The 72,089-nt window shown below is 33.9% G+C and overlaps 2 protein-coding genes across 2 annotated transcripts; both read left to right on the top strand.

The window, feature by feature from the left end:
• Positions 1–39,872: 39,872 nt before the first annotated feature.
• Positions 39,873–51,628, top strand: LOC124538936 (Bardet-Biedl syndrome 5 protein homolog). Its single transcript, XM_047116209.1, has 7 exons — positions 39,873–39,972; positions 41,766–41,914; positions 45,891–46,068; positions 47,057–47,147; positions 47,664–47,810; positions 48,239–48,430; positions 51,404–51,628. Exons 1-7 carry the CDS (start codon positions 39,899–39,901, stop codon positions 51,620–51,622), a joined length of 1,050 nt encoding a protein of 349 aa, XP_046972165.1. The 5' UTR covers positions 39,873–39,898; the 3' UTR covers positions 51,623–51,628.
• A 1,482-nt stretch (positions 51,629–53,110) lies between these two features.
• Positions 53,111–65,140, top strand: LOC124539001. The gene is made up of 10 exons (XM_047116301.1): positions 53,111–53,212; positions 54,051–54,245; positions 55,407–55,560; positions 56,546–56,715; positions 57,616–57,682; positions 58,375–58,454; positions 60,766–60,910; positions 62,630–62,808; positions 63,635–64,222; positions 64,783–65,140. Exons 1-10 carry the CDS (start codon positions 53,177–53,179, stop codon positions 65,119–65,121), a joined length of 1,953 nt encoding a protein of 650 aa, XP_046972257.1. The 5' UTR covers positions 53,111–53,176; the 3' UTR covers positions 65,122–65,140.
• Positions 65,141–72,089: the final 6,949 nt, after the last annotated feature.

The raw sequence follows: 72,089 nt of genomic DNA, 5'->3' as shown, positions 1-72,089 counted from the left end.
CACCGCTCTCATTGTGAGCGCATAACGTGAGCGGAGCGTAACGCAATTTCTTGAAGTGTCTGGCAAACCAATTTATAAGACGTTGTCACGTCAATAATCAGTGTTTCTTTAGTAAATTGTCCATGTATTATATACAAAAACCTTCCTCTTGAATCACTCTATCTATTTAAAAAAACCGCCTTATAATCCGTTGCGTAATTTTAAAGATCTAAGCGTATATAGAAACAGACAGCGATAAGCGGTTTTATTCATACTATGTAATGAAGTAGGATCAGTATTAATACTATTACTGTCTGATATGGGCTAGGTAAGCCTGGGTAAGCCTAGGTAGCCTAGTAAGTATGGGCTTATCTGTCTATAATAAGTAATTTAAAATGTTTCTTTTAGACCAACTTTTTCAATTTCTGAATTACCTACAACAACAACAACAGCCTGTAAATTTCCACTGCTGGGCTAAAGGCCTCCTCTCCCTTTGAGGAGAAGGTTCAGAACATATTCCACGCTGTTCCAATGCGGGTTGGTGGAATACACATGTGGCAGAATTTCTATGAAATTTGTCACATGCAGGTTTCCTCACGATGTTTTCCTTCACCGCTGAGCACGAGATGAATTATAAAGACAAATTAAGCACATGAATCAGCGGTGCTTGCCTGGGTTTGACCCCGCAATTATCGGTTAAGATGCACGCGTTCTAACCACTGGGCCATCTCGACTCTGAATTACCAATTACGAGTTAATAGTTATACGTCATAATATATATAAATAGTCTACAGGAAGCATTATGTTTATTGATGAAGACCACATTAAAATCAGTTGCGTAGTTTAAAATAAAATATGATAAAGTATTAATAATAATAATAAATCAATAAAATACACTACAATATCTATCGAGATTACCTAGTCCATGTAATATTACCAAATTATATAAATATTAAAAAGTGATTACTTCGCAATCCACGACCGCGGAATATCAGCGAGAATGCAACATTTCCCCGTTGAATCGCAATTTATATGACCTGATTGAAAAATACCAATAAAATGTATTTTATTTATATATATAATAATATCGAGTTGATGCTACAATAATGAAATCTGCTACCGCGAATATTTCACCACGCTGCCCCAATACGGGTAGGATACCCAGGTAGATTTTCGTTGATATTAGAAACAGGTTTCCTCATGATGTTCTTCACCGAACATGACATAAATTATTATATTTTTAGCAATCAGAAGGAAAAATAATTAAAAAATAACAATTGAAACAACCTATAGCTAATTTATTTAAAAATAATATTAATTTTTAACAATAATTCAAATTCTAATGAAATTTTGAGCAATCACAAACATCAGATACCACGAACAAATTACGTCGTTCGCAGCCGAAGGACTTAAAAAAAAAACCGAATGTACTTAAAAGTGAATTTATTTTAAATCACAACTTATTTATTAATACTAACTTAATTTAATAAGACTACTTCATATGTTGAGGTTGTAACACAGAATGCTCTGAGAACTAATTATTATATTATTTATATTATAATATTATTTGTGTTAATACTTTTCTTAATTCTAAGAGACACAGAAATTATAAGAAAGATCGGTGTGGTCCGTTGTTGGGCGGCGTGATGTTAGGTTGCTGGTACCGGGCCATCATCGGTGGTCTCGGCGAACGCGATGTCCTAATGTACCTCCATAGGATGGTCGCATACATAACAAACACATAAATAAACACAAAACCACAATTATAAATAAACGATCTTACTGCTAAGTAGTGAAAGTACCGACACTCTTACCGACCGACGACTGATGAGAAAGTGATGATCGAATTGTTTTTTATACCGGTCTTTCGGGCGAGAACTAATGTCCCCTGTCCTGAGGTTGAGCGCGGGGCTCGAATTTAATTTCGACGTCCTGAGGGTGTCTCCTATGAGATCGCACCTCGGCTCAGAACGAAGTCGGTGGGGTCGAATCGAAATGATCGAGCGGTCGTTTTTATACGAGTCGGAAGGTATACCAACTGCCCGCAATAAGTTCTGCTTATAATATGTATTCAATTGAATCGTGAAAATTCATTGGTACCCACAATCATCGGTTAAGACGCTAGCTTTTTAACTACTAAGCCATCTCGACTCTTCGGTCTGCTCTGTAGATAGATATATTCCCTCAATTCAATGATATTCTAAAATTGATAAAGTAAAAATATTAACAAAAAGAAAAAACTTCAATTAAAACACTATTTCAAAACAAATAAATATGCATTAAAAATTAAGTAGTTACTAATAGATAAGACGTAATGTAATGATATCCTAGGAATGGGAAAAGACAAAAGGGGCGTCAAACCAAAAGATGGGAGGATGACCTACCAAAAGGTTGGAGAAGACTTGCTCGTAACAGACACGAGTGGAAAAACTGGTTGCTGTAGAATTTAACGTATCACTTAAATCAATTATATTTATTGTAACCATGTTATTAGTTATCATAGTGTTATAAGTTATTTATAAGTATTTTGGTCAGACAATAAAGGCTTTTATTATTATTATTTATATTTCTCTGTTTTTTTATGGTATAGGTTGGTGGACGAGCAGATGGGCCACCTGATGGTAAGTGGTCACCTTCACCCATAGACAATGACGCTGTAAGAAATATTAACTATTTCTTACATCGTCAATGTGCCATCAACCTTGGGAACTAAGTTGTTATGTCCCTTGTGCCTGCAGTTACACTGGCTCACTCACCCTTCTAACCGGAACGCAACAATACTGAGTACTGTTATTTGGCGGTAGAATAACTGATGAGTGGGTGGTACCTACCCAGACGGGCTTGCACAAAGCCCTACCACCAAGATAGATAGACCTCTTCTGATTTTTCTCCCTTTTAGAGGGGAAGTGAAACTGATACATGAGCCTAAGCTAAGTGTATCGGCTTTTGAATTAAGGATTTGATAATGCTAAGAACTTACGAGTGAGACGGCAAGTGTTGATAATAACTGCCTTCTGAATGAGTCTGATGGTGGATGAGGGCATTTGCAGGGCATTTAGGTTATTCGAGAGATTTTTCGGGACAACGCCCGTTGTAGATATTACAATGGGCAAGATTTTTATGTTATCTATTTGCCATTGGCTTTTGATCTCAGTAGCCAGTTCTAAGTATTTTGTAATCTTATTTTTTTTTATTTATTATTTTTACTCATATAATATTACATTTTTAAAATTTAAAATATAAACATATGTATAAAATATATTTAAAAATATAAAATACAGAGGCTAACCAGTGGCGTGAACAGGGTCTAAGTCACCGGTGGTTAGGGCTCCAAAGAGAGGAACTTCCTCACAATACGCGCCGTGCCGAGGAGTACTGCCTTCTGCATCAGGCCCTTGACCCAGCTGCCTAACGAGAGCCTCTTAAGATGTTTGTCGAGGCTCTTGGCCAATAGGCCATTCGCTGAAACAACTATCTGCACAATAACTGCTGTATCCACATCCCACATGTCGACAACCTCGTGAGCTAAGTCAAGATATTTTATTTGTTTATCCTTCTCAGCTTTCACGATATTCTCGTCATGAGGGACGGTGATGTCAACAATTATCGTGCGGCGCTCTGACCGATCTATCACCACTATATCAGGCTTGTTGGCGACAACAGTCCTGTCATTGATTATAGATCGGTCCCAGTACAGTGTGATATGACCATTCTCGAGAACTGGGTCGGGCACATACTTGTAATATGGTACCTCTGACACCACAAGACCGTATCGAAGTGCAAGTTGTTGATGGATAATCTTGGCCACTTGATTATGTCTGTGCAAATACTCTCCGTTAGCAAGACGAGAACAACCGGAAATAATATGTCTAAGGGATTCGCCCGGAGTGTGTCACGCCCGACATATGTCCACCGTGCTATCCCTCACAATATACTTCCGGTAATTGTTCGTCATGATAACTTCGTCCATAATCGCACAGACAAAACCTTCGGTTTCACCAAATGGGTTACCGAACCGTAGCCAAGATACTTATTATTATTATTAGTTGATAACATCCTCCTTTTTGAATTCGGTTAAAAGTATATATTATACATATTATATAATAAAATAAATCTCTTCTAAGTAACAAAAAAGTTAAGCGATATTTCCGTAAGCTAAGCGTGCTTTCAATGGGAATCGAATAATCAATAGTATTAACTTTCGTAACTCACTAGCAACTGTTCCGTCCCGTTAATTTATAGCGTACTCGCAGCTTAAACATACATTGGTTTTTAGAATTGTAAAAATAAATACTGATCTCCAATTATTAGTTTTTATATTATGTAAATATATACTTTCGTTATTTGACTTTGTTCTATCAATAACTATAAAAAATAAAATGTCGCTATGTACCATATAGGCTTTTGTTACTTGAAATTGTAACAAGTTATATATAAAGGATGCTAGTTAGCTATTTAATGAGTAAAATGGGAAATTAATTGCTCAAAATCATCAAAATCAAAATCATCTTTATTCAAGTGGGCTTTTACAAGCACTTTTGAATCATCAATTAACAATTAAGTGAAGCTACCACCGGTTCGCAAAGTAAATTCTACCGAGAAGAACCGGCAAGAAACTCAGTAGTTACTCGCATATGAATTAATCGTATTTAATTTTATTTAAATATTTATTTGAATTGCTTAACTTTATAATTTAGATTTTGTTGTCCCAAGTTTCAAATAATTGCATTTTTGCACGAAACTCAACTTTCTTATATTATATTTTAATAACGTTTTTCATTTTGAATGGTAAATAGAACTCATGTTATAATATGTAAAGAAAACAAAAATAAGGGATCAGACTTCTGGAGATTTACTTTAGGTATTTCTTTGATAATCGTAAGCTTGTAGAGAAGAATTAAACCAATTAAGCGTTTCAAACAAGACAATTAGCGTTAACTATTTTGTATGAAAACAATTTTATTAAAATACCATAATAATCGTCTGCGGATTTGCCTTAAACTTACCTTTTTCCTTTAAATTTTAACCGCTGAACCGATTTTGATTAAATTTAGTTTGTAGATAGTTTGAATTCTTAGGAAAAACACTTCTTTTAACTCCTCAAGAAGGTAAAACGTGGGTTGTCGGTTTTTGTACTATGGCTATTGTGTTATATATTTCGCACGGGTAAATCCAGCTAGTCGATACTAATATCATAAATTTAAAAGTAAATCTGTCAGTCTGTTTGTATGTCACTCTTTCACTACCAAATCAACGAACGGAATTTGATGAAATTTGGTATGATAACAACAACAACAGCCCGTAAATTCTCACTGCTGGGCTAAAAGCCTCCTCTCCCTTCGAGGAGAAGGCTTGGAACATGTTCCACCACGCTGTTCCAATGCGGTTTGGTGGAATACACATGTGGCAGAATTTCTACGAAATTTGTTACATGAAGGTTTCCTCACGATGTTTTCCTTTACCGTTGAGCACGAGATGAATTATAAAGACAAATTAAGCACATGAATCAGCGGTGCTTGCCTGGTTTTGAACCCGCGATCATCGGTTAAGATGCTCGCATTCTAACCACTGGGCCATCTCGACTCGACTACTAATATTATAGTATGTGTATGTGTGTACAATACAAGTATGCTTTGTGTTAACTCTTAGAATCCGATGGATCAGCAAACCAATACGAACACTGGATAAATTCTTGATAAAAAATCCAAAAATCTTATCATTAACTGAATTGGCTTTGAACCCTGGACTCCAAAACCCAACTTATAACTAGACATAAGTTAATAAATTATCATGATGCATTTAAACACGCAGTTATAATCGTATATCAAGCTACGCAACAGATTTACGACACTGAATGAAAGTGATTGATTATCTTATTTGCGAATCATTCGTTCAATCAATCAATGCAATCTCGCTGACGTTATTCCTCGGATCTTGTACTTTCAAGTAACGGGTTGTAATTATAACTAGTTACCTGTACTGGTTTCGCTAGGTAGAATAAGTATCTACGAAAACTATTAATAAAACTTTAAATGTAAATTAATATAAAAATCTTAATTGATACCGCAATAATATTGTTTAAATGCCTATTAGTAGTCTTTGACTTTAAAATTCATCTCGTGTTCGCGGTGAAGGAAAACATCGTAAGGAAACCTGCATATGTCCAATTTCATAGAAATTCTGTCACATGTGTATTCCACCAACCTTGGAATATGTTCCAAACTTTCTCCTCAGAGGGGAAAGGAGGCCTTAGCCCAGTAGTGCGAAATTGACTGTTATTGTTGTTGCTAATTAGTTACACGAGTATTTTTTTATGATACAAGTAGGCTGATGTGTATATGGGCCGTCTAATGGTATATATACATAAAGGTAATATATAATTTTCTACCGATCAACTTACGCACGTAAGTACAGCAGCAGCATAATACAGGCTGATCATGATGACGATAACAAATTCCATAAAAATATATAAATCATTACGACTTGACTTTTTTATGGAATTCGTGGAAAGCGATCAGAATCTCACTTGACGGAAAGTGACTATCACCACTCATGGACATCTACAACACCGGAGCCTTGTATATTGCCGACCTTTAAAAAATGTGTAAGCTCTTTTCTCTTTTCTTTTTCTTCTTAAGTGCTACGGTGTTTATTTATAATGAAGCATTATTACTAGGTACTTATATCTTACTTATATCTTATTTGACGACCTCCGTGGTCGAGTGGCGTGTACACCGGTTTTCATGGGTACCCCACTCCGAAGTCCCGGGTTCGATTCCCGGCCGAGTCGATGTAGATTATAATTAATTTTCTATGTTGTCTTGGGTCGGAGTGTTTGTGATGCCGTCGTTACTTCTGATTTCCCATAACGCAAGTGCTTTGGCTACTTACATTGGGATCAGAGTAATGTATGAGATGTTGTCTCATATTTATTTATTTATTTATATCTACTTTAATTTTACTTACAAAGTTCTGATAATAACGTCATCGAACGTAATAAATTATTCAGGTAATAACAATCTGTATATTTTGTCTTGGAGGTTACGAAGTCGTATTGAATTGGAAAAAACCGACAGTGAAGACTGTTTTAATGGAAGCCAGAAAATGGCTTAAAGATCACTCTGTTGTATAATTTAATGTTAGTCTAGATGGCGCGAGTGAATTGTAATGAATATTGTATAGCGTAATGAACTGATTATTTTTTACGTTTACGTCAAATCAAATCAAATCAAAATGAACTTTATTCAAGTAGGCTTTTACGAGCACTTTTGAATAGTCTTTTTACAATTAAGTGAAGCTACCACCGGTTCGGAAAGTAGATTCTACTGAGAAGAACCGGCAAGAAACTCAGTAGATACTCTTTTTTAACATTTAAAAAATACAATTATGTTAGTTTAATACAATTATTTAAATTAATACCGTCTCCTCAACCATCATAAAGTTGCATGACACGTAGACAGTAGCACTGAAAACTCAAATTCCTTGATTTTTTAGTAATTCTCTCCTATATTATTTCTTGATGGTAGGGCTTTGTGCCTACCCAGACGGGCTTGTCTGGGTAGGTACCACCCGCTCATCAATTATTCTACCGCCAAATAACAGTACTCAGTATTGTTGTTTTCCGGTTTGAAGAATGAGTGAGCCAGTGTAACTACAGGCACAAGGGACGTAACATCTTAGTTCCCAAGGTTGGTGGCACATTGACGATGTAAGTAATAGTTAATATTTCTTACAGCGTCATTGTCTATGGGTAGTGGTGACCACTTACCATCGGGTGGCCCATATGCTCGTCCGCTAACCTATACCATAAAAAAAATATTATGCATACTGTATAATTAGATTAAAAAAAAACGCTTCAAAATCCATTGTATAATTTTAAAGATCTAAGCATACATAGGGACAGACAAGTCAGTGACAAGTAAGTGAGTTTGTTTATAATATATAACGATGGTGGTGCAATACACTTACCTTTTGATAGTCAAATTAAACCCTACCAACGCATCGGTTCGGAAAAAAAACCTTGAAAAAATCAGCGGACCTTTTCTGACAATGTTTTTATTGGCATGTATGGAATGTGAATTGAAGCACTGTACAGAATAGGAGTTGAAGATTGACATAACCTTCCCAGTCCTTCCGCCTCAAAGGCAGACGAAGCCACGGATATAAACTAATCTCACAACAAATACAAACGTGTTCGTGTCACGCAAATTGGAAAAGAAAATCTTCGATAATTCCAATATGTCAAAATGAATTTTTCACGTCGATGCGCCGTTAATAATAAAAACGTAGCAGGTGGTAGCGAGTCGATTTCTAATTACGAATGCTTTCAGACTCTTCCCTCGATGTCTTGTGGAATATTTAATATTCAATATATAATCGTAAGGTTCCACGGTTTACAATAAATTCTAGAAAAAAGTAATTCATTTATTCGAGTAGGCTTTTACAACCATTTCCTCGTGCGAGTAAATACGTTCCTTTTTCGATTCCACGCTCAAAAACGAACTTAGGACAGAATTCTATCATGAGTAGGCTACCTAGACAGTATAACCTACTCATAAAAAATCAAGAAATTGATATTGACGTTTTTTCAGACAGTCTGCCAAAATTTAAAAGCAAAGTTATAGCTAGTTTTAAATCGCCCAGTATAAATTAATAATTGCAAGTTGAAAATAATAAAATAAAGATCACATTCCAGTTCTTCAACATCGATCACGTTTATATTGTGCCGTTTATATTCTGTATTACAGTTGTTTGTTTGTTATGTTTGCTAGAAAATTTTTGTTGTCTAAAAAAAAAAAAAGTTTCGTTTCATTTATTTTTAATTTTTTTAATTGTTTAGTAATAAGTTGGTAATTTGTTATTGTCTTTTGTAATTTACATTTTATATTGTATCATTATTGGTAGTATTTTGTTTGTATAATAGAAGTAGAAAAAAAAAAAAAAGTTGTATTAGGTTAATAGAAAATATTGTCCTTTTCCATGCCGTGATAACTTTTAATTGAAACAACACTTAGCTAAAAATGTAATTACCTTTATTTTAAAACTTATAAATGGTGTATGTTTTGTAAGTTGTCCTTATAAATAAATAAATAAATAAATAAATAAATTTGAATCATCACTATATATAATAAAACAAAGTCCAACGATCGCTTCTGTTTGTTTGTATGTTTGGGATAAACTCCACAACTACTGAACGGAATTTCATGCGGTTTTCACAAATAGATAAAGAGATTCATAAGGAAGGTTATAGTACATAATTTATTAAGATTATTGTGCGAATAAATTGAAATAGAACGACAATTGTTAAACATGTCGGAAAAATCAAGCTGCAAGTTTACATCCGAAACGCTGCCTAATCCCTTTGATACATAATATAAATAAAAGGTAAATGTAAAAAAAAACAGTTACGTCCATACGTGCGAAACCGGGATGGGTCGATAGTCACTTAATAAATAAAATCATTAATTAAATTTAAAGCTACCGTTCGGAATTTTATTTCAACCAGGAAATCAGAAACCCAGTGATTACTTTTTATCAATATTATTATTTCATGCTAATTTAAATCTATATTTCCTCAATCGACGCAAAATAACTTTTTTATTTGCTTAAAATTTGATTACGAAATGGTCCTCACCAACCATAAATTGATTTTAAGACATATATAGTCACCAGTCTTGAAAACAATGAACCAAATTCAAATTCAAATTCAAATAACTTTATTCAATATGGAAGCATTACACTTTCTTATTGATGGTCAATTGAAACACTACCACCGGTTCGGAAAAGAAAATACCCTGACCTGAGAAGAACCGGCGAAAGAAACTCAGCGGGTTTTTTTTTTTATATTTGTCTCATATATTATTTAAACAATTTAATATGAGATGAAATAGCCAGGAGGCGGTCGTTTCATTCCCAAGGTGTGCTATCGATCATAAACTCATTAATTGTATAGTAACCTTTTGCACACAAGCGTTCCTTAATAATTTTCTTAAATTTGGCAACAGAGGCATTTTGAACGCTTTCTGGGATCCTGTTGTAAAACCGTATACATTGCCCCACAAAGGAGTTACTGACTCTATGTAGTCGAGTAACAGGAGTAACAAGTTTGTGTTTGTTCCTTGTACCAATGCTATGAGTATCACATTTTCTCATGAAATCATTAATATTTTTTCGTACATACATAACATTGCAGAATATATATTGAGAAGCAACAGTCAATATCTTGATTTCTCTAAATTTATTCCTTAACGATTCTTTAGCTCCTAAGTTATAGATTGCGCGAATAGCCCTCTTCTGTAGCACAAATATAGTATGGATAGCTGCTGCGTTGCCCCACAGCATAATACCGTATGACATTATACTGTGAAAGTAACTGAAATATACTAAGCGAGCCGTATCAACATCGGTACATAATCTAATCTTTTTGACCGCGAATGCCGCAGAACTCAGTCTACTCGCCAATCCGCTAATATGGGGGCCCCATTGCAACTTGGCATCAACAGTAAGGCCAAGAAACTCAGCAGAATCAATTGGATCCATAGATTCCCCGTTAATGAGTACATCGGCTTTTACATTATGTACATTTGGTGTACTAAATTTCACAATTTTTGTTTTATTATTATTAAGCCTAAGATTGTTTACGCTAAACCAATGTACTATATCAGCTATAGCATTGTTTACGTCGTCGTACTGTACCTGTTTTCTATTAATTTTAAAAACTAAGGAGGTATCATCAGCAAACAATACTATATCATGTTTGTTCCCAACAAGAGAGGGCAAGTCATTTATATATGTGAGAAACAGAAAAGGTCCAAGAATTGATCCCTGAGGAACCCCCATACCAACTGAGACCCCAGGAGACCTATTTCCTTTAACGTCAACCCTTTGAATTCTATTGTTAAGATAAGAAGTCAGAAGGTCAAGCGCACATTCTCTAATTCCATAGTGATAAAGTTTCCTGACCGGAGTCTCATGTTGAACACAATCAAAGGCTTTGGATAAGTCACAGAAAACCCCTAAGGCATCCCGTGACTCCTCCCAGGCTTCATAGATATTCTTAATAAGCTCGATACCAGCGTCTGTTGTCGAGCGACCCCTCGTGAATCCAAATTGTTTACTATGAAGCAGATTATGTTTGTTAAAATGTTCTAATAATTGATTCAGAATTATTTTCTCAAATATTTTGCTCAGGGTAGGTAGAATCGAAATTGGCCTATAATTATTGGGGTCTGAAGAACTACCAGATTTAAATATTGGAATAACTTTACTATGTTTCATCAGGTCAGGAAATATACCACGTTGGACACAACTATTAAATATTAAAGCAAGAAAAGGTGCAATTACATCAATAATCGAATTTATCACCTTTAGAAACTAGTGACTTAAAGGCGCGTATTATGTCGTTGGGGTTTACAAGGGTAAAATTAAAGTTAGATTTACAAGCTCTTACATTTTCTTTCATCAATGACTCGGTGACATCTGGAGAAGATATAAGTGACTTAGTTGTCAAAACTGGTATGTCAGCAAAAAATTTTTCAAAAACTGTAGCAACTTCCTTTTGACTATTTACTACTTTATTATTATAATTCAGGCTCAATTCGGAGTTGCAACTGCCAACTCTACCAGTTTCACAATTAATAATTTTCCAAGTCATTTTTATCTTGTTATGTGCATTCTTAATTTTATTTTTTATAGTTAAAGATTTTGCCAAAAAGCACACTTTTTTAAATAATTTAGAATAGTTACTTACATAATTGGCAAAAGTGGCACTATGATTGTACGTTCTTTCATTGTAAAGCTCATACATTCGTTGCCTACTTTTTTTTTAATTCCAATAGTCGCCCAATCACTGAATTTTAAAAAGTTTTTTGTATTAACTGTTTTAGAAGTGAATATAGATTTAAAACTGTTTTTAATTAATTTAAATAGATTGTTATATAATACATTGGGATTATCACTAAAATGTATGTGAGGGAGATTAGCCATAATATTACTTCTAAACTTCTCAATACGACTTGCGGTCAAAGGAACAAACATTATCTTTTCAGAAGTACTTATTTTTTTAACATGAAAATTAAATAAGGCTTGTTGTCCACAATGATCTGAACTTAGGTTATTAATAATAATTTTGTTTTGTGGAATATAGGTAGCAAATATGTTATCAATGCAAGTTGCTGTGGAATCTGTTCTATTCTAGTTGGTTCTAAGAACAGATTTACCAGATTATATGAACTTAACAAAGATCTGAGTCTAATACTTGTGGTTGAATTATGCAATAAATTTATATTAAAATCTCCACAAACAATAATTTCTTTATTAGATCCAGATAATTTAGATAGAACATTGTCCAATATATTTTCAAACAATTCATATAATCCACTAGGGGGCCTGTATACGCATACAACAATGACACGCTCAAGCTCTGCACAGGCTATTTCTATAGTTTGGTCAATAGAAAGGCTCACAATATCTTTACGTTCTTTAAATTTTATATTTTTACACAGGAGTATTAAAGAGCCACCACGTATAGCTTTATTTCTACTGAACAGACTAGCAATCTGGTGCCCACTAAAGTAGAAACCTTGTCTATGTCAATTGGGGATGTGTTCATATTGGCTTACGAGCCCTTTGCAGCTGAACACGTGATGACTCTTTCTATCGCGACAATCTATATTAATATTATAAATGTGCAAGTAACTCTGTCTGTATATTTGTCACTTTTTCACGACCAAACCGTTGTTCCGAATTTGAGGAAATTTCGTATGAAGCAAACTTGAACTCCAAGACAGGACATAGGCTACCTTTTTGCCTAACACGTGACAACCATCACTCTAAAACGCAAGCAAAGTCTCGGACGACTACTAGTATGTAATATAAGAGATGGCTGAATGATTCTTGCCCAGGCGAGAAACCTGACCCAGGTGGTATGGTGATAACCTAAATGAGCCTAATGAGACACCAAAGTTGACGTCATTTTAATTTGTGGCGAGTTTTTTAAAATAGATTTGAGGATTTTCGTCCAGATAATAGACCATATCGATAATTTGAATATATTTTTCATCTAAACATCTTGGCTAAATTGAAACAAATGCCAAAATTCCATAAATATTGTACTAATAGGACACGCAATGTATAAAAGCGGGCATGTACTATAATAAAAATCTTTCTATCTCTTTGACAGACCATATATAACTCAACAACTAACTCACAAAACATATAATATAAACATAGCTCTCCCACTTACCTTAGGAAATACGAAAATATTTAGTCCTTCAGCTAACACACCAATCACAACAATAATTTATCCTTATTAAGAATCGAATCCACCAATCACGAATTAGTATTTTTCGGTTATTCAAAAACAGATTTAATAATAGGCTATTTGACTGGTTTTTAAAATCCATTTTATATTATTTAGTAGAAGTTAAGGAACCCATTAAAAGTTGATTTTTTTATTTCTAGTACATATTTGCCGAAAATTATCATATTAAAAATTCCATATTTAAATAACACGCGAAAACGCTACTTGGACAATATGGCGCTGCAATGGGGTCGGTGACGTCACTTTCCCGTATTTTAATCTGTGGTGCATATAGTAGAAAAGCAAGGTTTACAAGAAAGTGACTTCATCATAAGCCCGGCCAATCAGGAGCGTTTTGTGTCACGTGACAAACGTTTGAAAAAATGCATTTTTATTTATGAATTTTTGAATAAATTAAGTAATATTTACAACTTTCGTTAGTAAATAACCATGTTTAAAGTCATAATACACACTGATTACAATAATTCACAATTTATTTTTCGCATTGTCAAATAGCCAATTCGAAGTAACAACACACGATGACACAAAAGCAACGCCGTTACCCATACTTTTTGAATTTATTATTCCTAGACGGGTACAGACAAAGATCAGGTGCTCGAGCGACGCCTTTATATCATTACCGACCTGTCACTTCACAGGAGCAAAAAGTCCAAACTACCGACAGAAGAAAATTCAAAAAAAAAAAAATATACTTAGATGAAAAAATATTCACACCTAGAATACTATTTTTTTATATACTGCCACGGTTTCACACGGCTGCAATACTGATACTAAATATTTAAAGATTTTGTTTCTTTACATCACATTAGAAACACCTAAAATTATCAGTACTTTTGTACTATATTGGCCATGTATTATAAACTAAAAAAAAAATCTCTCGAATCTATCTATTAAAAAAAACCGCATCAAAATCCGTTGCGTAATTTTAAAGATCTAAGCATACCTAGGGACAGACAGCGATAAACGACTTTGTTTTATACTATGTAATCATCACTAGGTAAGCAGGAGAAGGGCTTTATAGACTTTAGGGCTGTCAAATATGGTGGAGCTGAGATGTTATTCTGGCTCTCTTCCCATTACCTTAGGCTTGCATCAAATCCCTACCACCAAGTAAGCATCGTCTATCTATGAGACAGTATGTGACATTATTTTGAGTCATATCTACGTACAAGTACTTAAGCACTTTGTGCGCGCTTTGTGTTCACGAAACTTAATAGCTCAATACAATGTAGTCAGCAACACAGTTACATCGTATAGAACCAGTTCAAGCAATTACGTGTGTGTGACAGGCATTATGTCACAGGTGTGGCCGCCGCCTAATACTTCGAGTTATTGAAATGTATAGAATTGGAAAATATGCGAACGTACAAAAGACGCTACACGCTCTTTTTAATCCCGAGAGGAAATTTATTTTATTTTATAACGCTGTTCTCGACTGCGTCTAACGTCAAAGAAATGAATTTTGTATCTTTTATCTGTTGCTAATATTATAGAAGCATTCCTTTTTTAAATCCCAAGGTCATGAAATTATGGAAAACAAAAAAAAGAGTAGATACTGGTATTGGGTAGTTTTGACCTAATTTAAAATAACGTTTTTTTTTAACGCTGGGAAAATCTTCATAGATACCCGACTCCTGGGGGGGATGTCGGGTTATGTGAGATTGTACTCACTAAAAACCCTGCGATGGCCGCCATCAGCACGTAAACGGAGAGGCTCCGGGAATCCCTTTCGCAGCACGTCCGCTGCCCTGGCTGGCGGAGCACAACTCAGGAGGGCGAAGAATGGTCTCGCCCTCTCCAATTCAAAATACCATAGATTCCTTCTTTTTGACACTTAGAAATCCCTCGCCCATTCTATGATAAAAAAGTGTTAAGTGACTCCTAGACTAGCGTCAGACATTTTACTAAAAAATGTCCTATCTATTGTATTTCAGGGATCCGAATCACCTTCAGCTTTGTTTGCGCTAGACAAGAAAAGTTAAACCTTACATAAGATTCGCCTCTGTGTACCGGTCACGGGAATCTAGTTAAGTAGCTTATTTTTTACTCTATGACTTTAATAACATATATTCTGACAATAGGTTATGATCTTCATACATATTTTACATACATAATATTATATGTTACATTAATACTTAATGTTGCATATATTATTATGGCCCAGTGGTTAGAACGCGTGCATCTTAACCGATGTTTTCGGGTTCAAACCCGTGTTAATAATTTATCTTGTGCTCGGCGGTGAAAGAAAACATCATGAGGAAACCTGTATGTGTCTAATTTCATAGAAATTCTGCCACATGTGCATTCCACCAACCCGCATTGGAACAGCGTGGTGGAATATGTTCCAAACACTGTTCTCAATAGGAGAGGAGGCCTTAGCCCAGCAGTGGGAAAATTTACGGGCTGTTACTTTACTACTACTTTTTAATACTTAATGTTTTTATAAATACATAATATACATAAAATCTTACAAAACTTATATATAAACATTATAGTATATATGACTTTATAAATGAGCTTTGCAAGACTGTAATTCTAATTCTGATAACATAAATAACATCACATAACATAAAAACAGTTGTATCCCAATTCTAGGCGATGTTAAATTACTACAACTTTATAATGGTTCTGTATAATATTCTTTTAAACTTACAAAGACGAGATGGCCGGGTGGTAAGAACGCGTGCTTAACTGATGATTGCGGGTTCAAACCCAAACAAGCACTACTGAAATTTTACGTACTTAATTTGTGTTTATGATTCTGTGCTCGGTGGCGAAGAAGAACATCGTGAGGAAACCTACATGTGACCATTTTTAACAAAATTCTGCCACATGTGTGTCGATCAAACCGCATTGGAGCAGCGTTGTGGAATGTACTCCAAAGCTTCCACCCAAAGGAAGAAGAGGCCTTTGCCCAGCGGTGAAAAGCTGAAGCTTTAGTCTCGTGAAGACATTCGTAGATAATGTCGAAATATCGAGCAACACCGAACAAAAATAAAAAACATGATAAATATCCCGAAATCAATAACTTTAATAATCCTTTACATAATCGCAAAACCTAAAAGGGCTCATTCACCATTCAAACCGGAACACAATAATCCTCTTTCTCCCTCTCAATAAAATCCAAGGTCTTATCATCAATTAATAGCAATTTTATCCAGACATATCTGAAAGGTTTTTCCAAATGTACCGTGGATCCCTATAAGCATCGGGAATAAACATAAAAACCCCGTAAGGCTAACAGGAGCAATAACAGTTACCAGTGGAACTCCAATTAGCAGTTAACACTTAACGCCTTCCTGTGCTACTTGAGAACAACAAACACTGTTAATGCAACCCGACTTTCGTTTACAACTATTCAAATATTCAGTATGTAGATTGATATGTCTGTTTGTGTGTTACGATTAATATCAATAACGTAAGTCTTCATTGATTTATGAATTGGTGTAACGTTATCAATTTAACTGTATTTTTATTATTGTTATGTCATAACTTTTGACTGGCTTAAACGATTTTGATAAAAAATATATATTTGTAACTAAGACAATATATTAATGAGTAGAAAAAGAAAGTTGATTGTTTATTTGTAGAAGAATACACAATTAGTTATAGTAATTTTATATTTTAGTGCATATTAATTGGTTTTGAAATAGTGTATTGTTTGATGTCGTTTTTTTTTGTTAAAATTTTAGTCTGTCATGTTTTTTTGCAAATGTTATATATTATGTAATTACTTTATCATTATGGCCAATAAAAAACATTATTAAATTTATGTCATTGGTTTCCGCAAAAAAATACACAAACAGACTGACAAAAACAATCGCTTTTGGAATCCATATTGACTATAATATAACATAGGATTATAATCTGTTTGAATAGGGCGTTATTAAACGGGTGTATGACGTCATTACATATCTAAGATGGCGGACAGGACACATATTGCAAAAACTATTGTCTGCTGTTCTGTATGAATTCTTATAATATTTTAACACTTTTAACGAGTAATAAATGTAAAATTTTTAAGTCAATTTTGTCAGTCTCGTGAGACTGACAAAATTTAAAAAAATTACAAGGTATTCTTAGATAATGTCAAAATATCGAGCAAAAATAAAAAACATGGTAAATATCCCGTAATTAATACAACAAACAACAACAGCCTGAACATATTCCACCACGCTGTTCCAATGCGGGTTGGTGGAATACACATGTCGCAGAATTTCTATGAAATTTGTTACATGCAGCTTTCCTTAAGATGTTTTCCTTCACCGCTGAGTGCGAGATGAATTATAAAGACAAATTAAGCACATGAATCAGCGGTGCTTGCCTGGCTTTGAACCCGCAATCATCGGTTAAGATGCACGCTTTCTAACCACTGGGCCATCTCGACTCTCGTAATTAATAACTGTGATAATAAATGTCTGTATACTATAATTGGGCAAAGGGTTCCTCTTTTGGAAAAGCTTTTGAGCACCACGCTACTACTCTTCCTGTTGATGGATATATCACCATGAGTCTGTAAATACCGTTAGTATATTTTTACAGTTAATATATGTTTACAACATCACATACATTAATCTGATCCCAATGTAAGTATATATAGCACTTGTGTTATGGAAAATCAGAAGTAACGACAGTACTTACAAACACCCAGACCCAAGACAACATAGAAAACTAATCGAACCCAGGACATCGGAGTGACCCATGAAAACCTGTGTAGACACCACTCGACAGCGGAGGTCGTCAAATAAAAAACATTCGAACATAAACAAAATATTATAAAATATCAAAATTGACTGACCGTACATAATCTTTCGACAGTTTACAATCTCTAGAGATAGATTATAATCTAAAGGGATTAAAAATTCAATGGTAATAGATACACTTGATTTTGCCGTAGTATATATTTGTATCTAAGTTGTTATGTAATGTTTATTTACCTAAAATAACGTCAGCATTTCAAAAGACGTCGGACATGAATCTTGACTGCAGTTAATTAGATTTTAAAGCTATTTGTAACACGATAATAAAACTAACCGAACACTGAAAGTATAGCGCTATATAGCATCTGTACTACTGTGTTTTACTGTCACAAATTGAGCTACATTCAGTAATACTATTTTAATTAACGGTTTTTTATGTAATTAAGACATTTTAACTCCAAATTTATGATATGTCAAAACAAATCAAATCAAAATAAACTTTATTCAAGTAGGCTTTTACAAGCACTTTTGAATCGTCATTTTACAATTAAGTGAAGCTACCACCGGTTCGGAAAGTAGATTCTACCGAAAAGAACCGGCAAGAAACTCAGTAGTTACTCTTTAACATTTAAAAAATACAAAGTCATGTTAGTTAAATACAAATATTTAAATTAATATATCCTGCTTGGAAGCAACAGGTATTAACTCCACGCTTTTTTATCATCTATAAAATCTTTTATCGAATAATATGCTTTTTCTACCAATGTATTTTTTACAAACGATTTGAATTTATGAAACGGCAAAGTTAAAAATGTCTGCGGATTTTTATTATAGAAAAGAATACCTTGCCCCAAGAAGGATTTATTGACTTTGCAGAGTCGGAAACTTGGCGAAAATTCTTACATAGTACCCTCGTGTCTTAAGAAATATTTGGTTGTTAATGTAAATAAAATCTAAAAGTAATTACTAAAAGTAACTGCTAGTAAATATCCTTCCTTTCCGTCGGAGATATGCTATATATTGAAGATATTATGATAAAAATCTTTTTTACGAAATAAGAAATTATGAATGAATGAAAGAATTAAGAATAAATACTTTCTTTAAAACGCATTTCGCTTCTCACTCGAAATGAAAACGCTATTTTGAAATATATTCGGTAGAAATAGTTAGTAATATCTTAAACGGTTTCATGGTTTCCTTCCAAGTTAAAGATACAGTTAGGTAACAAAACGAAATAAGTCAGTTGAAACTAAATTTATCGCATTAAATAGCGCTATATTAAAGAACGTAGTGGACGATGAGACTTAATCTGGAGTCACGTAGTTGCAGGCGAAGATTACAGCTAATCTCAAGTCCTGAGATGTCTGTAAGATTTACTGTGTACGATCTGTTTACCGTACAGCTAATACTATACCAGCTTACTGTTCCTCCGTGCTACGACTTTTACCTTAGCCGTATAGATTAATGGTACCATTTAAGAACAACTAATAGGTACAAAGGCTACTAATATCTACTAATATCATAAATGCGAAAGTCTGTCTGTCTGTTGATCTTTCAAGGTCAAATCAGTCAGTCGAATTTGATTAAGTTAGGTTTGAAGCAAGCTTGTACTTCAACGAAGGATATATTTCTTTAAAAGCGAACAGAATCACGGGCGATGGTAAACGAAAATATGCTCTGCTAACGACCGGCCTTAAAAAAAGTGAAGCTACGGGCGACTTGTCAAAACTTAAATCAGAATATTACATTAAATATAACGTTATTATGTTTTATATTCTAAATAAAAGAACCAGTAATTATAAAACATAAATTAATTATATAAACTCAGTAGTTACTGTATTTTATAACTCATATATAAATAAGTAATAGTAGTATCCTATATAGGTGACTAATTTTATGTATCAGTAGCTAACTTTAAATTTTGCATAAGTAAAATATTTTGGACTGAACGTAATATGTATAGGGAGTATTTATGGGGAATAATTATCAAATTCTAAAAAGTTTTCACTGGTAGAAACGTACATTATAAATAATATAATTTCCTTTATTAATAAGTTGCTTCAAAGCAGAGCCGGGGCGGATCACTAGTCAACATTATAATCTGATTTGTCTATTAATGTTTATTTAAACTTGAAATGTATTCATTTGGTAATGTTAAATAATCTGTTCATTTTAATTATGTGTAATTAAAAAAATGTGTAACAAGTTTAATGATCTAATTCTTATCGTAAAGAATCATGGCAATTGTAACTTTGTTTTTGTATACAACAACAACAACAACAGCCTGTAAATTCCCACTGCTGGGCTAAAGGCCTCCTCTCCCTTTGAGGAGAAGGTTTGGAACATATTCCACCACGCTGTTCCAATGCGGGTGGGTGGAATACACACGTGGCAGAATTTCTCACATGCAGGTTTCCTCACGATGTTTTCCTTCACCGCTGAGCACGAGATGAATTATAAAGACAAATTAAGCACAAGAATCAGCGGTGCTTGCCTGGGTTTGAACCCGCAATCTCTCTTTACTCCTGCCTCTTTTCGTATATATTGTGGTCATAACTTCATTTAAAACTATTATATAAATATATAGAAAAGGTCTTGAGCATGAATGTGGAATATAAAGGGAGGGGACAACCAATGAAACGATGGACGGATTGTATGAAGGGTGATATGTCAGGAAAGAATGTTACCTGTGAGATGACGTCGATAGGGAAGTACTAAAGAAGACATGCTGCGCCAATCCCAATTAATTACACACTTTCCGAGCAACGAGAGTGTACAAACATCTAACATCCAGATTCTGAGCTGTCACCGAGAACATTTCGATAGAAAACTTGGAGTGTAAACTTAGAACCTCGGGATCATCAAAAAAACAAAATCAAAATAAACTATATTCAAGTGGGCTTTTACAAGCACTTTTGAATAGTCATTTAACAATTAAGTGAAGCTACCACCGGTTCGGAAAGTAGATTCTAGCGAGAAGAACCGGCAAGAAACTCAGTAGTTAATCTTTTTCAACATTTAAAAAATACAAAGTCATGTTAGTTAATACCATTATTTAAATTAATACTGCGACGTTATTAGATTTGCCACGTTATTTTTAGCCACTAAACCAACGAGGAAATCTAGCACAAATGCAAAACAAAATCCTCTTTTTTTAATTCAACTATGACGCTTTAAGATAAATTAAAAAAAAAAGTCTGTATTTATTCAACTTCAAAGCAATAACTCCCCCGCCCTAATGATAATTTACAATTAGAGACATAAATTTCCATCAGAATCGGATTAAGGATACCGTGAAAACTGCACCTTACATAACCCTGGGTCACGTAGACGCTGCTGAAGATTAGCTAATCTCCGGACGTGTCTTAAGATTTACGCTATAAGATGCTTAATTACTAGTTTACCTGACTGAAGGCAAATAAATCTAGCTGTTTATGTACATATTTAGTATAAGAAATGCTGTATTCAGTGAGAAGAATGTATGTAGCCATGTTTTGTTGGTGAAGAATTGAATTTGATTATTGAGTGTTTTTGTATTTTCAAAATTGTAATAAATTAAAGTTGTGTTGTTATATTATTATTATTTTTGAGTTTAAATCAAATATACTATCAAAACATAAAGTACTTTTACATCAATTAAATTAATTTGTAACAGATTGTAATCTAAAAAAAATTCTCGGTACAGCGAACATAGTATGTCATCCTATTTTATCTTTTTAAACTAAATTGAATATAAAAAATAATAACAAAACAAATTAAACAATTTTTGCTGTTGAAACGTTTGGACTTTTGAGTGGTGCAAAAATCTTCATTTAAATATAACGCCTCGCCTTATTGCCTCCACTGACCGGTGGGTTCGTTAATTTTTTTGTCTAGAGGATCGAAAATACGATTGAAGAGGAAAATGCTAACATCCTTGCCACTGTTGAGAGCCGAGATGGCCCAGTGGTTAGAACGCGTGCATCTTAACCGATGATTGCGGGTTCAAACCCAGGCAAGCACCACTATATATATGTGCTTAATTTGTGTTTATAATTCATCTCGTGATCGGCAGTGACGGAAAACGTCGTGAGGAAACCTGCATGTGACAAATTTCATAGAAATTCTGAAACATGTGTATTCCACCAACCCTTATTGGAACAGCGTGGTGGAATATGTTCCAAACCTTCGCCTCAAAGGGAGAGGAGGCCTTTAGCCCAGCCGTGGGAATTTACAGGCTGTTGTTGTTATAAAATCCTCATTTTACCATACGAAAAAATAAATCCCTATATTTAATTTTATTTAATTAAATAGTACAATTAAAGAAATTACTCAAGATTACCACAAATATTTTCTATCGGTGTCATAAGGCTTTTTTATCCGTATATAATTAGGTCGTTTCCGACCATATTTCAGGTCCAAATACCATCTGTCGCAAATATTAATACGATCCTTCAGATGGGACAGCGAGATAGCAGATATGTGGCGATTTGTGCACCATTAGAGGCGTCAGCAGGGAGGGTTGATGGGCCCCAACGCGGGTCGCCATTTATATTTTTCACGAGCACTAAACTATTTCTGTGGGTTGTCGCTAATATTTTTCACTGATATATTTAATTTTGTTTTTAAAACAAACTTTAAAATACTATTTATTTTCTGTTATTGTCACAGTATATATTATTTTGTTTATATATTAATAACGTACATGTATGTAGTATTTTCATTTTTTGGTGTATCGATATGGGGAATGTGACAACGGCTTACAGAATGGACTTAAATGTACATTTTGTATAATGTAAGACTCAATTATTAGTATACAATTAATAATTGTACGATATATATCTATACTTATATTATAAATACAAAAGTTACTCTGAGTCTCTTACGTCACAACTAAACCACTGAACACATTTTGATAAAATTTCTTACGATTCAAACCTGAACTCTCTGAAAAGATACTTGAAACATACGAAAAGCGCCACAGAGCTTTGTAATTGACGCCGTTTAGTAATGGGTAAGCCGAATATATTTTGTTCATAGTCAGACTGTGTATAAAAAAAAACTAAAGTTGAAATAGTATCCAGTCATTTGGCCGACGTCTGGCGACCCTACCATTACATTTTATGACGCTTCAGTGGGTCGTGGGTGGTGCGTTTTAGAAAAATGTCCTTCAATGGCCGGTCGCATTGAATTTATTTCGGTCTCGTTTTGTTCAAAAATAGAGAAGAAAAATTACATTTATAATAAATCAATTAATAATTTTGTGATACAAAATAATTCGTTTAATGACATCCATATATTGATAGTCAAATTAAGAACTATCACCGGTTCGAAAAGATCCAGAAGGACTTATTCTGTAAAAAGAAACTCGAAACTCACCGCTGAACACGAGCGTGATATCGGCATATGATTCGCAATATTCATCTCAAAAATGGAACTCTTTATAATGTTGTCTTAAATTTTCGCGATTAAACATTGAAATAAAACTAGTTATAACAGATTTGAATCGCATATATTAATTATTAAAGCTACAGTCAGTGCCTTCTGCGTGCAACCGGAACGTTACTCAAGATACCAATTGAGAAATCGTTGGCGGTAGTTGTAAATAATATTTCTTTTGTTCTCCAAATAGACAAATGCCACCTTAGTCTACCCGTGACCACGAACGCTGTAAAGTGCTCGAAACGTCGGGATGCCAAAAATAATTAATATACGCGATTCAAATCCGTTATAACTAGTTTTATTTCAATGGAACTCTTTACCAGTACACGTGTTCCCCTAGAGTCGAGATGGCCCAGTGGTTAGAACGCGTGCATCTTAACCAATGATTGCGGGTTCAAATCCAGGCAAGCGCCACTGCATATTCATGTGCTTAATTGGTGTTTATAATTCATCTCGTGCTCGGCTGTGAAGAACATCGTGAGGAAACCTGCATGTGTCCAATTTCATAGAAATTCTGCTACATGTGTATTCCACCAACCAGCGTGGTGGAATATGTTCCGAACCTTCTACTCAAAGGAAGAGGAGACCTTAGCCCAGCATTGGGAAATTTACAGGCTGTTGTTGTTATTTTAAGAACTTGATGACAAACATCCTTTAAAATTTGAATGTTTTCTAAATTCGGTCAAATTCGATTTTGCTATAAAACGACAAAATGGACACGCATTTCACATTTGTAATATTGATAATGATAAAGATGATTATTCCTACAATATTAACACAACACATTATTACAAAATCCGTTGTGTTAGAGTTATTTTTTACACATTGTATAACTATTTTTATTTAATTAATAATATGACGATTGACTATTTTAATTTATTAACATAAGAATTAATAACATTAAATGCTTAAATATATACAAATATGAACTAAAACTAGTTACTGTGTAAATCTTGACCGCGTGGAATGGTGGCAAGAATGCTAGCATTTCCCCGTTGAATCGCAATTCCAATCTTCTGGGCAAAAAACGAACCAGCCCTCCTGTCACCAGAGAAGGCAATGAGGCGAGGTGTTATACTTTTGATGAAGCTTTTTTATGATTATTTTTAGAATGTGTTGTAATGTAATATTTTAATTTTTCACGATTAATACTGGCCGATTGTCTGATACTGTTTGGTTATAATGATTATTAATCCGCAATCATCGGTTAAGATGCACGCGTTCTAACAACTGGGGCATCTCGACTCGATATTAATATTATTAATGTGAAAGTAACTATGTCTGTCGCCCTTTCACGACCAAACCGCTGAACCAGCATACTTGAGCTTCAAGAAAGGACATGGACTATTTTTTTGCCTGACACCAACCAATACCCTAAAACGTAAGCGAAGCCGCTGACGACTACTAGTGTATTTATAAGATCACGAATCATATTGGAAGAATTGACGAGTGAGCATACGAAGTGTATTTTTTTATGGTATAGGTTGGCGGACAAGCATATGGGCCACCTGATGGTAAGTGTTCCTTACATCGTCAATGTGCCACCAACCTTGGGAACTAAGATGTTATCGATACAAAAATTTCAAAACACAAAAAAAAAACATTAACAAAAATCAAAAAGAGTTTCAATTAGTCTTTGAATATAACTTTGATTAATCTAAACTAGCGAGAGCGTTCTCTTTAAATTTTCAAGACTTCATCTTAACGAATGGCACGCGATGAAATTTCGAGACAAATCTGAAGCTCTCTCAACTCGAGCCGTGAACGTGTTTTTTATATTTACACTTTATATTTATACGATTTGAATTTAGAACACCTTCAAATGAATTGATGAAATTTTTAGTCTGTAGTTTTTTATTTTTATTTTTCTAATCAATGATTTGAATTTTTAAAATTTTGTTTGAGTTGATTAAGTACGAGAGCAACGTAGAATTCCAAAAAAAAAGACTTAAATTAATTTGTTAAAATAACTCCGTGGTCGAAAAGTGTGTAGCCCGGTTTTCATGTTTATGCCACCCGGAGGTCCCGGGTTCGATTCACAGCTAGATAAATTGTAAACACAAATTGAGTACATGAAAATTCAGTGGTGCTTGCTTGGGCATTGAACTTGCAATTATCGGTTAACATGCAATGTTGTAACGACTGGGCCATCTGAGCTTATAAAATGATTGTCTAATTTATTATTAATACTTAATACATAAATATATTATGACGTTATTAATAGTATTTGTATATTGTTAAAAACATCCCCACGGCAGCTTCGGGCTTCAGATAGATAAAGAATGACCCAAACGGCTCTTTTGGAGTGAACGAAAACTTTTCAACATCTATTCCGATAGCCTGTGTTATATTAATGATTTTCATTCACTATTTACCACAATACATATCTATATATCAAACATCGAAACTACCCAATATTTTTTATGAATTATTGCAAAAGAAAGGGAATGAAACTAACATCATTCATTATTCTACGAAGTAACTTCATGATAAAATAATAATATCGTTCATTAAAAATAAAATTTAAATTTCGAACACATAATTTTTTATGATATACGTACTTATAGGTAGGTCGAACCAATACCTACCACCAGCCACCTGATTAGTGATCAACGACAATGGCGTTGTAAGAAATATTAACCAATACCAACACAACGCCAATTCACCAACAAAATTGGTAACCAATATGCCATATTCTTTGTGCCTGTATACACTGACTCACTCATCCTTCACACTGAAACACAACAACACTGAGTATTGTTTCGCGATAGAATATCTGATGTAGGTAATACCTACCCATACACAAGGTCCTCCAAATAAACGCAGTTCTGAGTCTGAAAATTAACTATTTTTAATCAATCGTACTTCGGAAAACACGTAAAGTCACGACCCGTACCTGAGCTGACCCCAGATGAGGCTGCAGCATCAAGCATCATTAGCATAAGGAGTCTACCCGTGACCACGAACGCTGTAAAATGCTCGAAACGTCGGGATGTCAAAAATAATTAATTACGCGATTCAAATCCGTTATAACTTATAATTATAAGTTTTATTTAAATGTGTAATAATCGCGAAAATTTAAGACAACATTACCATAAGGGGTTTGGAATATATCGAGAATATGGAGTGTTTTTTTCCTTTACCTAACGTCTACATCAATATTATTTTAATTCTTTACTAAAGTTTAGTAAAGTTTTCTTTCACCTGCACAAGTGGGCCAGGAAGCAATTTAAAGAATAAACGTTATAATCAAGTTAAGCCATCAATCACCGCGCCATCTGTCGGGCTGCGGAGGTAGCACTGTTTGGTTCTACTCATAGTCACGCGGTACTTTATTATTAAACCAAGTATAATTTACCGTAATAATAATAAATATATAAATAATAATAATAAAGATAAAAAAGCGTGCAATTAATACTTGTTGACTTCCAGGCAGGATATATTACATGCATATATAATTGTAATGAAAGAACATGAATGTTTTTCTTTTTTGTTAATGTTAAAAAAGAGTTACTACTAAATTTGATGAACCGGTGATATTCACTTAATATAAAAAAGTTATTAAATGAGGATTCAAAGCTTTATAACTTTAAGTTTGCCTTTTCGTAAATTCAAACCGTTTGTAAAAAATACAGTGGTAGAAAAAGCATATTATTCGATACAAGATTTTATGGATGATAAACAAGCGTAGAGTTAGTACCTGTTGACTTCCAAGCAGAATATATTAATTTAAATAATTGTATCTAACTAACATGACTTTGTATTTTTTTAAATGTTAAAAAAGAGTAACTACTGACTTTCTTGCCGGTTCTTCTCGGTAGAATCTGCTTTTCGAACCGGTGCGCGGTGGTAGCTTCACTTAATTGTAAAATGGCGATTTAAAAGTTCTTGTAAAAGCCTGCTTGAATAAATTTTATATATTATGTAATATATAACATACACAATAGAATGAATTGACAACAATTGGTAATAATTAAACGATATAAAACTATAATTAAAAATCCGCTGTCAAAAATAATAATAAATAGTGTTGAATAATGCTTTATTAAACTAAAGTTAGTTAGAAAGAGACCAAGAGAAAAAGAAAGGGAGGGAAAGATTTGAGGCATAGCGTAGAGACAATATCTGCCAGATCCCCATTCTGGACGCCTTGTTAAAACGTGTATATCTCAAGAAGCCATTTCCATCTCTTATTTTTTGTTCTGTCTCTTTCCATTTACCGCGTTATATAATATTCATAACATATCATTTTTAAGGAAATTTCTACAAATTATTATGACATTAAAAAGCATGTGTAGTATTATATTACTATTATTTTATTAGCTTGTATATATATTTTCTCTTAATGTGAAAAAATAATTATTTTACTTTTTTTTGTATTATTTTAAGATTACTATATATTGCTGAGCCCGAGATTCAATCTAAGTAATCCACTTTCACGTTTCGAATCAAAACAAAATGTAATCAATAAAAAAAATAAGCAATCCGCTCTATAAAAGAATACGACCGTGGCAATTTCTAGAACAAGCCTATTCCTATCTAGAAAATACTGGATTATATAAAATATAATCTAGCTATTATAACAAAAGTCTAAAAACTAAAATAACAGTCATCCTACACATAGATCCCTCGGCGAACAATATTTACGTTGCTGGAGTAACTTTTGTTGCTAAATATATTCAACTAATTGATTATTCCATTGTTTTCTAGAACATTCCCGTTTCAAAAACGTTGCTTTGTTAGTAGTGGATTATTTTTATTTGTTGGAAGATAGGTTACAAGTTGATACAGCAACAACTGCCTGTAAATTTCCCACTGCTGGGCCAAGGCCTCCTCCCTTTGAGGTTTATGCGTTGTAAGTAGTTGTAATGTTACAAACACATATAATTTATTTTGTTCTTACTATTTTCTTTACTATTTTGTAGCGTTGAATAAACGCATTACTCGCTTCATGCATAGTTGGTCAAAGCACCGCTATGCGTGACGTCGACTTTACCCCGTTCGTCAGTCGTTTTCTGATACCGACGCCGAGAGGCTGCGTGCGCAACGTTTGATACTCGTTGCTATGCAACGCTTTTGCTTTTTACGCTTAATTCTTCTTATATTTCTTAGTTGGTTCTATTTTCTTACTTAAACGCTATAACTGTACCTTCGCTATATCTTTCTTGTATATACCTTCTGTGCTTGTGAAAATATATGTGTGTAAAAACTGTATCGTTTAATTTATCGCTGCTTAACTTTTCCTGTGATAGTTAAATTCAACTATAATTTATATTTTTTTTTATGGTATAGGTTGGCGGACGAGCATATGGGCCACCTGATGGTAAGTGGTCACCATCACCCATAGACAATGACGCTGTGAGAAATATTAACTATTCCTTACATCGTCACTGCGCCACTAACCTTGGGAACTAAGATGTTATGTCCCTTGTGCCTGAAGTTACACTGGCTCACTCACCCTTCAAACCGGAACACAACAATACTGACTACTGTTATTTGGCGGTAGAATAACTGATGAGTGGGTGGTACCTACCCAGACGGGCTCGCACAAAGCCCTACCACCAAGTATATATTGATACAAAATGGAAAGGGCCGTATGGCGTGAGAAGTAGAGGTCGCCCATGCGCCCGGTGGTAAGACGAGATAGAGGAAAATGGGACTCTATGGAGGAGGCTTTTACGCTGAAGGGGTCCACACGAAACAAAAATTAATCATATACATCAAAAATGTTTCATATTATTTGTTTTATTATATTTGATGTGTTGTTTCTGTAATATATTGTTTGTATGTATGTGATACAACTAAATTAGTACTTGTAACTTAGAGTAGTACTTTGGAATAAATAAGGCTATTTTATTTATTTTTTATACTTTTTATATTTTGATAAATGTACTGTAAAACTTTACCTACATCACACCCTTTTATTTAATCATCATAACCATTTTCACAATTTTTAGTAAAATTATAAAACATCCTTAGGAAATCTGCATGTGTCGAAGTTCATTGAAATTCTGCCACATGTGTATTCCACAAACCCGCATTGGAACAGCGTTGTGGAATATGTTCCAAACACTCTCCTTAATGGGACAGAAGGCCTTAGCCCAGCAATGGGAATACGGGCTGTTACTTTACTTAGCTACTTTTACAAACAGATAGACTTGACACAATACAGATAGACTTGTACACGAGTTAAATGTTACTAAGTAACAAGCGTCCGCTCGTTCAGACCGGACGTAATCAGTGGCGCGAAGTTTTTAAACAGAAACAGGCTTCGAGTTCGTCCGGAGAACATTGTGGTTTTAACTAATTATCACTTTAAGCTGATCCATACTAATAAGCAAGGCGATGCTGATGGCCCAGTGATTACAACGCGTGCATCTTAACCGATGGTTGCGGGTCCCAGGCGAGCACCACTGAATATTCATATGCTTAATTTTTGTTTATAATTCATCTCCTAACCTGCATGTGTCTAATTCCATTGAAATTCTGCCAAATAGTATTCCACCAACCCGAATTGGAACAGCATGGTGGAATATGTTCCAAAAACCTTCTCATCAAAGGGAGAGGCCCACTAGTGGGAAATTTACAGGCTGTCGTTGTTAGTTGTGGATGTTTTTTGAACGAAGTTCTTCTACGTGACTTACAGTAGTGTGTAATTGATGTCATCATGTAAGAAAAGTGTTATTACCATCAAATCATTTTGTCTCTATATTTTTTTCTTTCTCTTTCTATTATAAATGGTTTTATAAAAATATGTTTGTGCTAATTTTTGTTATTGTCTTAATTCACAAGAGATTTTGAATAAGAATTTTATTTCTAGATACTGAACTATTCTTAAATTTATTAAAATAATTTATTTTATCACATCTGAAACTTTCTTGAAAAGTCATCTTCTGATAAAAGTTTCATGTTTAATTATATTAATATATTTTATTTAGCACATTAAGAAGGTTTTGGTATATAACCTATACCAAAACCTTCTTAATGACCTAGTGATTAATCACGAAACCTCAAAAAATTGGCAGGGACCTCCCTGTATCCCTGGATCCTTCTAGGATGTACACATTTGCTAAGATGTCGTACTTTTACGAAACTCCACTCCTAAAGAGTATAAATGCCAGCATGCAATGCATACAAAGCAGCAGTTTCAGCTATTATTATATAAATAACTGCACCTCCCAGTTTCATCTGCTTTAGATTTAAAATATGGACGTGACGTCACACTGTTTTGAAAATTGGAGTTGATTAAAATTATTGTTATCATTAACAGGTTAAGACGTCACCCATAGCAGAAGACTGCGGATCTCAGTCTAACGAGCTCCATTAAATGTTTCTATACTTAAGTTCTATTTATAATTCAGCTTTTGTTGGGGGTGAAACGTCGGGAGTCATCCAACATTGTCCTAGACACGCGGTAGCGTGTCAAGCCAAGTTCAAGTAACAGAACTGGCGAGCAGCACCGTGTGTTATATTACATTAACTATTTGGCGCCGCTTTCGACTCCCTCATAACTATAAAACTGTATGATATACAAGTGTGAAATTTAGCCAAGACAGACTCTAGTCTACAATATATTATCCTAAGTTATAAGATGAAATGATATTTTTTGTAGTGATCAATAAAATTCAGATAGGAACTTGGCACTATTTATATCTCACTTCTTTTGTCGTTAAAATCAACAACCAAGGTATATACGATAATATTGATCTTGGCTCTCATTTTAAATTTATTTTTTAAGGGATATTCTACACAACTTAGTTTACAACATTTTCAACGCCATAATTGACAAATGTCTCCAAAAAGATTCACAAATCATTATGAGTTAAAATCAAAGCAATCTTAATTCGGTACGACGAAATAATATTTCATATCCCAAAACAATTCCTCGAGATTTCGAAGGTGCTCCCAGAAAATTGCTTTAAAAGCTCAGCAATGTCAAATAATAATTCCTTTGTGAATAAGAGTAAATAAAATTTGTGTAAACGACGAGATTATTGAATAGAATAATTTTGTTTTCGCGGCTTTTTGTACGATTATAAATGAATCAGTGATTGTTTAGTCCATTTCAATCGCAAGATGAGACAATTCTTTGACCTTGAAATGACGTGACATCATTAGTCGAAATCTAAATCAAACACTAGTTTAAATAAAACTAGTTATTACGGATTTTAATCGCGTATATTAATTATTTTGGACATCCCGACGTTTCGAGCACTTTACAGCGTTCGTGGTCACGGGTAGACTATCCTATCAAGAGTAATATTCCTTTACAAACTGCAGTAGAATAAATCACTTTCCTGGCAATAGGCTTGATGGACTATGGGAACGACGATTGACCCTAGTGAAGGTCACCATATTGTACCTCTAAACGGATGTCTGGTTAATTTTTTTCAAAGGATTCTTGAATTTGACATTCGAAAATAAAATGCTAAGCAAATAAACTACTAAGTTACAGAAAACATAAAATGTTCATTGGAAAAACTTGACTTATGTAGACTCGTTGGTTTCATCTTCGTTAACGCTCCTACAACCCATGGGCCGTCGCGTCACGTTGAATAGACTTCAGCCTCCCTCAAGAATTGGAACCGTATGATGTGCAGGAAATGACGTCATTAGAATGTAGGACTCTATTTTGTTTTAGAATATTTGACGACCTCCATGGTCGAGTAGTGAGTACGCCGGTTTTCATGGGTGTGCCACTCCGAGGTCCCAGGTTCGATTCCCTTCCAAGTCGATGTAGAAAAAAGTTCATTAGTTTTCTATGTTGTCTTGGGACTGGGTATTTGTAGTACTGTCGTTAGTTCTGATTTCCCATAACACAAGTGCTTTACAAGTTTATCAGAGTAATGTATGTGATGTTGTCTCATATTTATTTATTTATATTTTATTTATTTATGTACAAGAAAGCATATATTGTATCACAGGAAAGTCCCACTGTTCACCTAACTCTTACGGCTAACTCTTAGAAGAAGAAGACTTGCCTACTGAGTTTAACCATTACGCTACTCCAATCTTAGTTAAGATTTATATAATTTCAAACACATCAGACATCCAAATAATGATGCATATTTCCGATTAAAGTCATAACTTTTGCTTTACAAGTTTACCCCTACTTACAAACAACAGTTAAACTCATAATTTAGAAAAAAAACACAGCCCCCAATCCCGTAATAATAGAAGTTACCACGCCAGATGTCGGCCATTGGACTTTGCAGTGGTTTTATTAAAAAAAAAAAACTCACCTCCGACTCGAAGAGAATTTTGATTGTTGGATCTAAACATATTTCATATTTTTTATTAATTAAATTTATAAAAAAAAAAAAATATTTAAAAATGGAACGGAATTGTTTTTTATGACTATTTATTGAGAAATGTTATAGACTTATTGAGCCGAGATAGCCTAGTGGTTAGAACGCGTGCATGTTAACCGATAATTGCAAGTTGAAACCCAGGCAAACACCACTGAATATTCATGTGCTTAATTTGTGTATATAATTCATCTCGTGCTCGGCGGTGAAGGAAAGCATCTTGAGGAAACCTGCATGTGTCTAATTTAATAGAAATTCTACCACAAGTGTATCCCACCAAGCCGCATTAAAACAGCTTGTTGGAATATGTTGCATGCTCTCATCAAAGAGTAGGCCTTAGCTAATCAGTGGGAAATTTGACTTTATAACATCAATATAAATACTAAAGAAAATTATCTTAGGTATTTGTTTATCCAATTTTTTTTTTCATATTCGTCAAGAGAATTACCTATTCTGAAAAAAAAGATGAAGCTTGGTTATCATACCGGAAGTGCACAAAATAATGTACGTAATTGGTAGCGTCAGTAAAACAATTGTTTACAGGTCGCCTAATGATGTAAATAATTGCAGGCTCGATCCTGAACTCCAGCTGAATTCTAAATAGCAATATTAGTAATTCCTTTAAACGAGGCATTGCTAGGATATATTTTTTTGAAATAAATTTAATAAATAAAAATCAATGCCTCTATTTTTATCGAACAGCGTAGTTTAAAGGATTCCTTTTTCCTTTAGTTCCGTACCTAACACTAAAATTGAAACATGCTTATTCAGGCATGTACCTATTCCTATTTTCATTAACGATCATAATTAAGTATCCAGCACAGGGTGAACCAAAATTCTCCTGCTAACGTCCTCTCTTATTGGGGAGTTTTTGAGTTTTTCACGGTGGATCATGATTACTAATTTGTAAAAAATATGGAGTAAATTCGACATTATGACTCGTGCAAACTCGAGTGGGTTCTCTTGTGACTACATATTATAAAACAAAGTCCGCCGGCCGTGTCTGTCTATGTGTATGTTTGCGATAAACTCCAAAACTACTGAACAGATTTTCATGCGTTTTTCACTAACATGCAGAGGGATTCTTAAGAAAGGTTTAGGTATTTTTTTTTAAATAAATGTGAGACAACATCACATATATTACTGATCTGATACTGATCCCAATGTAAGTAGCTAAAGCACTTGTGTTATGGAAAATCAGAAGTAATAATAACATTTTTTTCTTTTTTAATGGCATATGTTGGCTAACTGGCAATTTCAGAAATATTAACCATTCCTTACATTGCCTATACGGCACATGGGAACTAAGATGTTATGTCCCTTGTGCCTGTAGTTGCACTGGCTCCGCATTGGAACAGCGTGGTGGAATATGTTCCAAAACCTTCTCCTCAAAGGGAGAGGAGGTCTTTAGCCCAGCAGCGGGAACTTACAGGCTGTTGTTGTTGTATAAAGACCTTCGCCCTATGATTGTGTTAACACTCAAAAGTCCTCTTACGCAATGCACGAAAATCATATTGGCTCACATCTAAGCCTTCTCCCTTTACAATTTGCCAATCCATTTGATTGATCTCCTGGGTAGTTAATTCGCTCTGCTCTGCTCCACCATGAAAAAAAACGGTTAGAATGACAACATAATTAGAACCGTAAAACTTTCTTTTAAAACCAATTTTTCATTAATAATAATTCTAATTGGATAATTTAACGCATCTGTCCGTCTTTACCTACTTCAAAACTCATCTTAGTTAATTACTCAAGTCAATTATACTTACAAATCGAATAGATATTAAATCATCGGATAATGATCGTTATGACATACGAAATAAGGGTTATTTTGAATGCAAATAGAATAAACTTTAAGGTAATAGAATGCGATCTCTAATTCCAAAATTCTTTTGAACCGAATATTATTTTCGAGGGAATTCGAAGGGATTGAATGAAATTGTGAAATTATATTAATTATTGCTTCGGTGATCGGGAAACCCGGCGGGCCTCACTCATTGCGAATGCCTTTTATGCGTATTTTTTCGTATTCCATAACCAACTTATTCTATTCATATTAAAATCAAACCAAATCATGACAACAACAACAACAACAGCCTGAAAATTCCCACTGCTAGGCTAAAGGCCTGCTCTCCCTTTGAGGAGAGGGTTTAGAACATATTCCACCACGCTGTTCTAATACGGGTTGGTGGAATTACACATGTGGCAGAATTTTTTCCTTCTCCGCTGAGCACGAGATGAATTATAAACACAAATTAAGCACATGAATCAGCGGTGCTTGCCTGGGTTTGAACCCGCAATCATCGGTTAAGATGCACGCGTTCTAACCACTGGGCCATCTCGACTCTTCAATCATCATCATAATCATGACAATTATCTGGTATTTATATTACAAGTCCAGCTCGTCATCTTCTGATGACTATGCAGCTGGACTGGACTTAGAGCTCTTCTGGAAAGTGCCAAATCTATCAGGATTTCTTCTTCCTCATCCAACGAGTACAGATTTATCAAGTTTATTAGAGCATAAATGTGCTATTTATGCTTTTTAGAATGATTTATTCTTAATCCAATTTTACCAGCTAATCGAAATGTTTGTGTTACGAATGTCTAATGATTTGCTGTCCATTAAAATATGAAGCTTAAGTACTGTATCATTTTCCATAGACGCAATAAAAGTGTGTCTTACTTATATGAATGCTAAAGATTACATAGATGATTAATTAGCTAAACAGATCTGAATGAAATTTGCCACAAGATTAGATTATCATCTAGAATATGGCATACATTTTCACGCCAAAAAATGTAACGAATTCCTACATAATTTGTCATACGATGTCAAAAACGTTTTATAATATTAGATAACGTTACAGGTCTTTGTGTAAATATCTATTGTAATAACCGAATTTCTGAATAAATAATCGAATAATAATAAATACATTTTCCGTTGTTTGTTTTCCTCGAGATTCGATGAAAAGAAAACGCCAAATATAACCAAGATAATACATTCAAATCAGGTCTTCCTTTAAAAAAACAACCTACCTAAATATTTTCGATATAAATACATATATCTATTTTAACATTTATTGACGACAAAATCAAAATGTTATTCATTCGAGTCGGCTCATAAAAGCACTTTTTGGTCTTCATGTCTTAACTGATATTTCAAGCTCTACTATTCGAAAGGTACCAGTTAAAGATATAGATAGAGAAGGTACTACCGAGACTGTATCATCACTAGACTCTATGACAGAGTTCTTAATTGTAAAAGTAAAGTAACAGCCTGTAAATTCTCACATAGCTGGGCTCCACTCCCATGAAGGAGAGGCTTTGAAACATATTCCACCACGCTGTTCCAATGGGAGTTGGTGGAATGCATATGTGGCAAAATTTCGATGAAATTAGACACATGCAGGTTTCCTCACGATGTTTTCCTTCACTGCCGAGCACGAGATGAATTATAACCACAAATTAAGCACATGAGTATTCAGTGGTGTTTGCATGGGGTTCACGTTCACATATATGTAGCGGTGCTTACCTGGGTTTGAACCCGAAATCATCGATAAAGATGCACGCGTTCTAGCCAATGGGCCATCTCAGCTGCTTAATTGACTTGGAATATTCTATCATTTTTCTTTTTTCTAGTAGTCTTTGTACAGTCGGGGTAAGAACAGGTTCGTCACTTTAAGATCTATTTTTGTGAGCTCAGTTTGAGCGATAATCTGCTTTACCGATCTAGAATGACATCTTGCGTCGCAGTTATTTGATGTTTAGATTCAAAAGATACTAAGAGTTTAAAACTTGATAAAGGAATTAATTTGAAAACTGACGAAGGTTTTCTAACTCTGACTGTACTATTTGTCTTAAGTGACCTTGAATACGAAGAAACTGGCAAAATAACCACCTAATAATAATGATCACCATTAACTATATACATTGGTACTTTAAGATATATTAATCATTCCTTTTTATGCCAATGCCCTGCGAACCTTATGAATTACGATATTATGTCCCTTGTGCCTGTACAATGGTTCAGTCACCCTTTGAACTGGAGTAATACAATGATAGGTATTGTTGTCTAGCGGTAGATATATGTGTGGGTAGTACCTGCACAAGGCTTTGCCACCAAGTAATAGGTGGGATTGGCTTCTGATCGAACTATAAAAGTGTATATAAAACTTATTATCACAAATATATATTTAGACTTTTCCAATGGAAGTAGGAAAAAAGTTAAACAAAACTTATGTTTACGTTTTTCACGCGATTTGATAACAGCTCAGCTATATTGTATACTACTAAGAGTTTATGATCAATATATCTTTACTTAACATACAACACTTTTCGAATTAAGAACTTATTTCCACTTTAATTTGACTTCCAAAAATTTTTTTATGGTATAGGTTGGCGGACGAACATATGGGCCACCTGATGGTAAGTGGTCACCATCACCCATAGACAATGAAGCTGTAAGAAATATTAACCAATCCTTACTCCTTAGTGGCCAATACGCCACTTGGGAACTAAGATGTTATGTCCCTTGTGCCTGTAATTGCACTGGCTCACTCACCCTTCAAACCGGAACACAACAATACTGAGTACTGTTATTTGGCGGCAGAATAACTGATGAGTGTGTGGTACCTACCCAGACGGGCTTGCACAAAGCCCTACCACCAAGTAAACTTCTTAATAATACTTTAATTTTACTTCAAAAATTTCGATGACAGTTTCGTTGACGTTCAAAACGTCATTATTTTTCAAATCCATAGTGAATATCACAGATTAAAAAAGCTCTAAACCAATGACATCGCGTCAATTTGCTGTCGATAGTTGTGCATTTGACTTTTTTTCAGTTATAATTGGAATAGAATATCTATTCATTTATAGACAGGATATTAATATCTAGTACCAAACCCAGCTTCACACTGCTACAGAAATGGTTTATATATAATTTATAGATTGGTTTAAATGCTTTGTTATATTAAAAACTGGGTTACGGAAATAGTTTTTATTTATATAATGTTTTGTTACAAGTTACAAATAAATAAGGATGGTTTTACACGTTCGTAGTAGGTACAAAGTGTTACTATTATTATACGCTGTGTATAATAGAAATATACTTTTAAGTAATGCATTTTTTTTTCATGAAGTTACGATTGATTACACCTGAGTGTAATTTATATACACTTAAAGCCATTTAAATCGTGAACCACATTTAACGATCGTTTTAATGGTAAACAACAAATTGATGGAGTTCGTAACATAAAAACTTTAAGTAACATATAATAAACCGGATATGTTGAATTTTTATTCCCTTTGAAAATTTTTATGACCTTTATTTAAGACCTCATAATGGTCAAGGCTATCCACTAACTTTGCATTACTTCGTCAAAGCGCTAATCCAATCCAATCTTGGAAACTAAGACGATCTTTGTGCCTGTAGTTCCCTTGGCTCATTCATTTAATCAGGAACACAAAATAACATACCGAGTTGATTTTTGCTAGTGGAATATATGGTACCTATGCATAACACAACAACTTTACTAACAGATATTGACTGTAGACAACACTCTTGATCTATTTACAGAAATTATAAAAATATTAGATTTAATTGAATGCTTCGTTAGTCATTAATTAGTAATGCCCAACGAACAGACAACGTCAGAACAATTTTCATTTGCCTCAAATGTCAAAATACGATAAATTTTATTAAAACTTAAATGACAAAGGAGACAAATCCGATAAAATTGGGCTTTTAAGATGTTTTCGACGATTAGTAACTTGTCGTTTACACTTAAACACTTTTAAAATTGACAGCACCGCCATAACGAAGTTATTGGCAAAGCGAGCGGCCATCTTGCCTGTTTACGCGCGAAAAACCACAGATAAATATTTTCGATTGTCATTTTTAGAGATAATCAAAGACAACATTTGTTGACAGCATTATGAAATAAAAAATAAACAAATATTCTTATTCCATTTTCATAATTTTGTTTATCTGTGCATTACAATTTCTGGATGAGTTTTTTACGGGCACAGACAAAAAAGATACAAACACTTCACATACAGTCGCAATTATTGTAGACAGAATTGTGAAGTGAATGTTTGTGGTTCAAAATCTATTCAACACATATTGCCGCCAAATAACAGTACACAGTATAGTCGTGTTCCGGTTTGAAGGGTGAGTGAGCCAGTGTAACTACACAAGGGACATAACATCTTAGTTCTCAAGGTTGGTGGCGCAGTGACGATGTAAGGAATAGTTAATATTTCTTACAGCGTCATTGTCTATGGGTGATGGTGACCATTTACCATCAGGTGGTCTATATGCTTTGTGTTATAAATAAAGGCATATTAATCAAGAACTATTTATTGGTAGCGCACAGTGTGGCAGAGTTTTTAGCAAATCTCATAAAATACGTCAATGTAAGGTTTGTTCATATTATTTCCTACGTTCATCGGAATAGGCTGTAAGTATTGAATAGAGGAAAAATGTAATATATACAAAATAAGTATGAATATAATGAAATATTATTTGGTATATACACTATTTACGTGGTTTAGCCCTTTACAAAGAGTAAATCTTTTTATCCGCTCATTATAATGTATGGGTACATACGAGTGTATTTATAAAAGTATTTATAGTCTGTTAAAAATAGTTTTCTCATTTCTATTTTCATCATAATAACAGTATATTTTTTTATTTAAAAAATCTCTTAGGCTTAGTTTTTTTTACAAGCAAAGGATTTATGTCTTTCATCCTTTGCTTCGATCTCAGACCTAAAAACTAAAAATTTCTGAAACACAATGTACGTAAATTATTTACAATTACATTCATAATGCGTTATTCGTGTTACACTTAAAAAGTGGCCAAAATGTTACCACACAATGTACAATCATTGGTGGAATTCGCGATAGTTGACCACAAAGCGTTGAATCAGATAAAAGCATATATAAAAATATATATTGTTAACACGATGCATTTTTGTAGATGTAACGAATAAATAAAATAATGATGTTAGTCTTTCTAACAATCAAGTTGTCATTTTAAAACAAGCTGTAAACTGTAGCGCTTTAATGTAACAGCGCTGTATTTGCTTTATTACCCAACGCAACGTTACCATAGATACAAAAATAAAAACACTGTAGCCGATATCCTTTATGAAACACAATATATGTATAAAATGTCGAAAGCTAAAAAAGGCGTTGTGTGGGAAGACCGCGAAGTGTTATTCGATCTACCTTTTGAGTGAGATATTGTTTATTTGCTATGAGCTCTGCCCGTGGTTTCGTTTGTGTGGACTTTTCGTGGAGATTGAAAATGTTGCTTTTTTATTTTTTCTTTAGGCGTTTATGTACACAAGATGCAAAATATTTTGCCAGTGTCACTTACTCACACTAAAAATAGATCTATTCACTAATACACGCCCCTCCATTGAAAAATTATCAGCGTGCATTAGTGTGAGTGACACTCGCTAACAATATTCTAAGTGTGTGTGTTTGTGTTATAAGTAAAGTACAGACAGCAAAAAAAATATAAAAATAAAATTATATTAATTTCTGATCATTTTATATGTGAATGTTTAACCAATTATCTGTAGAATATAAAATTGGGAAAAAAAAAACATTTTTTTTAAATGTATGTATTCTATTTGAAATTGATGTAATATTTAGTACCCAACGCGAAGATACACTTAAATAACGAATAAAATATACTCAAAATGTTTTATGTACAGACAGATACTTACAAGATTTTGTTATGTAAATTATATCTAGTTACAGATGACACTGCCTCTTCCAGTGACGTATTAGGTTGTGTGTTACATATCTTGTTAAATTTAATCGTACTCCCACTTTAGGGGCGTAGAGATAGAGATAGCACTCGGGGTAGTTTCTCTACCCCATCTTATAAGATCTATTGATTATTAAAGTTATTAATTTCGGGATATTTACCATGTTTTTTATTTTCGTTCGGTGGAACTCGATATTTCACATTATCTACGAATGTCTTGTTCACGAGACTGTCTTATTATCGAGCTCTACCGGACGAAAATAAAAAACATTGTAAATATCCCGAAATCAATAACTTTATTAATAAAAATAACCATGTTAATTTAAAATCTTTAGATCTATTGATGTCCGATCTACAAATCATAAGGGCTCTTATTGTGAAAAATCCTCAAATAAAAATACAGAAAACATTGCAATTTACTTTCTCTTAACTCAAAAGCAAAAAGGCTTATATCATCACACTACTCGACTAAGCCCATTTGATAGTCGTTGCCCCAAATGCTATATATAGCTTATAAAAGCAAAGTAAATATAATAGTAAATTTATATTGAATAGAAAGGATTTCGTCTTTTCATGTTTCATTGAACTGTACGTATGTATAAAGTATTTCCAAGTAAAACATAAGCCATCAAATCGCCTTTAAATCCTTGTTATATAATACATTTACACTGTACTGAAAGGGATACATAGAACATAGATGACATCCACCAGAATCAGATCAGTAGTGTACAAATTTACAGCTAACTTCGAAGCAATTTATACCTTATGTGGCATGACTTTTTTTATTATATATGGGGGTAAATGAGTAGAAGGCTCATCTGATGGAAAGTTACCACTACCCACGGACATCTACAACATCAGGAGGATTGCACGTGCGTTGCCATCCTTTAAGGAAAGAATACTCTCTTTTCTTGAATGTTCCCAAATCGTACTACGTATTATAACACAAAGTCCCCCAGCCACGTCTGTCTGTCTGTATGTTTGCGATAAAGTCCAAAACTACTGAACGAATTTTCATGCCGTTTTCGCTAATAGACAGAGATGTTCATTAGGAAGATTTAGGTATATAATTGATTGTGATTTTGAGTAAATAAGTTGAAATAGAACGATAGTTGATAACATGTCGGAAAAAGCAACGAAAAATTTTTAAATAAAAGGGAATAAAAGAAACTTATGTCCACCCGAAAGAAGCCAGGTCAGGCCACTAGTATATGTTAAATAAAAACCTGTAATGAGATCATTATTTTCAGTTTTCTAAAACTTCGAGCTGGAGAGAAGGTATTTGACAGAATAGAACCGATAGAGGATACGAAGGGAAACAGTGGCATGAAAGGCAGGCTGGTTGTCACGAATTTGAGGATCATCTGGCACTCTCTCGGATCGCCCAGGATTAACTTGTGTAATGATATTTAATTTAATACTTTATCATAAGCTTGTTGCCAACAGCGTGGTCATTAGGTGCTAGACATAAAAAGCCTTAGTTCTTGCATCGAGTGCAGGCTTGTTTTATGAAGCATATTTCATCAAATTCAGTTCAATGATCGTAATTTAAACTATTGAAGTGACAAACATAAATTTAATGCTCTAATCTAATTAGGTAAGTACATATAATAAAATTTGAGTGTCTGTTTGTAATATTAAAATAATTTCTGCAACAGTCGGACTGATTTTGACGGTACTTTTACAGAGATATCTGATGTAATAAGGAGTAACTTAGACTAACTACAACAATAACTTTTTTGTTAAATTTAAACGCATACGAATTTGCGGCGAATGTCGTTTAAATTATATCAAGTGACTTATATATATATTATATACCCCAGGTATTGCTATCGTGATAGTATATCTATTCATTAAAGCAAATTTAACTGTTCTTAGTTGGATGTTTTGAAATAATTCTCTACAACTAACAATTTTTTTGTTGAAAAAAAAAAAAATTTTTTTTTCTTGAATAAAAAAACAATTGTTTTTGTTGAATAAAAAAAATTGTTAGTTATAGAAGAATTAGATGTAGATTTGTGTTTTCAAACATAAAGTGTTAAATAAATTTATGGTTTAAATCGAGGTTGTACGTTGAATGAAATGGATTTCAATGGAAATCCTGAGATATTCATTCGATTTAAATTGCATTGACTGCGTTTTGAATACCCAAATTCTGTGACAGACTTCTATGTAGACTGTTCTTGATAAAATTTTCTTTAGAACCGATTTGTAGTCAGTTGAATATCATACAAAATACCGTTCATTAACTTAAAGATTTATTCATTCGAAATTTAAATTATCAGCTTGCATTAGTGTGAGTAAAACTCGTGCGTACAAGGTATCTTAGTGTGCGTGATATGAATAATGACAGAATTGAGACAGCGAAAAAAATAATATTTATTTGTACGTAATAATTTGACGTTGTTGGGGTGTCCCTTTGCGACTACAAACTTTGATTATTTATATTTTTAGATAGATTGTCGATGCCAGGGTAGGCGTGCCATTGATGGCACAATATTTTAGGCACATCTAGCCTGCACCAACAGATGTCATGCTAATTTTACAGTAATTTAATGTATGCGTGTAATAAAAACATTCCAAAATGTACTTGTAATTTACTTGGTGGTAGGGCTTTGTGCAAGTCTGGGTAGGTACCACCCACTCATCAATTATTCTACCGCCAAACAACAGTGCTCAGTATTGTTGTGAGCCAGTGTAATTACAGGCACAAGGGACATAATAACTTAGTTCCCAAGGTTGGTGCCGCATTGACGATGTAAGGATTAGTTAATATTTCTTACAGCGTCATTGTCTATGGGTGATGGTGACCACTTACCATCATGTGGACCATGTACTCGTCCGCCAACTTATACCATAAAAAAAAGAAAATAAATGTACCTCTTTGACTTACTTTATTTCAAAAAGTAAATTATTTCAAAAATTTTGATTGTATTTATTATTATTATTATTGCCGCGCCATCAAAATTATTTGATGGCAGGGCAATAACCCCATTAAACATTTTTTAGAAAAAATGGCACATGGACGCATAAAGGTTACACGCCTACCCTGGTCTATGCGGAGGAAAAAACGCACACTAGCAAAGTAATATGACGTATGGCGGCTGACAAGCGTAGGTGTCACGCACACCAAGATAATATAGATGGCTCGTTTTGTGTCCAACACTTCATCGATGGCTTGTGTCTTTGCATAGTGCAACACTATATCTTTACTTATACATAATTTAAATCTACAGAATATGTGTTAGTTTTCTCGTATAGACGTTTGATCCGAGCTATGTCGATCTTTACTATAATTTTGATTTATATAATTTTCATCTCTTTGTATGTTTTTATTCTTTATCGAGATTAACTTCATTCTACGTCTATAACAATAAAATTAAAAAAGTTAAATTTCTATATTGTAGCTACGAAAATCCGTTATATTAATTTATAATAATAAATTAACTCGATTATAAAAATTTTAACAGAAAGAAAAACCGACTTCAAACAAAACACTATTTTAAAACAAATGAATATGCACGAAAAAGTAATAAAAATAATTGCGTATTCAACATATTTTTTAGAGTCTTCCTAAGTTAAATGAAATGAAAAATGTAAGACTACTTAAAAGTCGATTAACGACTATATCATGTAGTTATATTTTATATTTGGAGTCGGTGTCAGCCAATAAAACCCTACAGTATATCTATCAAAAAACAATACGAGAATACTTTAACAAATATGTTTTTTACAAATTACTTTACTATGTAATTAATCGGAAAAAAATTTTAAAAAAATGGGACCTCACGGGAAGCACTACCTTTCAAACAAAAAAAAAAATCGGTCCACCCAGTGAAAAGTTATAAATGAGGTAACAAACATAAAAAAAAAAAAAAAAAAATACAAACGAATTGATAACCTCCTCCTTTTTGAAGTCGGTTGAAAAACAGAAATTGATGTTTTTATTATGCTACTAACCGATACACAATAGTAATACTTAAAGATAAACGCAATCCCATCAAAAATAATACTTGTCAAAAAAACATATATTGACTTGGTCACCGCACTAAATAATTTAAATAACACGTGTTTTCATGCGACATGCGACATGGACCACGATCGTGGACTTAGGGAGTGGACGTATTAAGACAGGAAGTCGCTTAAGTATTACATGGATAAGACTTGGTATTTCATGGATCTCACAACTTTTTACCGCAGAACAACTGAGTTGCGAGACTTGGTTTTTTTGACAAGTATTGTTTTTGATGGGATCTCATTTCTTTTTGTATTTTTTAGCCCACTCCCTGTCTCTATGTGTTTTTCTGGGAGGCCCTGATGTTAAAATTTTTGACAAATCTGGACGGTAAATGCTTCTTAGTCTGTTGTATTCACAAATATAGGATACCTGCGCTTTAACAATTCCAAAGTCGATGTTAATTAGATGTAAACCGCCAAATATCCAAATATTTAATAATATTATAAAATAAATTAAAAAATAATAAATAAATACAGGAAAAGCGGTCTTTGGAAATGTAAAGAAACATGGTCATAGTTTAGTCTGGTCTTGTAATGATATGTGTGCACTAGTTGAGAACGTAATTACACAATTAACAAACATTTTCGAAAGCTTATTAATATAATAAATTTATTATATTGTTATTATAATAATATAATAAATAATCTTCCTTTGTATTTGTATTTTTTTTTAATTTTACCATTTTGTTAATTATTTTAGTTTTTTCTTGGTTCATACACCAAACACTACTTATATTCCAAATTTGAAGCTTCTAGGTCTACTAGAAGTGCCTTAGAAATTTGATGATCGGTGAGTCAGTCAGTGAGTGAGTGACAAAATTAAGAAACTTTGACACGTTATAATTCTTAAACTATTGGTTCAAATTGAATGAAATTTGAAATATACCGTGTCTTTACAATGCTTGCATGGTTACTGAAAATTGAGTCTTCTAGTTTTATCCACAACGAAGTTACAGGGGGTCGAAAATGGCCTGAATTGCTTCGAGAAAAGGACTTGGTGGGGTCACTGCCGTGCCCACAGATAATAAAAAGAAATATATTAAATCAAAAAGTTTTTAGTGAAACAGGCAAAATACATTTTTTAATTTTCCATCTATGTAACATTTTTTAAAAAGCCCGTCATAGCTACTTATCCTTTTCCCACAGATAAAAAATCTTATTAGTCGATTAACAAAATTAACGATCGACTTCAAATATCATAAATTTACAAATGATAATCATGTAATACAATATTATTAATAATTAAACAAAACTTGATAGTGATAATTTACACAATTAAAATGATACTTAAAAATACGCCTGTACTAATTTCTAATGTTAGTCTGTAAATTTTACAATCGAGTTCATTTTGATTCCAGCAATTGGTCTCAACTGTTTTCTATCAACAAACACAAAGATCGTCAACTCCGGTCTGAGGGGCACTACGCAGGCGCTGTACGTGTTAGCTGGCTACAGAACAAATAAATACGAATTTGTTTTCACTAACCTGTCTCCGAACTGTGTGAGGCATTACACGTCCGTTGTTGGTGTTCATAAGTAAGTAAAAAAAAAACGAATGACAGATTCTGTCAAAGTGACATTCATTTAATATCAGTTTAATGAGTTCGCGCCAAAAGAATTCTTTTTTTAAAAATCTCGAATGCTTTTTGTTTACAGTGTTGCAAATCACGTGTTATTTTTAATAATTATAATACTTTAAAATTATTTGAATGAGATAAATTATTTAAATCAAATTAATGTTATTCAAGTAAACTTCACAATGAAGCGTTTTTGAATCGTCAATAATTAAATACTACCGCCGTTTTGGAAAGCAGCTTCTAGCGAGAAGAAACGGCAAGAAACTCACATAGTTGCTCTTTTCAAATAAACAGATTTGTAATGCTTTACAGTAATTAGTGTCCTGTGATGAAACCCGAGCTTAAATACAAGCGTTTCGTTCTAAAAGTACTTACAAAAGTACTTATAATTAATTATACGATTTATTTATCAATTTAGTCAATGTTTTTAATTTTTCAATTGTTTCTTAGTCTGCTTTCGTACGTTATTCCTCTCATAGTAGTACACAAGAACCGGATATTATTTTAAATAAAAAAAAAAAATTAAATAAAATGTTAGAGCGTCTACACGCGTTTTTTTTTTTTTTTTTTTTGATTTATCACCGCTTTGTGTCTGTTCGTTCTGCGTTACAAATGATTTTAAAATTAGAACATCTATTTGAGAAACAAACTTACTTACCGTTGGTTATTGACTCAACTTACTATCATAGAAGAGTTTTTACACTTTAAAACGTCACAAATACACGAAAAGAAACTAAAATAACACGTCAATCTTCGGGCACGCTTGGTGTCCGGCTTGCGGTAACCAGTCTACTACAAATCTGTATAAATATGACATTTTAGTCACTTTTGATTTCTTCATTTGACAAGACAAAATTCATTGGCACAAATAAAAGCCACAAAAAAGACAAAATTTAAAGTCCATAATTTACTTGTCTTTCTGACAGTAATTACGTTTTTTTTTTCAGATCATACGCAGTTTCAAGATTGTATCGCGATCTGAAACTAAGGGGAGCATTTATACATAATAAACAGTTACGAGTGTTGCCACTTGAAAAGGTAATTTTAAATTATTAATAATACGGGAATTTTGGCATGTTCGTGGGGAAAATATGACGAATATTTTTAACTAAAAAATATGCTAACATAATAATTAATATCATTAACTGCTTAAATATGTGACGACCTCTGTGGTCGAGAAGTGTGTACACCGGTTTTCATGGGTACGCCACTCTGAGGTCCCGGGTTCGATTCCCGGCCGAGTCAATGTAGATTATCATTAGTTTTCTATGTTGTCTTGGGTTTGGGTGTTAGTAGTACCGTCGTTACTTCTGATTTTCCATAACACAAGTGCTTTAGCTACTTACATTGGGATCAGAGTAATGTATGTGATGTTGTCTCATATTTATTTATTATTATAAATGTGAAAGTAACCTGTCTGTCTGTCTCGCTTTCACGACAAAACTACTGGACCGATTTAAATGAAATTTAGTAGCCAAATAGTCTAGAGCCTGAGAAAGGGCATATACTTTTTGGGAAATATTATAAATTATTTTATGTATTTTATTGTTTAAGATTAGCCTCAATGAGTCCGGTATTTGGAACCTTTCGAGCGAATCCGGTAACTTGGGAACGATGATTGTGAGCAACGTACGAATTGTCTGGTACGCTGACATTAACGACGCATTCAATATATCGATGCCGTATATAACCATTGAAAGTGTAAGTATATCTTCTTTAAGTATTCACTTAGAGGTAGGGCTTTGTGCAAGCCCGTATGGATGGGTACCACCCATTCATCAGATATTCTACCGCCAAACAACTGTACTTGGTATTGTTGTGTTCCGGTTTTGAAGGCTGAATGAGCCAGGGCAACTACAGACACAAGGGACATAACATCTTAGTTCCCAAGGTTAGTGGCGCGGTGACGATGTAAGGAATAGTTAATATTTCTTACAGCGTCATTGTCTATGGGTGATGGTGACCACTTACCATCAAGTGGTCCATATACTCGTCAACCAACCAAAAAACCGGTGAATCAAATTTCATGAAACATATAATATTTAGTAAATATATTTGCCTTTTATATGCACACAATATTGGTTGAAAATAATCACAAAAGTTATTAATATCTTAAAATTCAACACCAGATCGCTATCCGAGATTCAAAATTCGGCGAAGCATTGGTCATAGTAATCCGAGCTACGTCTGGTGGTTACGTTCTGGGCTTCCGAGCTGATCCAAAGGAGAAACTTCGCCCATTACTTACTGAGCTTCAGACCTTACATCAGGCGTACACTGAAAAACCGGTGTTTGGTGTCGAAATGAACTGGGGGACTGAGGTAATTTGAAATGTTATTAAGTCATTATTTACTCTAAAATGTTTAAGTTTTCTACTGGTATGCTCTTCAAAATATAATAGGCTATTTGACAATGCGAAAAATAAAGTGTCAATTACTGTAATCACTAAATATTATGAGTTCAAAAATGGTTAATTAGTAACGAAAGTTGAAAATAATAATTAATTTATTCAAAAATCCATAAACAAAAGTATTTTTTTTAAACGTTTGTCTCGTGACACAAAACGCTTCTGATTGGTCGGGTTTATGATGACGTCACTAGCTTGTTAATCTCGTTTGCCTACTGTATGTAGATTACACATACATGTTATAATATAGGCCAGTGATGTCACCGAACTCATTGCAGCGCCATATTGTCGGAGTAGCGTTTTCGCGCGGTATTTGAATATGGAATTTTTAATTTGATATATTTCGACAAATATGTTCTAGAAATAAAAAAAAAACAACTTTTATTGGGTTCCTTACTTCTACTTAATAATATAAAATGTATTCTAAAAACCAGTCAAATAGCCTGTTACTATAGTACTCGTAAAATGTCGAAAGACGACTACCGTAGATACGCTGTTTTATTTTTGTATAGAGTTTAATTCGATGAACTATTCTGAAACAACAAACTCGAGTTATTCTGTTGTTTCAGAATAGTTCTATCGCTGTCAATAGATACCATCCACATTGATCCACTATATTATTAAATACAAGTGGTCGCCCGCGACTGCACAAGCGTTTTAGTTTTGGTTGTCATGTAGTCTTTGTCCTTTCCGGGAGTTCAACTTTGCTTCATACCAAATTTCATCAAATTCGGTTCAGCGGTTTGGTCCTGAAAGAGCGACAAACAGACAGAGAGACAAAGTTACATTCACATTTATAATATTAATATATTAATTATTACCATGTTCTGATTGAAGGCAATAAGCCAACAGAGCAACAACAACAACAGCCTGTAAATTCCCACTGTTGGGCTAAAGGCCTCCCCTCCCTTTGAGGAGACGGTTTGGAACATATTCCACCACGCTGTTCCAATGCGGGTTGGTGGAATGCACATGTGGCAGAATTTCTATGAAATTTGTCACATGCAGGTTTCCTCACGATGTTTTCCTTCACCGCTGAGCACGAGATGTATTATAAAGACAAATTAAGCACATGAATCAGCGGTGCTTGCCTGGGTTTGCACCCGCAATCATCGGTTAAGATGCACGCGTTCTAACCACTTGGCCATCTTGACTCTTAGTAACAGAGCGTCCTGTCCTTATTTAATTTATTTCACCATTTACATCGAAGTCAAATCAAATCCACAAACCCGATCAGGATTTTCATCTCTAGGAATTTGTTGCATTGTCTATGTAATACTAGTATTCTATCCAGTTTTAGGGTGTAGGTTGTCATGTGTTGCAAAAAAGTAGCCTATGTCCTTTCTTGGAGTTTATGTTTACTTCATACCAAATTTCATCAAATTCGGTTCAGCAGTTTGGTCATGAATGAGCGAAAGATAAACAGACAGACAGGGTAGCTTTCACATTTATAATAATACTATAGATTTAAGTTTTAGAGAGATTTTTGTCGTAAAATAAATATTTATGTCCTGAATTTTAGATAAGAAAAGCCGAGATGACCCAGTGAGTGACCCAGTCGAGGTTAGGTTATTGCGAGTGCAAACCCTGGCAAGCACCACTAAATATCCATGTGCTTAATTTGTGTTTATAATTCATCTCGTGCTCGACGGTGAAGGAAAACATCGTGAGGAAACCTGCCTGTGTCTAATTTCATCGAAATACTGCCTCATGTGCATTCCACCAATCTGCATTGGAACAGCGTGGTGGAATATCTTCCAAAGCTTCTCCTCAAAGAGAGGCATTAGCCCAGCAGTGGGAAATTAATGGCTGTTGATGTTGTTAAATTTTATTTACTCTTGACGTGCCTTTATAATTGTTTGCAAAACAAGGGCATCTTAATTTCGTGAATCAATAAGGACACACTATACAATAAACTCACAACAGCCTGTGACCAATTAAGATTAATCACAATAACCCACTGATAAGCTTATTAACTGACACAGCTTATTACCTATTGAATACAGATAATGCAGGTGATGTAATAAAAAACAAATTAAAAAAAAACCCAACCTAAGTTGATTAAACTTCGCATAACAATTATACTTATTTTTAGAAAATATTTGCTTATTTTTTTTTTATTTAAACTGACTTAATCATAATTCTGTATAAAAAGTCAATTCAGTTTTAAAAATGGATCATTATTTTATTACGTCAGACAATTTAGGGGGAGAGGAGGTTCGGAGGAGCAGAGATGGCCCAGTGGTTAGAACGCGTGCATCTTAACCGATGATTGCGGGTTCAAAACCAGGCAAGCACCACTATACATATGTGCTTAATTTGTGTTTATAATTCATCTCGTGCTCGGCGGTGAAGGAAAATATCGTGAGGAAACCTGCATGTGTCTAATTTCATCGAAATTCTGCCACATGTGCATTCCACCAACCCGCATTGGAACAGCGTGGTGGAATATGTTCCAAACTCTCTCCTTAATGGAAGAGGAGGCCTTATCTCAGCAGTGGGAAATGTACAGGCTGTTACTTTAAGAGATTCGGCCATGACTTATGTCCTCTTACGAAGGGGTGGTATGGTGTTTCGATACTTCTCTCGTAAGATAAAAAAAAATTGCAAAGTTTAAATTATTGCCAAGGTTCACTCAGGTGCGTACCTTTAACATTTAAAAAAATGTTACGTTGAAAAATATACCTACAATAAAATAAACCAAACATGTATTCAAATTTTCCTATAAATTCTTATGTAATAATTATTAAAAAAGGGGGAGGCTGGGCCTATTCTTATTTTTTCTTGTAATAGGGAAGGAGGGGGTCAAAAACTAGCGAAAATAGTTTTACGTAATACATGATTGGTCCCTTAAACAGTTTTTAATGAATTTGTTTTATTTATCCAGGTCGCCAAACCGTCTCATGATTTTATCGAAGAGTTGGAGGAAATCGGCGAACCTCGCGGCGAAATGGGACCAAGTTTGTATCTGGCGTCACAACAAGCGCACGCCAAAGAAGATTCAGATATACAACCTGTATATAACCCGTACTTGGGTTTAGCAATTGAACCCCTGAAAGAAGGTTTTACGTTAAAAAGCCTCTTTGAAGTTCAAACTTCATCTTAAACTTGACACATACAAGAATTGTTAATTCAACGCTTTAAATTTTTTTTTTTTAACTGATTAACAATCTTTATTAACATAAGAATTAACAACATTAAATGCTTAAATATATATATACAAATATGAACTAAAACTAGTTACTGTATAAATTTTGACCGCGTGGAATGGTGGCGAGAATGCTAGCAGCATTTCCCCGTTGAATCGCAATTCCGATCCTCTGGCCAAAAAACGAACCAGCCCTCCTGTCACCAGTGGAGGCAATGAGGCGAGGTGTTATACTTTTGATGAAGCTTTTTGCACCACTACTCGAAGGGCCAAGCGTTTCGAATTTAAATAAACAACGAAATTTAAAATGTTTTTGTTAATTTTTCAAGTATTTAGAAGTATATGTGTTTATTCTAGGCACCATTACAGACACACTTATATTATTTCATTGGATATATTGCGTCTCTTTCTTATGAGTGATTTTGAATTAGTGAGCACGCTAAGCTACTATGTTTCATCTTCTTGAATTAACTAACGTTTAAGACAACGCCCTAGATTTAGTTTGATGATTTTATGTGCGTAGGTGTAATGCTGAGAACATTAGAATATTTAAATTTTTTATTACATGTGTAATAGAAGTTGTTCGTTTGTATATTGTATTAGACAATAGCGAGAAAATACGCTAAATGATAAGGGTTCACAAATGACATTTAAAATCAGCCCGATCTCAAGTATAGATATCTCCTATAGATGTAAAATATAATGAGTACAGACAAATATTCAATTTTTTAATATAATATTGGTAGTATAATATTTATTAAATTATTAATAAAGTTATTGAATTAAAAAATAAAAGGGTATTTTAATTTAAATATATATATTTTTAAAATAGTGTAAATTTAAGTGTCTTGTGCATGTATCCGATCTTTCTTGAGAATACTATGACATTTGAAATCAGCTGACGATATGGAAATAGTGATTTACAGTAATTATTTTTTTAGTCGACTATCGATATATATTTTCAACTATTATTTTTAGATTGTAAATTATATGTTCTGCTTAAACATATTTATTTCATCCAATATTTTATTCTTTTTAAATATTCTGATGTGTATATTTTTAATTTAATAATTTTATTATTAAAATACATTTATAAGTAAGTTATTTGTTCTTCATAAGTCATATTACTAATTTTCACATGTTTTTCTCTGTATCTGATAAAATAGCAATGAATAATTTTAATAATATCATTATTTAATATCGCAGTTTCACTCTAATCGACAAAATTAAAGATCACCACTAGCACTAATGTCAAATGTTGCATACTAACTGTCACTTTATACTTGGCAGTTGGCATACTTGCTTTGCGTAAACAAATTGTGCGATACAAAACTTGTTGTAACTTGTTGATTTTGGTTTTTAATTGTGATAAATATATGAAGTTTATTTCGATTTTTTACAAATTTGATTTATTATGAGCTTTTTTATATTTTCGTTGAGTGCTATTGTTATATAATGAAATTGTTTTACTAAACATTTTTTATGTGATATTTACTCGGAATATTTAATGACATGGATAAGGAAAATAACAAAAGCGCTGCTGGACTTGTAAGTAAAATGTCTCTATAACTCACGATAACATATTAGAATTGACTCATGTAATTGTTTCTAAATGTATTTTTAACTATAAATGATACACTGCAATGTCAAAAGGAGTACACTACCTGCGTTTTGCTAATAGATTTGCTATGTATTTCAACAACAATCAGCAATGATTAATATCTTTAGTTAAAATACATTCAAGTATAGTCTACATAACTTAATCCACTTTTATTTTGCTCTAGTTTTGATATGATATTACAAAATGTTATAATGAAATGATAATATATGGAATTATCTCTTCAGATTTTGTAGTAAATGTAAAGGAACATATTTTTTAACTATTATGTTTTTTTTGTTACATAGTTACAAATCTATAGCCTATTCTGATCAAAGAATGAAATATAAACATATTAAATATTTCATGTGATTTGTTAAGCTCAGCTCAGTTATATTGTTGATTAGTAAGAGTTTTTCATAAATATTTCTTTATTTATAATGCCACAATGTTAAACTTAAGTACTAACATATATTCCCCTTAATTTTGTTTCGATAGTTCCAATAACAGTTTCTTTGGTGTTAAAAACAACACTACAAATCCATACAGAATATCATAAATTTGACACACAATATAAGGTATTGGCCAAACATATTACTCCTTTGACCTCTTGTGGTAGAAATAGACTATACTTAAACATGTTTTCTTTATTTATATATATTTAATTTGTTTATGTTAATTTAGTATTTTTGCATAATTTTTTCTATCGAAAAGAGGACAATCTAAGTGTCATAAATCTGATATTATTAAAAATATATTTGTTAATACACGAAATACTCTTAATTTCAGAGACGCTCAGCGATTGCTGAAAGATTACGCCTAAGGGAAGAATGGTCAGCTTTAAAAGGGACAAGCAGTGATCCAATTTTAAAGCAAAATAACAAGAATGTCCTCACTAAAAAGCCACAAAATTTAATCATTTCATTCCCTAAGAAGAATGGACAACCTAGCAAACAGACTACAAAAATCAAAGAAAACACAAATGTAAGTTTAACATTTATACTCTGACTTTCTGTTCGTAACTACTTCTCTCAGTATATTACCGATTCTGTCATGAATTATGGAAAAGTAAGTGTTTATACAGCGCATGTAAGTTCTAATAAGGCAACAATTCTCACCGATACTCTGCTCCAATTGGTTGTAATGTGATTATATATATCCCATAGCCTTCTATATAATATGTTCAAACAAACAATCCCACAACTACCACATTATCCATTAGTAGTGTATAAAACAATTTTATTGTAGTCTGTTATATATTGAATATAACCTGCATTTCACTATTTAGATTTATATTAATAATCTAAATTTAAAGCTGGTGATACTGCTAAGGACTGTTATTTTTATAATAATTTTATTTTATACTATAACCTTTTCCAAAGCAAAGTATAGGTTAAAAAAAGAAATTATGTTTTACAAAAAATAATTTTATTTGACTAGCTGTCTCATAGGCAGCTTGAATTTTGTTAATTATGCAATATTTTGCTTTCACATGGTAAAAATTTTTTTGTAGCAATATGGACTACTATTGGTACATGACGTATTTTTATTAAGGTGTATAGAAAATATTTTTCCCTTTTTTTAAATTTTCTAATTGTACTAATAAATCCCATCAATAACATAAATATGAAATGGAAGCCAAGTTCAATATTATGATATAGCCTTGGTTGTTAACTACAACAACAAAAAAAAGTGAGATCCACCAGAGACTTTAGGCTACGATATATTCTCCTAAGTTATAAGAAGAAATAGTATTTTATGTAGTTATAACTAAATTTCAGGACTGACCATTGAACTTGGCGCCCATTTAATAATTATGCAATATTTAGCTTCTACCTTTACATGGTAAAAAGTGTATAATTTTCATATAACAAATTTTTAATTATTCAAAAAATCAAAATCAAAATATACTTTATTCGAGTGGGCTTTTACAAGCACTTTTGAATCGTCATTTAACAATTAAGTGAAGCTACCACCGGTTCGGAAAGTAGATTCTACCGAGAAGAACTGGCAAGAAACTCAATAGTTACTCTTTTTCAACATTTAAAAAATAAAATAAAATAGTTTACTTATGGCAGAAGAGCTATTTATAACATTAATATATTATATAGAAACAAAAATATAAATATTATAATGTTTTAACAGTTTCCAGTTTCTGAAGTTCTTCGTGGAACAGTGGTGCTTGTGGACGTAGGATCGGAGCCTAAAGCGTTACCACTTAGGGCTGCACTCTCAGCCCTCGGAGCCAGCGTCGTTCCATCGTGGAGTCCTCTTGTTACACATGTAGTTTGGTCTCAAGGTATGTAACATATATTTTTGAATAAACATTCATAAAGGTATTTTTAAAATATTAATATTATTTCAAGTCTTGTCAAATGTCTACTTAAATAGTTCGATATCTAAACTACAAATAACTGGTGTAGAAGCAGTGTATCCCAATGGAATTACAGTTATAATGTCAGCCTCAAAACCATTGGGTAGTCCACTTATTATATTGTTTATAACTTATTATATCTTGAAGTAAAGTAAAGTAAAGTAACAGCCTGTAAATTACCCACTGTTGGGCTAAGGCCTCCTCTTCCATTAAGGAGAGGGATTGGAACATATTCCACCACGCCGTTCCAATGCGGGTTGGTGGATATTATATCTTACCTCTTAATAAATTTCATTGTTTTTGATTGGTTAGTACTCTACACTATTGAGTAGTAAACAGTATGCCAGAGGGCTGTGTTAGAGTGGGCTCTTTACCAAAGAACCATATAGCATATATATGCTTACAGCAGTAAATATTACCTGAAGAAGACTAAAACCTCAATAGTTAATTTCTTGGTGGTAGGGCTTTGTGCAAGCCCGTCTGGGTAGGTACCACCCACTCACCAGTTTTTCTACCGCCAAATAACAGTACTCAGTATTGTTGTGTTCCGGTTTGAAGGGTGAATGAGCCAGTGTAACTACAGGCACATGGAACATAACATCTTAGTTCCCAAGGTTGGTGGCAATTTGACGATGTAAGGAATAGTTAATATTTCTTACAGCGTCAATGTCTATGGGTGATGGTGACCACTTACCATCAGGTGGCCCATATGCTCGTCCGCCAACCTATTCCATAAAAAACAAAACAAAAAACAAAAACAGTAATAATTATATCATAACATTGAATTGTTATATTCGAAGACGGAGTTATCGTTTATACAGAAATTTTCAATTGTTTATCAAATGGACCACTAACCTAACCAATGCTAGAACTACGAATGATATTTTACACTGGCTCACTCGCTGCGCAGGCGGCGCTCGCAGCGTGCGTGCGCGTGCGCGTTCGCTGGCTTGCGCGCTGGTGTCGCCGCTGTGGGTGGAGGCGTGCGCGGCGGCGCGGCGGCGCCTGCCCGAGCGCGTGTTCCCCGCGCCCGCGCGCGCCTCCGACCTGCCCTCGCCCGCCACTCTACGCCGCATGCTGGTGAGCCGCGCCTGTCATTTGTTTCGTGACGTCACTGTACAGTCAGACTAAGAAAACCAGTCAGTTTTCAAATTAATTCGTTCATCAAGTTGTAAACTCTTAGTACCTTTTGAAGTCATTTGTTTCGTGACGTCACTGTACAGAAAACCTTCGTCAATTTTCAAATTAATCCCTTCATCAAGTCGTATACTCTTAGTACCTTTTGAAACTAAAGCACTAAACTGGCAACTGTATATAAAATCAAAGTTATATAGTATGATAACTTGGTTCAAAATAGTGTAAAATTTTTGGACTACGTCTAGTTTTATATAAACATGAAATGTTTTTAATGGTGTAGTTAGTCATTACAAATTTTGAATAAGATGTGATCTTCTACTGAATTGTCAAAATATGTCTGTCAGTTTCATATATTCTCAATCGGTTTAGCAGATTATCACTCATACTGAGCGCACGAAAATAGATCTCAAGGTGACGAAACTTTTCTTACCCCGACTGTACTTAATGCTTCCGATATTTTTATTCGTTACCTATAATATAGTTTTAGGGTCTATTTGTACAAACAAATCCCATCAATAAGATAAATATGAAATGGGCGCCAAGTTCAATATTATGATAACGGCTCTGATTGTTGACTTCAACGACAAAGGAAGTGAGATCTACCGGCCTTAGGTTACAATATATTCTCCTAAGTTATAAGAACAAATGGTATTTTATCTTATAAGAAAATTTCAGGACTGACCATTGTACTTGGCACCCACCCATTGAGATCCCAAAAATCGTACATTTCGAAAATTAAACTTGAAGTTTTTTGATTTAACCTCATTTAAACTAAAGACGCTTTAGATTCCGATACGATTGGCATTTATGTCCTCATAGAATAAGTGTTATTTTTATTTACAGAGAAAAGCAGAAGAAGAAAACGTATCATTGCAGAATCTCTTATCGGACAGTGTTGAGAGTGACAAAGGTAGTTTTAAATCAGTTTTTAGGGGGCATATTATTGTTTTAATCATATTTTTCATATATAAACTAGTATAAACTAAACTTTTCTTAGCATTTTACCTATATACACGCCTTATAACAATGTAATCGAATGACCTATTGAAAATTTTAAGTTCATGTCATTGATAAATAAGACATATTACTCAGTACAAGTTCAGTAAAGATAAAAAGTGTGGACTAAAATTGATAGAGAAAATAATAAAAAATAAATTTATCGTTGTTTACAGACATATTTTTTTGATTAAAATAGTGTGAAAAAGTGACTTCTAAGTTTCCTACCGGTTCTTCTTGTCGGAATCACCAATTGAATTCAACAGTTTAACACGATGATTGACAGTGCTTTTATGAGCGTACTGTTAGAACTAGCGCGCACTGGTGACTTTTTCGTTACTCTTGTCGAGTCCGTGAATATGTACAGATGCAGACACAAATGTCACGTCGTAACGTGCGCGCACCTCCATACATATTCATGGAATCGACAAGAGTGACGAAACAGTCACCGTGACAAAAGTTACCAGTGCGCGCTGGTTCTAATAAAGAATATTTTGTAACATAAAATATCAATATTTTAATAACCCATGTACCTAAAGTTATACTAACGAGATCAATAGTTTTCCAACCTATATGGTATGTTAACGTTCGTTGGTGTCATGACAGGGAAACCAGCCCGCTTGCGGATATCCAGTGAAACGGAACACGACACGTCAAACACCACAGACACGTCGCACGACACGTCGGCGGATAAGTCTCGAGACAAATCCGAAACTGTCTCACCAGGTATTTTAATTATAATATTTTTTTAATTATGGTATAATTTGGCGACGAGCATATAGGCCACCTGATGTAAAGTAGTCACCATCACCCATAGACAATGACGCTGTAAGATATATTGCCTTACATCGTCAATGTGCCACCAACCTTGGGAACTAAGATGTTATGTCCCTTGTGCCTGTAGTTACACTGGCTCACTCACCCTTCAAACCGGAACACAACAATACTGAGTACAGTTATTTGGCGGTAGAATAACTGATGAGTGGGTGGTACCTACCCAGACGGGCTTGCACAAAGCCCTACCTTGTGGTAAGGCACAAAGCCTTACCACCAGGTAGGGCTTTGGGTAGTTAATAATTTTTAACACGTTTTTATTACTACTTGTAATTATGTATGTGAGAAAATCTTGGAATCTTAATTCGACCCAATTCCCGGTCTTCGATTACGATGAAATTTTGCTCTGAGTTCTGATGACAATACACGACTAGCTAAGAAACGTCATAAAGTAAAGTAACAGCCCGTAAACTTCCCACTGTTGGGCTAAGGCCTCCTCTTCCATTAAGAAAAAGTTTTGGAACAAATTCCACCACGCTGTACCAATACGGGTCGGTGGAATGCACACGTGGCAGAATTTCTATGAAATTAGACACATGCAGGTTTCCTCACGAGGTTTCCTTAACCGCCGAGCACGAGATGAATTATAAACACAAATGAAGCACATATATATATATATTGACGGAGTTTGAACCCGAAATCATCGGTTAAAATGCACGCGTTCTAACCACTGGGCCATCTCGGCTCTCTAGAAATAAACGTTCGGAAACGTCATTACCAAATTGGCGGCTTCCCCAAGATGGCGGACTGTTTGAAATGCACCTGCATGAAATGGGTATCAAATGAAAGGGTTTGCTGTCAGAAATACGAAAGAAATAGACATGTGATTTAAATCCAATATAGTGTCATTTCAGTAGTTCGGCATGGCCAAATAATATTACGTTTTACAATGATGCTCCAATCTCTCTATCTTTTGTTAGAATGCCACGCTATCGTCCAATTGTTTTCTAATGACAGCTCAATCATATCTAAAATAAGAAATAGTGTTACATGCCAGTATTAAATGCTATGCCATATAAAATAATATTAATCACAGTTTTACAATTTATTGATCAATTAATTACAATAATAAGCGTATATAATAAAGTAAATTCAATAGCCCCTGCTATATTCATAATATGCAATAATAATGTGATACAAATTATGATATAGAATCAAATGTCATAACACCGTATTGAAGGCTAAGGTTTTTAAGGTTACTTTTGTCACGGTGACTGTTTCGTCACTCTTGTCGAGTCCATGAATATTTATGGAGTTGCGCGCACGTTACGACGTGACAATTGGGTGACATTAAATAGTGTCCGCTAGCGACAAATTTGTCACTCACGTCGTCAGTCTTGCGCTATCTGCACTTTGTCTGCCGACTTTGGCGCGCGCAAATGGCGTCACCATCTATTCAAAACGTAAACATTCTTGAAGACGATAATGATGTTCTAATAGAAGAAGTGAAAAAGAGACCAGCTTTTTATGATAAAAAATTGAAAGAGCATTCAGATATTCACGTGAAAATTAAAGTCTTTCTGCCGAGTCTCACGAATTCAGAGAGAACCACCGTCTCTTCGAAATCCATAGTGGCAAATGACACTACGATTTCGAAAATGTTTTGTCACTGTCTCTATTAATGAGCGCACTCCACTTTGGAAACGTGACGTGACAGTGACGAACACTTTAAAGTCACCGTGACAAAATTTACCAGTGCGCGCTAGTTCTAAGATGGTTTCCATTTATTATCAAGTATGTAGGTAAACTTCCAAATGGGCCGCCATTTGGCAGTTTACCTACATAAATGGCACCTAATTTTACCCGATATTAAATAAGATTAAATTTTACTTGGTGGTAGCGATTTGTGTATGCTCGTCCACCCACTCATTACATAAATGCTTCCGTCAAACAACAGTATTTGGTATTGTTGTGTTCCGGTTTAAAGGGTGAATGAGCCAGTGTAATCGGGACAGTGTACACAAGAACATAATATCTGAGTTTCCTAGATTGGTGTCGCATTGGCGATGAAGGAAATGGTGAAGGAAATATTTGCATTTAAAGCGGCATTGTTTATGAGCGGTGGTTACCACGTACCATCAGGTGGTCCATATGCTCGTCCGTCACCTAATAGCATAAAAAAAATCTATAGACACAATTTTTTCTTCATTGTTTTTATTATAGAATGTTTTTTCAGATCCAGAAACTCGCGTGAACACGGCGCCTCGCCGAGCGCTGCCCGCCTCGCTCACGCCGCAGAGGACGACCAAGTCCAAGAGGAAGCTTTTCACGCAAAAAGAGGCCGACATCCAAACTGACGATGAATCTGGTACATAAAGAAATACTACCGGCCCGTCCCGACTTCGCACATAAGTCGGGACATAATATAAGATTTTTTAAATATATTTTAACAACAACAACAATAGCCTGTAAATTCCCACTGCTGGGCTAAAGGCCTCCTCTCCCTGTTGAGGAGAAGGTTTGGAACATATTCCACCACGTTGTTCTAATGCGGGTTGGTGGAATACACATGTGGCAGAATTTCTATGAAATTTGTCACATGCAGGTTTCCTCGCGATGTTTTCCTTCACCGCTGAGTACGAGATGAATTATAAAGACAAATTAATCACATGAAACAGCGGTGCTTGCCTGGGTTTGAACCCGTAATCATCAGTTAAGATGCACGCGTTCTCACCACTGGGCCATCTCGACTCATATATTTTAACCCTTTACTTATATTATTTTGTTGCTTTTTTTAAATTCTTTACAAAACAATATTAATAAATAAATATAATTGTTCCTATAAGCTAAACCTTCCTTATGAATAAATAATCTGTCTATTAGTGAAAACCGCATGAAAATCCGTTCAGTAGTTGTGGAGATTATTGCGAACATACAGACAATCAAACAGCAGTCAGGGAAGTTTGTTCTATATGTATTATAATACGTAGTGATTGGCCATTACGTACTTGCTTCCCTTTTCCTACACAAGGGTACTTTACTTGTCAGATGTGACAAGTGAAGTAAAGTAGTTAGTGATGACTAAATATTGGAATAGGCTATTTGACTGGCTTTTAAAATCCATTTTGTAATATTTAGTAGAAGTTAAGGAACCCATTAAAAGTTGTATTTTTTATTTCTTGTACATATATGCAGAACAATGTCATATTCAATATTCCATATTTAAATAGCGCGCAAAAACGCTACTTAGACAATATGGCGCTGCAATGAGGTCGATGACGTCACTTTCCTGTATTTTAATCTGTGTTACATATAGTAGAAAAGCAAAGTTTACAAGAAAGGGACTTAATCATAAGCCAGGCTAATCAGGAGCGTTTGTGTAACTTCACAAACGTTTGAAAATTTGCATTTTTATTCATGGATTTTTGAATAAATTAAGTATTATTTTCAATTTTCGTTACTAAATAACCATTTTTAAACTCATAATATACACTGATTACAATAATTCACAATTTATTTTTCGCATTGTCAAATAGCCTATTCAGTAGCTTCCTATTATAATCTGGGTATCTTCAAAGGAGGCCTGAAGAGACATCTTATGGGGTGAATTTTAAATTTCCAAAACGAAAGAAAAGAAAGAGGTTCTCTTTATATATAATATATGAAGCCGCATCAGGTTGCTAGTTTGAACTCCACTATGTAATTAAATATGGAATATTTTTCATGTATATGTGTCGTTTGAATTCATTTTGATATTTATTTTATTTAAAATACTTTATTGCACAACACATTACACGACAGTTAATAGGTAATAAAGAAACAAAAAAAAACAACAAATGGTTCGCAACGGCGGTCTTATCGCTTAAAGCGATCTCTCAAACCTTTGGTAATAGGAGCTTAAGACGAGAACAGGGAAATGCAGATATAAAGATGAAATAATAACTATAATTTAAGTATACTAACTAATATTACAGTATAATATTAAACTACACACAACTACATCCAAATAATACACATGTGATAATACAATATATATATCAAAATATATACATAACTTTTATAGATAAATTTAAATATTTAATTATAGATAAAGAAGATACACCAATTGCGACGAAAAAAACGCCCACAAAATTGACGCAGCGAGGGAGGAGGGAGCTCGCCCGCGCCGAGCGGATAGCGCGCAGACTCGTGGGCTCCGCTCCAACCAAGCACGCACACAGGGAAAAATTTATCGCAAGAAATCACAACGACAAATCGCCTAGAATTGTAAGTATAATCCTAGCTTATTTATTTATCTGCTAGCTGTGCCTGCGACCTTACGCGTACGCGACGTGTACGCCTTTGAATATAACAAAAAAAAAAATGTTGCCTAAGTTACTCCCTATTATATCAGTTATCTGCCAGTTAAAGTCCCCTCATAGCTCGTCCACCCGTTCCAGAGATTAGCTGGAAAAAACAGACTGACAGACAGAGACAAAAATTGTAAAAAATGTCATTTTGGTATATGTATCGTGTATACCTATGCATTAAGTAAAAGAGGGCTATTTTAATATTACAAACAGACACTCCAATTTTATTATGTGTATAGATTTTTATTATGAGTTACAAAAATACAATATAATCAGAATATACTTTAAAATTGCGGACTTCACCATTTTAAACTCGATTACATTCCTAACCACTACTCAAGAACAACCTATAAATTTCCCACTGCTGGGCTAAAGGCCTCCTTTCCCTTTGAGGAGAAGGTTTGGAACATATTATTATGAAGTAACTTATATATATTTTTATAATTTTTGTACGGTCCCGAATAAAAGTGTTCTTTCTTTCTGTATATTCCACCTCGCTGTTTCAATAGGTTGGTGGAATACACATGTGGTATAATTTCTGAAATTAGATACCAGCAATTTTCCTCACGATGTTTTCCACCGCTGAGCACGAGAAGCACATAAATATTCAGTGGTGCTCCAACCTCATTGCCTTAATATTAATACATTCAAATACTTTTTTATTTAATAATCAAAAAATAAGTCCTTAAGGACACGAAATCTCAATGTTGCCAGTTAAATACCGGAGCTCTATGTAATTTCAGGTATTAACTGGTATGTCTAGAAAAGAACGGCATGAAATATGGGAAGCAATAAAACAGTTGAACGGCAAAATACAAAATCACGTTAACAAGAAAACAACTCACGTGCTAATGGGCGCCTGTGACGTGTCCTCAGCAGACGTACACGTAACAAACAGACGGACACACGTGTCGAAATGTGATAAAATTACTATGTGTCAAAAATGCAACACGCCCGAAGAAATCCTCTCTCAAATGTTTCTCAATAACGTGACCGTTCAGCGTCCAACTGAAACAAATGTTGCCAACATTTTGTGCACTTGCAACAATATATCCGGTGTTGCGAACATTTCGAATCCAAATATGGCGGATATCACAAATGATCGGGTTGATATCAACAGAAACCCCAATGATGATGATAATGGGAATATCTTGACGAGTTCTATGGAGATTCTGGTTAAGAGGGACAAACCAAGAACAGTTAATGCGCTGTTGGGGGCTGTGCGGGGCTGCCGGGTGCTGGTCGCACAGTGGGCGCGGGACTCCGTGAAAGCGAAGCGATGGTTGCACCATTTTGGTTACGAAGTACCACATCTGATAAAGATATCCCAGGTTTGTGCTTTTTTAAAATATTTTAGCGTTAGTGGCTATCCAAAAGGTTAAAAGTCTTGAATTTCAATCCAAATATCTATAATCCGATTCAGTGATTTGATTAATAAAAAACAAGCTTTATTTGTCATATGAATTTTCGTAAATGTTGTTAGTCGATTAAAGAAAAAAGTCTTTTCTTATTGTAACTTTCGACTTCTATTACAATATATAACATACTATATAGGTTAAATTGTCAAACTATAATTATGCTCCTGTCCTTATCCCAATATTGTTTGGGGTCGGCGCAGCATGTCTTATCCCCATACGTCTCTGTCGGACGTCATCTCACAAGTAACACTCTTTCCAACCATATCTTCATTCACACAATCCATCCATCATTTCCTTGGTCGTCCTCTACCTCTATATCCATCCACATCCATGCTCAAGATATTCCACACGACATGGTCCAAAATAGGTTAATATGATAAAAATAAAAAATTAAAAGTTGATTAGAATTATTTATTTAAAAAAATTAACATCTATATATAGTTTTAAAGTGTGTATGTATTTAAATTCGACAGAAGGCGCGTATCGAAAGGGCAGCTCTTTGCAAAATGCATTCGGAATACGCTTACGACATATTTAACGGTATGCGAGTACGCGTATCCGAACGTGCGGAGCAAAAGGAAGCGGTGAACCAACTCTTGACACTCTGTGGCGCGATCACGCAGGACAATCAAAATGGCGCGAAAAAACAAAATGGCGGTAACGTCACAGCTGACTTTGACATTACAATAGGGCGGGAAAGTGGCCAAGTCTGTTCGAAGTGGGTTTTCGATAGTGTCGCAGCGGCTAGGATGAGGACAACAAGGCGATATGTTAATAAGGACATACCTAGTGATGTACTTACATTAAGTTAGAGATTATGAATGTTATTTTTTGGTTAATGTTTCCTTTCGCTATCCTGCGGTCTAGGAGTAGTTTGTAAAATTGAACGGAAGTGTAAAACAGGAAGTCAAGAAAGGTCACCTATTCTTTCCGAGGTACTGGAGTTGAGTGCTTTGTATGGTGTATCATACTCGACTACTATAAAGATGTTTCTTTTATATATTTTAGAACGTCTAACGCATGACGCATGTTGTAATGGCTTTATAAATCTGTTGTTTTTAATTGACAGAAATAACTATCGTCGTCACTTATAGTACGTATTTCCACTAGTTGGTATAAGGTCATGATTACGGCAGACTTGTTTACCCTTGCTCGGCCTGATTAACTACTATGATGCTAGTGGAAAAAAGTTCTTTGTACATTGACGTATGTATGGCAAAATATTTTTGAATACTGCCTAGTATACTTTATATATTTGTGTGCTGGTTTGAAGCGTAAATGAGCCAGTGTAACAAGCACAGGGGTCATACCAACATAATTGCCACAGTTGGTAAGGCCTTGGAGATATAAGAAATGGTTAAAAAAAATTACGGCATTTTATTCTATGGATGATGACGAATCAAATGGCCAATTTACACGTCCGCCTACATATTTCAAAAATTAAAACTCTTTAGTTTTGAAATTTGAATGTCAATATAATATTATCTAGTCATATAAGTCAATACATATTGTTTTTGTTTAATATATCGTTTATTACCCATAAAAACCACTGCTGGATAAATTATTCTTAAAAGTTTTTCACTGCGGGTTGGTTTACCAACACAAGTGACCGAACATCAATGAATTATGAACCCATTTTTTTTTTATGAACCGATAACTTTTAAGGCTAGGCAAGAATCACTGAGTTTATGAATGGTAAGAACTTGGTGGTAGGGCTTAGTGCAAGCACGTATAGGTAGATACAACCCACTCATCAGATATTCGGTCGTAAATTTAAGGTTAGGCAAGAATCACTGAGTTTATTAATGGTATGAACTTGGTGGTAGGGCTTAGTACAAGCCGTCTGGGTAGGTACCGCCCTCTCATCAGATATTCTACCAAACAGCTGTACTCAGTCTTGTATTAAGGTTTGAATTGTGACTACAGGCACAAGGGATGTAACAGTTCCCAAGGCTAATGGCGCATGGGGATATAAAGGAGCGGTGACCACTTGCCACTTGCCGCCTACTTATGTCATTAAAGAAAAATGTATTTTATTGTAACTGAGTAAAACGTCAAAACACCATTGGAGTGTTTATTTAACATGACGAAAAAAATATTTGTCATATAGTTGAAAATTTAATTTATTGTTATTTATTTCATTGTACATAAGTATTTATATTCGAATATAAATTTACTATTATTAACACGTTCAGTGCCAGCGACACGCCTAGCGTGTTCATGCGAATTTCTATAGCCACGCCGCGAACACGCTAGGCTTGTTCTAAGAATTTCAGTGATATCTTAAAAACTGGGCTAAATTATTCATTCAAACTAATTGTGTGCAATCTTCAAGCGATAAGCTACTGAGTTTTTAAGTGGCCCGTTAAAAATAATATTTTTTTTTATTTTACAAAAAATGTCTTTCGTAATGCCGGCGACACGCTAGGCTTGTTCACTTATTAAGGATAATCATAGATTGTCAAACTGTTTTTTCAACAAACCACATTTTATTTATGGCTTATTACCAATTTGTTGAAAATTGAACTAATTTTGTTATTGTTTTCTCAAATTTGCGGAACTTTGTTACATTTTTTTTTGTACAAATATCTATTAAGTATTATAAAAATTTATACACCTTTGTAGTATAAATAAAAATTTTAACAAAAAGAAAAACCGACTTCAAACAAAACACTATTTTAAAACAAATTAATATGCACGAAAAAGTAATAAAAATAATTGCGTATTCAACATATTTTTTAGAGTCTTCCTAAGTTAAATGAAATGAAAAATATTAGACTACTTAAAAGTCGATTTACGATTATATAATGTAGTTATAGTTATTGGTATATTTGGAGCCGGTGTCAGCCAATATTTTGCGAATAAAGCAAAAATAGACTTTCGAAAATGCGGATATAATACGTCACACGGCGTAAACTACAAGGATCCCTCGAAAGAGCTGTAATCGAACTCAGCAAAAAAACATTGAAAAAGACCAACTATATTTCGTACATCATATGACATCACACCACATACACAAAATTTGATTAAAGATAGTAAGAAATTCTGCCCCATATCGCACCCTAACTGCGAGCCGTATAAAAGCGAGTATAAAACAAAGTCGCTTTCTCTGTCCCTATATCTTTAAATCTACGCAACGGATTTTGATGCGGTTTTTTTTTAAAAGATAGTGTGATTCAAGGGGAAGGTTTGTGTTTATAATACATGAACAATATAGTAAAGAAACACTGATAATTTTAGAAATTTGCGATGTGATGTCGTAAATAAACAAATTCTGTAGTATATTTAGTATCAGTATTGCACCCGTGCGAAGCCGGGGTGGGTAGCTAGTTGATTATAATATTCGACTATGATAATTACATAAACATAACCACATTACGGAAGGTGACTCAAATATCCAAATAACCTATAAATAAAAGATTCGACTGAGTATCGCTAACGTGCTCCTCAGAATTGTTCCGTTCCCTTCCGTTCTGTTACTTTGTCATGGATCCTGTACTCAGAACCTTACCAAACTTTCACCAAATTATCCTTGAAGTATATATTTTATAATAAAAAAAGAATTATCAAAATTGGTTAACGTGATTTTCAGTTATTCACCTATTTGTCGCGCATATACATAATGCAAATTTAAGACTTATGTCGTTTTCATATGGATATCATCATCGGAAAAAAATAAAAAAAAATGGGACCCCCACGGGAAGCACTACCTTTCAAACAAAAAAAAATTATCAAAATCGGTCCACCCAGCGAAATGTTATGAGGTAACAAACAAAAAATAAAAATACAGACGAATTGATAACCTCCTCCTTTTGGAAGTCGGTTGAAAACTATATAAGCCGTAATTCTGCCATTCCTATTTAATGACAAAGTTTATACTAAATTGTCTTACTTTGTGTTATGTTGATACTGATTATGTATTACAAGTATCTATATGTTAGTTCGATTAATCATTAACTACCACATACATACACCAAATATATAAAATTAAACACTAAATAAGGCTGATTTACCTTAAAAATGTAAACTCCTGTCAACTTCAAATTCGTGTTACAAGAATTGAAGTAATGAAACAATAAAACGAGTTTAGCTTACAAGAAGCTTGATTATTTTTTAATTATTTGTTTATTAATTATTACTTATTTAATTGTTCTTTATTATTATATCAAGACATGTGCACCGAATCGATATCCTATGACCTTTGAACATTTCTAGCAACTAATAAGAAAGTGAACGAAACAAGTGAGATAAAAATTGATTTTAGATATTAATAAGTATGTATTTGAGAAAACAAAAAAAGAAGGTGGATTTTTATGGACACTTTATGAAGCGAAATTTAAACTCTGTTTTAATTTGTATTGAAAGTTCTGTTTTATTTTATTTGATTATACCTTGCTACTTTCAAACTGACCCGCGTCCTTTGCAGGGATACAACAGTAGATAACAGGTAACAGTATATATCATGAACAATTTTTTTATTGAAATACGAACTAAATCATAACGCGATAAAAAGTATATATCAAATTCGACACCAATATAAATATGATATGTGGGAATTTATTAAAAAGTTTTACAACCACTGATTACATTATGATGTTTACTTACCATAAAAGCGGTTTTTTGTCATAATTCCGGGATAAAACACTGACAACATTATTCTAAACACCTTAATTATTGCATAACACAAGAAATATTAACTAACAAAGACCGTTTTAACAAAAAAATTATCATTTTTTTGTTCCTGTGCCAGTGGACACGCTACGCTTGTCCATACAATTTATCTTGCGATGCCGGGGACACGCCTAGCGTGTTCGCGGCATTATGTATGGCGGCATGGCTATGAGCATAGGAGAAATTTAGGTGGCAGTGAACGTGTTAAATGCTATCTTTTTTATTTATTTCATTTTCATGGTTGTGTCACAACAACAAACAACAACAACAGCCTGTTAATTCCTACTGCTGGGCAAAAGGCCTCCTCTCCCTTTGAGGAGAAGGCTTGGAACATATTCCACCACGCTGTTGCAATGCGGGTTGGTGGAATACACATGTGGCAGAATTTCTATGAAATTTGTCACATGCAGGTTTCCTCACGATGTTTTCATTCACCGCTGAGCACGAGATGATTTATAAAGACAAATTAAGCACATGAAACAGCGGTGCTTGCCTGGGTTTGAACCCGCAATCATCGGTTAATGTGCACGCGTTCAAACCACTGGGCCATCTTGACTCGGTTGTGTACAATTTTCCTATATCCTGTAAGCTTTGATCTTTTAACTGCTCAACGCATTTTGATCCGATCTACAACAAAATATAGAATACATTCAAGAGAAAGGTTTATATGAATGAATGTTATAATTAAACAACACATTAAAAACTTCTGTGATGAATTTAATAAAAAAGGCTTTAAATTAACCTGGCGATCTATTTCTTATGCCAAAGAACAAGGGAAGACTCTTGATTTTGACAACTTTTCACTCCACGACCCCAATGTCCTGGAACACGAGATAATTACAATTACGGTCAAGACCCAAACCCTGCACAGAATACCATTTGATGATATAAGGTTAAACCTCAAGGAAGGATAGGTTACTTTTTATATCTTAAACCCACAATCCCCAAAAGTAGCTTAACATTTTTCAAGTTATTGAATACAAAGAATATTCAAACATAATTATTTCAGGTCCGATTTGTGATAGAATAATTATGAGGTTAAGAACAACACTTTTACTTTCCAATAGATAAGTAATACAAAAAAAATAATGAATCTTTTTATTTATGACAAAAGTGTATTCCAATTTTATTCCCTGTATGCAACATTTAATAATGTTATTTTAGTTTATAGTCCGATGCGCCAAAACACTAACGATAGGCTGCGACTATCATATTTTTTTTCTAAAGTACCACAGCTGGACAAACAAGTCTTCTATATCTCATACCGTTAGGACGAGATAATTAAAAAGACATTCAAAGTCAATATATATGTACTTTATTCATGAAACTTTTACAAACATTATAGTCATTATTATACAGAACTATAATAATACTAAAACTAAGATTTGGAATATAGATTATACTGAGAGGAATCTATAAGAAACTCGGCAGTTACTCTGCGCAAATCCATAATGAACAGCATAGACTATACAAGCTTTCGGCCTTTACTTAATAAACTTATACACATATATATTTTAATTTCAATGAGTATCATATAGGCAAACGCATTGGAGCGTTGTCAATTGTATTTTTTATATCAGTTGCTAAGTATCCTTCTGCAAAATAAGGCTTTTCCTATACTTTAAGGAAGATTAGAACTTTCTCCACCCTTCATTATTATAGATCACATTTGCCAGCGTATCCGACATGCTTCAGATTTCTCCACAACCTTATCCCTAAGAACAGCTTAAATTCAGCACCTGAATACTCAATATGATCGGATTTTAACCAGTCAGGTAAAGTTAGACGTGTTCTTTTGACTCATATAGATCATAATCAACTTGTAATGCAAAAGAATATAGACTCTATTTAAGGATAATAAAGTTCAAAAAAATCAAAACACAGACTTTCGCATACATCATATTAATAATTTTATGGTATGTTTACGTCATACACACGTCATTATTGCATTTTACATACACATGTGTAATTATTCATCGAATTATCATATACAATTGTTTAGCTAAATATAGATCAATGTGGTATTCAAGCTCTGTATCTTAAGGCGTTAATCGACGGTTAAGGAGCGGCTGTATTGTAACAATAATAAATAAAATTTTAACAAAAAGAAAAACCGACTTCAAACAAAACAGTATTTTAAAACAAATTAAAATGCACTAAAAAGTAATAAAAATAATTGCATATTTAACATATTTTTGAGAGTCCTCCTAGGTAAAAAAAATGAAAAATACTAGACTACTTAAAAGTCGATTTACGATTATATAATGTAGTTATAATTATTGCTATATTTGGAGCCGGTGTCAGCCACAGGCACACGCTTCAACAATCAAAAGAAAGAAGCGATACGAGCCTCTTGATTGACCCAGTATAATATCGTATAAAAGGTAATTTGTAAGAAACATTTCTTAAAGTATTCTCGTATTGTTTTTTGATAGATATAGTATAGGGTTGGCTGACACCGACTCCAATTATAGCAATAATTATAACTACATTATATAATCGTAAATCGACTTTTAAGTAGTCTAGTATTTTTCATTTAATTTTACCTAGGAGGACTCTCAAAAATATGTTAAATATGCAATTATTTTTATTACTTTTTAGTGCATTTTAATTTGTTTTAAAATACTGTTTTGTTTGAAGTCGGTTTTTCTTTTTGTTAAAATTTTATTTATTTTTTGATTTTAAGTGAAGCTGATGTAGACTAACATTTTTTTCTTAATATGGATAGATTAAGCGTGCTGTTTATATGAATCAGAAACTACTTCAGGGACAATTTCAAAAGAAACTTTCGAATAAAGCAAAAATAGACTTTCGAAAATGCGGCTTTAATACGTCATGCTGCATAAACTACAAGGTACCACCCTCGAAAGAGCTGTAATCGACCTCAGTAAAAAAACTTTGCAAAAGAGCTATTCGTATGCTATGTCGTACATCATATGACATCACATCACATACACAAAATATGATTAAAGACAGAAAGAAATTCTGCCCCAAACCCTAACTGTAAGCCGTGTAGGAGTTCCGTCAATACATAGTATAAAACAAAGTCGCTTTCTCTGTCCCTATATCTTTAAAACTACGCAACGGATTTTGATGCGGTTTTTTTTAA

This window comes from Vanessa cardui, chromosome 21 (genome assembly GCF_905220365.1).
Source record: "Vanessa cardui chromosome 21, ilVanCard2.1, whole genome shotgun sequence".
NCBI lineage: Eukaryota > Metazoa > Arthropoda > Insecta > Lepidoptera > Nymphalidae > Vanessa > Vanessa cardui.
The sequence above is the reverse complement of the archived record's forward strand: the minus strand, read 5'-3'. Positions and strand labels throughout refer to the sequence as shown.

Bases quoted from the DNA above. Each gene is read 5' to 3' on its own strand.
- LOC124539001 (XM_047116301.1), top strand. From the start codon at position 53,177: ATGGATAAGGAAAATAACAAAAGCGCTGCTGGACTT. The intron at 57,683-58,374 runs GTAGTTTTAAAT...GTGTCATGACAG, and splicing joins CAGTGTTGAGAGTGACAAAG to GGAAACCAGCCCGCTTGCGG. The intron at 64,223-64,782 runs GTTTGTGCTTTT...TAAATTCGACAG, and splicing joins ATCTGATAAAGATATCCCAG to AAGGCGCGTATCGAAAGGGC.
- LOC124538936 (XM_047116209.1), top strand. From the start codon at position 39,899: ATGTATAAAATGTCGAAAGCTAAAAAAGGCGTTGTGTGGGAAGACCGC. The intron at 47,148-47,663 runs GTAATTTTAAAT...TTATTGTTTAAG, and splicing joins GAGTGTTGCCACTTGAAAAG to ATTAGCCTCAATGAGTCCGG. The intron at 47,811-48,238 runs GTAAGTATATCT...ATTCAACACCAG, and splicing joins CGTATATAACCATTGAAAGT to ATCGCTATCCGAGATTCAAA.